The sequence below is a fragment of the Oncorhynchus clarkii genome, chromosome 16, assembly GCF_045791955.1.
Source record: "Oncorhynchus clarkii lewisi isolate Uvic-CL-2024 chromosome 16, UVic_Ocla_1.0, whole genome shotgun sequence".
Taxonomy (NCBI): domain Eukaryota; kingdom Metazoa; phylum Chordata; class Actinopteri; order Salmoniformes; family Salmonidae; genus Oncorhynchus; species Oncorhynchus clarkii.
The window spans coordinates 21,591,311-21,663,399 of record NC_092162.1 but is presented as its reverse complement, the minus strand read 5'-3'; the positions used below and the strand labels follow the sequence as shown (position 1 = coordinate 21,663,399).

The 72,089-nt window shown below is 42.7% G+C and overlaps 1 protein-coding gene across 2 annotated transcripts; it reads left to right on the top strand.

The window, feature by feature from the left end:
- The first annotated feature begins 27,417 nt into the window (after nucleotides 1–27,417).
- Nucleotides 27,418–70,243, top strand: LOC139367516 (heparan sulfate glucosamine 3-O-sulfotransferase 2-like). 2 transcript variants are annotated; one of them, XM_071105758.1, is made up of 2 exons: nucleotides 27,418–27,691; nucleotides 63,650–70,243. In XM_071105758.1, exon 2 carries the CDS (start codon nucleotides 63,657–63,659, stop codon nucleotides 64,266–64,268), a length of 612 nt encoding a protein of 203 aa, XP_070961859.1. In that variant the 5' UTR covers nucleotides 27,418–27,691; nucleotides 63,650–63,656; the 3' UTR covers nucleotides 64,269–70,243. The 2 variants fall into 2 exon arrangements, with proteins under 2 accessions (XP_070961859.1, XP_070961858.1); XM_071105757.1 differs by lacking the exon at nucleotides 27,418–27,691 and adding an exon at nucleotides 57,328–57,848 and having other exon boundaries at nucleotides 63,650–64,832.
- The last annotated feature ends 1,846 nt before the right edge of the window (nucleotides 70,244–72,089 follow it).

Sequence of the window (72,089 nt, the reverse complement as noted above, 5' to 3'; positions counted from 1 at the left end):
AAATTTTTACAGAAGCTACGGTAATAGCCAACCATCCCTAAAAAGCGGCGTAGCTCTCGTCTAGTGGTAGGTGCAGGGAATGCAGTTATAGCCAAGACCTTGGCATCAACAGGGCGCACCTGTCCATGGCCAACCTCTTTACCGAGATAGGTAACAGTAGCCTTCCCAAACTCGCACTTTGCCAAGTTCAGGGTTAGAGAAGCAGCTGCCAACCGTTCACATACTACCCTTAGCAAGTCAACATGATCTGACCACGTAGACGAATAAATCACTAGGTCATCAAGGTATGCACTACAATTAGGAACGCCAGCTAATACGGAGTTAACCAGTCGTTGGAAAGTGGCTGGTGCATTTCGCATCCCAAAAGCCATGACTGAGTACTGAAGGAAGTTGTCTGGGGTCACAAAGGCAGAAATCTCAGAAGCACGTGAAGTTAACGGAACCTGCCAGTAACCTTTTAAGAGGTCCAACTTGGTCACATACTTAGCAGCACCAATAGTGTCGATACAGTCGTCCAGTCTGGGTAACGGGAACGAATCTGGCATTGTGACAGAATTTACCTTTCGATAATCCGTACATAACCTGGACGTACCATCAGGTTTAGGAACCAGAATGCAAGGAGAACTCCAAGGGCTTGAACTTGGCTTAGCCAGGTCATTCTCCAACAAATATCTCACCTCATCCCTCATTATCTTCCTCTTGGAAGCGTTGATACGATATGGGTGTTGCTTGATAGGTGTAGCATTTCCAACATTAATGTCATGTTCCAACACATTTGTGCGAGTAGGAACGTCATTAAAGAGACATGGAAAACTGTGTAGTAGCCTCACAATATCATTAGCCTGTCCATCCGTTAAATGAACCAGACCTGACTGGATAGACAGCAGCATTTCTGAGTTGGGCAATCTAACACACTGCTGTTGAGTATTGCGCAACTCCAAGCCATCAACATCATCAATATGACAGTCCGCTATCATCGCAGTAGTAGCAGAGGAGACAGCAGTACCTTCCTCTGTTTTTGAACTATCTAACTGTGTGATGGGTCGGGTGTGGTATGCTTTCAACATGTTAATGTGACACACACGAGATTGGCGTTTTCTATCAGGAGTTTGAAGCACATAGTCAGTTTCACTTATTTTCTTTTCAATTAAATAAGGACCAGAGAAACGAGCTGACAGTGAAGATCCTGGAAAAGGTAATAACACCAGTACTTGGTCACCTGGCTGTAGTGGACGAGAAACAGCCTCTTTATCATAGTGTCTTTTCATGCTCCTCTGTGAGGAAGACAGAGCTTCCTTTGCAAGAGCACAAGCTTGGTGTAGGCGCTCACGAAAGCGACTAACATAGTCCAACACATTCTCATCTCTGGTACACAACTCTTGGGACAAGAACTGTTCTTTAAGGACTTTCATTGGTCCTCTTACTGTGTGACCAAACACTAGTTCAGCCGGGCTGAAACCTAGGGACTCCTGCACAGTTTCACGAGCCGCAAACAAAACTAGAGGAACTCCCTCATCCCAATCTTTCTCAGATTCCAAACAATATTTACGTAGCATAGACTTCAGTGTCTGATGCCATCTTTCAAGCGCACCCTGAGACTCTGGGTGATAGGCGCTTGATACACGGTGCGTAATTGATAAGGATTTCAACACCTGCTTGAAGAGCTTGGATAGGAAATTGGTACCTTGATCGCTTTGTACCACCTTAGGTAACCCGAATGTCGTGAAGAATTTTATTAAGGCTTTACTCACTATCGGAGCTGTAATCCTTCTCAGAGGAATAGCCTCGGGGTATCTTGTAGCCATACACATTATCGTTAACAAAAACTGGTTACCCGATTTTGTCTTCGGTAACGGTCCGACACAATCAACCACCACATGCTCAAATGGTTCACCTATGACAGGTATAGGACAAAGAGGAGCAGGAGGAATAACCTGATTTGGTTTTCCTGTTATCTGACAGGTGTGGCATGTCCGACAGAACTGAGCCACATCTTGTTTTAAACCTGGCCAAAAGAAATGTCGAAGGATCCGATCATACGTCTTTGTAATTCCTAAATGACCAGACCACTGGTGATCATGAGCAAGGGACAACACATTTTGTCGAAAGGCTGTAGGAATCACTATTTGGTAAACAGCATTCCAATCTCCACCCGCGTCAGCATGGGATTTCCATTTACGCATGAGGAGATTACCATCAATGAAGTAAGCCACATTCTTCTTCTTCACCTCTTCTAACGAGACAACACTAGAAAAACATTTAGCAAGCTTGTTGTCAACCTTTTGGTTAGCAATCAGCTGCTCACGAGTGACTGGTAATTGTATTGCATCAGCAATAACTTCAACGTACTTTGATTCTTTCCTGGGCTGTTTGTCAGAGGTGATCAGCTTCTCAGAGGTTTCACACAATCCATCCTCTTGATCATCCTCTTTGAACAGAACAGTGTTCGACAAATCTATCACGTCACCCTCTTGTAGTGCCTGAGCACGAGTGACAGCACAAGCGGGGAACACATGTGGATAACTCTGTGCCAACTCATTCGAGAGAGAGTAGTCACTTTTATCCAATACTTCCAATACGGGTACTACCTTTCCTCCGGCAATATCATTACCCATTATAAAGGTCACACCTTTCACTGGCAACTTAGGACGTACCCCCACTCTGAATATTCCACTGATTAACTCAGAGTGTACTTTCACAAAGTGCAACGGCACTGGGACAAAACCCATTTCAATACCCTGCACTAACACACTGGAACCACAGTATGTATCGTCAGATAAGGGCAACACATCAGACAATATAAACGACTGCGCCGCACCAGTATCTCTAAGGATTTTAACCGGACGCTGAGACGCTTCGTCATTCTCTAGGGACACAAACCCCTCGAAAATGAATGGTTCATAACTGCGGTCGGGGACTGGGTCTTTCAAACTACAGTTACCCTGAGGCACCTGTTTTGTTGCAGACCTCACAACCGTACGAATTAGACCAACACCTGTTGGCGGCTTGGCACGAAGAGGCATCCCTTGTTTTCGTTTAAGTTTGAAGCAATCATTAATCATATGTCCCACTTTATGACAATAGAAACAGGAACGCTCATTCTTCTGGCGTGCTTGATATACTACTGCTGGCCGACTAGGGCTAAAGGTAGGAAACTCAGTGGTTCTACTCTCAGTTTGAGCCGAAAACACACTCTTGTGCGTCAACACAAACTCGTCTGCCAACACAGACGCTTCTGCCAGGGAGGATACTTTCTGTTCGTTTAGGTAAACTACAATGCGTTCGGGTAAGCAATTTTTAAACTCTTCCAACAAGATTAACTCCCGGAGAGAGTTGAAATCAGTTACCTTACTAGCAGCATGCCATTTATCAAACAGATTTCCCTTGTCTCTAGCAAATTCCACATAAGTCTTACTAGAAGACTTTCTATGAGACCTAAATCTCTGTCGGTATGCCTCAGGCACAAGCTCATAGGCACGAAGAACAGTAGCTTTGACCACTTCATAATTCAAACTGTCCTCCAGAGGTAGCGCTGACAAAACCTCTTGGGCTTTACCAGTTAATTTACACTGAAGTAATAGGCACCATACCTCTTCAGGCCACTTCAATGCTACGGCTATACGCTCAAATACACAAAAATAGGAGTCAACCTCTGACTCTCTGAACAAAGGTACTAAGGCAATCTGCCTACTAATGTCAAACGTGTTTGAGGACACAGCAGGTGAGGACGGCTCACAAACAGGCACAGTAGGAACGAAGGCTAGCCTCGCTGTCTCTGCCTCCAGTTCCATCTGCCGCTGTTCTCTTTCTGCCTCAATTTTACACATCATCTGCCGTTGTTCTCGTTCTTTTTCTGCCTCAATTTTACACATCTCCAAATCTAAATGCCGCTGTTCTCTTTCTTTTTCTGCCTCAATTTTACACATCTCCAACTGGAGAGTCTCTCGCCTAATTTGGGCTCTCTCTTCCACCTCTAGTTGGAACTGTGCTAAACGGACATCCCTTCTGGCATCACCGTTTGATAGTGGGGAGAGTGGATCAAAATGGGACAATGTGGCTGGTGTTTTAGCCTCACCCTCATTATCAGATACCAATGGGCTTATAGGAGCAGTTACATCCCCTACAGGGTTAGTAGACTCAGGCAGCGGTAACACAAGCACCTGCTCTTCCAACAATACATTTAACACTAGCTGTTTAACCTCCGCCTTAACTACACTCTGCGGAATCGATATTGAGTAATGGTCAGCCAAGGTCATTAAATCAACTCTACGACATTTATCAAAAACCTCCCACGAAGGATTATCCAAAAAGGACTTCAAATCAAAAGTAGCCATCTTACACTACTTCACAAGAGCCAACGAAAATAGCAAACACTAATGCTACTTCAGCTATGACGCTCAACACTGAACTATACCACTACAACAATCTACATGAGCGGCATGGGTGTCAGTAAAGACAGATCCCGGACGAGCCCCCATTTATGTTACGAATCTCTTTTGGCCCGACAGTCTAGGGGGGGGATGGTAGTGAGACCCGTAACATAACTCATGTAAATTATTATAGTGACAAAGTAAAAGTGAACGAAATAACCACGACAACCGAAATAATACCGTCAAACTCAGGGTTTATTATAAACACACGGTAATGGGGGGGGGGAGCAGGAAAAGGGGCTGAGCTGGACCCAAGGAAAGAAACAAATATGCAAAAACACCCCTAAGCTAGGCTAGCCTATTTCAACAACAGCTAACTAACTAACCAAAAATACAGTGGGTGGTCCGCCCAGTTCTAACTAGTGTGTTTTAACAAAGTTTACCTACGGGTAGTGTATGCCCATGGGCGACTTGTCTTGGGTTCCCCTTTTTCCCACCAGCAAACACCATAAACAAAAACAATACTCACAGGAGATGACAAAGTGATTTGGAGGTGCTCAAACAAAAGAAGAGGTTAATTATTACACAAAGAGCGAGATCTACATACATGGCATTTACAAAGATTGAGCTCTCCTGAAATCTATAAAGAACAGCTATCTACCAACATGGCATTACAAAGATTGAGCTCCTGAACAAACAAATGATGGGGTTTTTAAACCATGGGGAAGGAACTGTGATAGGGTAGGAAACAGGAGGAGGTGTGTCTTCTGATTGATGGGTTGATTGTTGACTGATTGGGGAGTGATGATTTTCACCTGTGAGGGGAGAAGGAGAGAAAAGAAACACACACAGGATACACACAGACACAGGATACACACAGACACAGGATACCTGTATCCGTAACAGTTAAACAAATCAAGATATATTTTATATGAGATTCTTCAAAGTAGAGCCACCCTTTGCCTTGATGACAGCTTTGCACACTCTTGGCATGATTGCTTATGGCCTTATACAGCTGGTTGAGTGCTGTCTTAGTGCCAGCATCGGTTTGTGGTGGTAAATAGAGGGCTACAAATAATATAGATGAGAACTCTCTTGGTAGATATTCTGGTCTACAACTTATCATAAGGTACTACCTCAGGGGAGGAATACCTCGAGACTTCTTTAATATCAGACATTGTGCGCCAGCTGTTGTTGTAACGGTTTTCCTCCTCTTCTGAGGAGGAGTAGGAAGGATCGGAACAATATGCAGCGTGGTAAGTGTTCGTCATTTTATTAAACTGAACTGAACACTACAATACAAAGTAAACAAAAAGAACAACCGAAACAGTTCCGTCTGGTAACTAATGCAAAGACAGAAAACAACTACCCACAAATCATAGTGGGAAAACAGGCTGCCTAAGTAAGGTTCTCAATCAGAGACAACGATAAACAGCTGCCTCTGATTGGGAACCATACCAGGCCAAACACAGAAATACAAAAACATAGAATAACAACATAGAATGCCCACCCCAACTCACGCCCTGACCAAACTAAAATAGAGACATACAAAAGGAACTAAGGTCAGGACGTGACAGTTGTTGACAAATAGACACACACTCCCGCCCCTTGTCTTACAAGACGTAACTTCTCTGTCTGCCGATGCATGGAAAATCCAGCCAGCTCTATATTTTCTGTGTTGTCGTTCAGCATTGACTCGGTGAAACATAAGATATTACAGTTTTTAATGTCCCGTTGGTATGATAATCTTGATCGTAGATCATCCATTTTATTTTCCAATGATTGCACGTTGGCCAATAGAACGGATGGCAGTGGGGGTTTACTCACTCACCTATGAATTCTCAGAAGGTAGCCCAAACTCCGCCCCTTTTTTCTCTGTATTTTCTTCATGCAAATGACGGGGATGTGGGCCCGTTCCCGAAAAAGCAGTATATTCTTCATGTCGGACTCGTTAAAGAAATAATCTTTGTCCAGTTTGAGGTGAGTAATAGCTGTTTTGATGTCCAGAAGTTATTTTTGGTCATAAGAGACGGTAGCAGCAACATTATATACAAAAATAAGTAAAAAAATAAATAAAATTACAAATAAAACGAAAAAGAAAATAGTAGTTGGTTAGGAGCACGTTATATTTAGATTTTATGTGTGAGGCATGTTCTCAATAAGCAAGACATAGCCTGGCCCAATAATGGATTAAAGGAGCCTAATGTTTCTCCTTATAGTCCAAGGATCTTACAGCCAAAACAATCCAATACTCCATCTAGACATGAATCGATTCTCAATTGCGGTAAGGGTCTAGAAACAAAGCCCTCTGTTTTCATATCACATCAAAAATAATTTCACAAATGCTAAATTTACACTTATTGTACACTGTTTTAACTCGTTTTAATGCAGTTGCAGCCGACCAGCATTTTTCAGTGACAACACATTTGTGGTGTCCGTCTTCCGTTTACACACAGGTGTTCGGAGACGCAGATAGCTAGTTAGCACAGGTAATCCGTCTTTCGTTTGTTTTCCGTAAACAAGTGCTGTAACATGAAAATATGGCCGCGTGGGGACCCTGAACCTAACCTTATAAAGGTGGATAGTAATTTAACATTTTTATTTTTTGTCGCTGATATGACAGATACATTCCTTATGTTTCCAAAACTGTACTGAAAACAATGCACATTAACATTTAGAGCAAGTGTTGGGGATCTTAAAGGGAAGATTGCAGAATAATGTTGCTGCTAACATTCTGATTTGTTTCATCCTTCCAACTAAAAGTCCCAATATGACATATCACTTTACATTGGTATTTTGGAAGAATTAGGGACAATTTGGGAAAAGTGAAGTAAAGAGGAGCACTACACAAACAGGAGTGAAGCCACTGTCCACATAAGATTGAAGACCCACATCATACGGAGGGAGTACCTATAGCTAGCCTGAAGAATAATTCTGGCAGCAGTAAATCCAGGTATAATGGCTAACTAACATCCTGCAAGCTATATCGGCCAATAAAGATCAGGCAGTTCGGGGAGCACGTGATTCCGCGGAGCTGAGCAGAGGCTGACAAACCGAGCTCTTCAAAGTTATTTCATTATTACCTAAATAACAAGGTTTAAACAATATTCTAAGATCGGCTGATAAATTGTCAAGTACTTACCTTCTCAAAGAGCCAAACCTCCGACCGAGAGGCAAGAAGGACAACCAAAACGTTGTTGATTCCCAAGATAACGCTACAGCTAGCAAGATTAGCATTAGCCTCTTGCGAGCCTGCCGACATGCTGGCTACTCTCCTCCAGGGAATTCAGGATGGTAACAAAGGTCTTTCTCTGAAAATGTACAAGAAATCGTCTGAACTCCATTCGTCCATTGACGACCTGAAATCCTCCATGAATGATCTCCTTTTAAGAACGACTGAGGTTGAGTTGCGCATTAGCACAGTTGAAGATACCATCACTCGACATGACCAGGTTCTGATACAACTGCAGAAGGACAATGCTAACCTCAAAAACAAGGTAGACCAGATGGAGAACCAGAGCAGACGTAGTAATATCCGTGTGGTGGCATTGAAAGAGGACAGCGAGCCGGTCCGTTTCTTCACTCAATGGATCCCGGATGTCCTAGGCATAATCAACCTCAACAAGCCGCTGGAAATCAAACGTGCCCACAGAACATCAGCGCCAAAGCCCCGGCCAGATGAGACCCCACGGGCCGTCCTGATCAGGTTCCTCCGTTTCCAGGAAAGAGAGAAGATACTGCAACTCGCAAGAGCCAAAGGGGGCATCACCATTGATGGCAAGAGGGTCAGCCTTTTCCCAGATATCAGCGCGGATCTCACCAGACGTCGCAAGCAGTTCAGACCTGCCGCCAAAGCACTGAAGGAGAAGAACATCACCGGCTACCTCATCCACCCTGCGCGGATGAAAGTTCAGACAAAGGCCAAAGCCATCTCTTCAACACACCGGGAGAAGTGTTCACTTTTCTCAAAGAACTGAACCGCGTCTGAACCAGGATAGTCTCTCTGGGGGATAAGATGCAGTTTGTTTGTTTTCTCATATCCGGGCTGTCCTGGGACTGAACTGCTGATGTCTTCTTGGAATTTGGATCCGTTTACCCCGCTATCCGGTCGCTATAATTGATTTGTACGTTTTCAACTAACTGTTTTTTCCCCCAGGGTGAGTTCTATTACATTTACAGGAGAGTATATATTGGTTTAGTCAATATCCACTGAGCGAAGCAAATTAGTGGGCTTAGGCCCACTGCTTTCCCCCCCATTTATGTTTCTCCTCTCCTGAAAAGAGACTCAAGCATCCCTTACTGTGGGCAGTAAATATTCAGCCATAAATGTCTATTCACAACGTTTGTTTTCAACTTAGAGAGCTCGCAGGTTTTAGTTTACGGCAAGGTTTAGCTAGTAAGAGCAAGATGGAAAGCGAGCAACAACGTATCTCTACAAGTGTATTCATGTTTGATTGTTGGGATTGTTGTTTTAGTCTGACAATCGAGGTGGGTGGGGTTTCTTTTTTTTTCTATGTTTATTGTTGTTTTCTTCCGAAAGAGACACAAGTCACTTCTGTGTTATCATCTAAAGTTGAAACCTTTCCTGACTATTTACATATGAGAGATTTCCATTCAGTTACATATTTGAAACCCAACCTATGCTTAATCCACTAAAATATATGTCACATTCAACGTAAAAGGTCTTAACAGCCCGATTAAAAGGAAAATAGTCTGGGCCTCCCGGGTGGCGCAGTGGTCTAAGGCACTGCATCGCAGTGCTAGCTGTGCCACCAGAAACTCTGGGTTTGAGCTCAGGCTCTGTCGCAGCCGGCCGCGACCGGGAGGTCCATGGGGCGACGCACAATTGGCCTAGCGTCGTCCGGGTTAGGGAGGGTTTGGCAGGTAGGGATATCCTTGTCTCATCGCGCACTAGCGACTCCTGTGGCGGGCTGGGCGCAGTGCCCGCTGACCAGGTCGCTAGGTGTACTGTGTTTCCTCCGACACATTGGTGCGGCTGGCTTCCGGGTTGGATGCGCGCTGTGTTAAGAAGCAGTGCGGCTTGGTTGGGTTGTGTTTCGGAGGACATATGGCTCTTCACCTTCGTCTCTCCCGAGCCCGTACGGGAGTTGTAGCGATGAGACAAGATAGTAACTACTAACAATTGGATACCACGAAATTGGGGAGAAAAAGGGGGAGAAAAAAAGGGGGGGAAAGGAAAATAGTCTATACATACCTTAAGAAATTAAAGGCTGACATTGTGTTTTTACAAGAAACACATCTTACAGCCAGTGAACACAAGAAATTGAAGAGGGAATGGGTAGGACAAGTTTTTGCGTCCTCTTTTAACTCCAAAGCAAGAGGAACTGTAATTTTGATAAGTAGACACATCCCCTTCTGCGTTAACAACACCATCTCTGATCCCTCGGGCAGGTTTGTTTTTGGTGCAGGGGCATATGTTTTCAGAGTCTTGGACCCTATTGAATATTTATGCTCCTAACTTTGATGAACATATGTTTATTCAGAATGTCTTCCTTCAGGTTGCTCAAACACCACCAGGATGGCTACTGGTTGTAGGATATTTTTTTTTTTGTTTAGATACAGTTCTTGATAGGTCCTCTGATAAACCCTCACTTCTTACCAAAGCCGGCAAGCTCACCATGTCATTCGTGAAATATCTGAATTTACTAGACATCTGGAGACAGTTGCACCCACAGGATAGGGACTACTCTTTTTATTCACACAACACACACGCATAGATAACTTTTTACTTTCGACACAACTGTTTCATAGAGTGTTAGATATCGAGTATCTCCCCAGATTGCTTATTGACCATTCTCCTCTGGTATTATCAATCTCCATTCCTACCAAGGTAAATGGAGCATATAGATGGAGACTAAATTCTACACTCCTAAAGCAACCTGAATTTTGTGCATTCATCAAAGAGCAGATCAATATTTTTACTTTGACAAACAAACCCTCCGCTCCCGACAGTTTCATTCTTTGGGACACATTGAAAGCCTATCTGAGGGGACAGATCATTTTCTATACTAAAGGGTTGAAGAGAAAACACGGTGCGGAACTGAATGCCCTTGAATCTGAAATCTCTGAGCTAGAGAGAACCTACCAAAGAGGCCCGACTAAAGATCTATACAGGTTTTTGGTAAATAAAAAACTGAAATATAATATTCTGAACACATATCAAGCTGAGAGGGCCATCACTAAATCAAACCAGCGTTATTACGAGCTTGGAGAGAAAGCTCACAAAGTATTGGCATGGCAACTGAAAGCGGACAATTAATGCTATAGAAACTCTTACTAATGAGATATCTTTCGACCTTACTGAAATGAATGATACTTTTAAGAAATACTACGAAGACCTCTACACTTCCCAATCAAGTGATGATCTATCAGAGATCAACTCCTTTCTCTCCTCTCTCAACCTCCCATGCCTGTCAGAGGAAGACAGAGAGCACCCGAGTGAACACTTCTCATTTCCTGAATTGCTGGAGGCCATTAAATCCTTACCTTCTAATAAATCTCCTGGGGAAGATGGCTTCCCTCCAGAGTTAGCTACCTACAACTACAACACTTTATTAGGGTGACTCTCAAGGGACAATGGAACCTACCTAAGATGTCACCTATTGAACAACTCTGCCACGCAGACCAATCACTGTTCAAGACCGTTTCCCATGTTTACGATGCTCTTATATCAGGACTAACACTGCCTGAGCTAGATAAACACCGACTTAGATGGGAAAAAGATCTGGGTATTGATCTTGATGAGGGTCTATGGAGTGACCTATGCAGGGATGGTGTTACATCCACATTGAACTCCAGATACAGACTGATCCAGTTTAATTCCCTCCATCAGCTCTATATCACCCCATCTAGACTGCACAAGTTCAACCCTGATATCTCCTCCCTATGTTTTAGATGTGGCTCAGATGAAGGAACATTCCTCCATTCCACTTGGCAGTGGTCAAAACTACACGGTTTCTGGCAGGGGGTATGCAATACCATATCCTCAATTCACGGGGTTGCATTCCCTTTAGACCTGGAGCTCTGTCTACTGGGTAAATTTACTAACTCCAATCTTAGGCAAAGCCATACTTTTAAGCTAACAGAAATATTGCTAGCGGTTGCCAAGAAATGTATTGCCTTGAAATGGAAATCCGATTCCTCCCTGCCAATTGCAATGAGGCTATCGGAAGTTAATAGTTGTATCCCACTGGAGAAAATCACTTACTGCTTGAGGAATAAGTTAGAGACATTTTACAGAATTTGGCAACCTTTTATTGACTATATGGAGAATCTTCCCTCACATCACATTTGAATTGATTGAATCTCTATAAATCCTTATAATGTTTCACACATAATGTATGGTATGTAGCTTATGGCAGGTGACTGACTATATGATCCAATGTCTCGTTATGATTATTTTTTATTTTACTCTTTATTATGACTTATTTATTGTATGTTTGTATATATAATTATTATAATTATACTTAATTTTTTATTTTCACATGATGTCAAGCAAAGAGGCACTGAGTTTGAAGGTAGGCCTTGAAATACATCCACAGGTACACCTCCAATTGACTCAAATGATGTCAATTAGCCTATCAGAAGCTTCTAAAGCCATGACATCATTTTCTGGAATTTTCCAAGCTTTTTATTAAAGGCACAGTCAACTTAGTGTATATAAACTTCTGACTCACTGGAATTGTGATACAGTGAATTGTAAGTGAAATAATCTGTAAACAATTGTTGGAAAAATTAATTGTGTCATGCACAAAGTAGATGTCCTAACCAACTTGCCAAGAAATTTGTGGAGTGGTCGAAAAACGAGTTTTGATGACTCCAACCTAAGTGTATGTTAACTTCCGACTTCAACTGTATGTATGGCAGGACCAAATTGGAGAGCTAGGTAAGAGTAAGCCCATGTAATGCTTTGTAGGTTAGCAGTAAAACATTGAAATCAGCCCTAGCCTTAACAGGAAGCCAGTGTAGGGAGTCATGCACTGGAGTAATATGATCACATTTTGGGGTTCTACTCAAGAATCTAGCAGCCGTGTTTAGCACTAACTGAAGTGTTTTTAGTGCTTTATCCAGTTAGCCAGATAGTAGAGCATTGCAGTAGTCTAATCTAAAAGTGACAAAGCATGAAATAGCTTTTCTGCATAATTTTTGGACAAAACGTTTCTGATCTTTGTAATGTTACGGAAATGGAAAAAAGCTGTCCTTGAAATATTTTATTTTGATATGCTCATCAAAAGAGGTCCTTCACATTATTATTTGAGATGACCGAACAATCATCAAGATTAATTGTAAGAACCAACAGTAGATCTCTCTCTCTGTTTTGTCTGAGTTTAAAAGTAAAACATTTGCCACCATCCACTTCCTTATGTATGAAACACAGGCTTCCAGGCAAGGCAATTTTGGGGCTTCTCCATGTTTTATTGAAATGTACAGCTGTGTGTCGTCCAACATTTCAGTGAAAGTTGACATTGTGTTTCTGAATGACATCACCAAGAGGTACTATATATAGTGAAAACAATAGTGGTCCTAAAATGGAACCTTGAGGAACGCCGAAACTTACAATTGATTTGTCAGATGATTAAGCATCCATGATATGTTTCTGACAGATAAGATCAAACCAGGCTAGAACTTGTCCGTGTAATCTCTCCAAAAGAATGTGGTGATCGATGGTGTCAAAGGCAGCACTAAGGTCTAGGAGCACGAGGACAGATGCAGAGCCTTGGTCTGACGCCATTAAAAGGTAATTTATCGTCTTCACAAGTGCAGGCCCAGTGCTATAATGGTGTCTAAAACCAGACTGAAGCATTTCGTATACATTATTTGTCTTCAGGAATGCAGTGAGTTGCTGCGCAACAGCTTTTTCAAACATTTGAGAGGAATGGGAGATTTGATATAGGCCAATAGTTTAAAAAAACATTTTCCAGGTCAAGGTTTGTCTTTTTCAAGAGAGGCTTTATGACTGCCACTTTTAGTGACTTTGGTACATCCATGTGACTGGGCCAGTTCGTTTTGCATGGACTGGTCCACTTAGATTGCTTTCCATCTTCATTTTTTATAATCTTCTAGCAGTATAACATGACTGAAGTGCCAGGGGTTCCCCTGACCTAGTCTGCTTTGGGCAGACTCTCTTCCCAATATTCTTGCATTTCGACCAAACATGCCTGCTGGTAAACAGTGCACTGCCACCATCAGGCAAAGATTGTTGGTACAAAACATTAGGAACACCTTTGTAATATTGAGTTCCAACCCCTTTTTCCCTCAGAACAGCCTCAATCTGTCAGGGCATGGACTACAATGTGTCAAAAGCGTTCCACAGGGATGCTGGCCCTTGTTGACTCCAATGCTTCTCACAGTGTCAAGTTGGCTGGATGTCCTTTGGGTGGTGGACCGTTGTTGATACACACGGGAAACTGTTGAGCGTGACAAACCCAGCAGCTTTGCAGTTCTTAACACACTCAAACCGGTGCACCTGGCAACAACTACCATACCCTGTTCAAAGGGATATAGATCTTTTGTCTTGGCCATTCAATCTCTGAATGATTCTTCTTCTTCGGTGGATCTTATACAACTTAAAGGTGCCTACACTGCCACCTACTGTACTAAAGTGTTAGGCCAGTCACAGCCTACCTACATAAAATTCTCTTCATTATTCCTGTTCCTAAAAGGAACAACATTTTGCCATCAACTAACCCTACACCTATGTACCACAAATCTCATACTCCCAGGTACAGCTCTGCCGCTGCCACCTACACTCATTAAAACCCCACTACCCCATTCCACTACTTTGACCTTATCTACTCCTGTACCATGCCAATGGCCTGGAAAGACAGGACACCACCCCTCAACACACCCTATAACTCTTCTGAAGTCAAATCTCGTATATCCAAATACTTTGATTTGGATATACGATGTGATTTACGCGATTTACGTTCCATTTCTGCAGTACAGTTAATAGCGATTGCTATGAATGCTAAGAAGCCGTTCTTACTGAAGCATTTCTCACTCATCACCCTATGTGCTGGCACAAATCTACTGCTCACTGGGATCCTCTCAGGATCCATCATCCTTGACCCATCCTCCTCCACTTTCTTCACTGCATCAGCATACGACACGCTCTGCACTATTCTGACTCTGACCACTTCAACCTGCCCATCTCACACTGGACACTTCCGATCCCCAGCAACATGAGCACCCCTATAGTTGACACACACAACTTTATCCACCGAAACTATACAATCCTCTGTCCCATGCCATTCTACACACTTCCCACATCTTGGAATCTCCCTCCCACACTGCTGCAACATGACCATAAAGGTTGCACCTGAAACAGTGCAGTGTATTCTGCACAAAAGCAGGATGACTTCTTATGGATAGGGGGCAGTATTCGGAAGTTTGGATGAATGAGGTTCCCAATGTAAACTACCTGTTACTCAGGCCCAGAAGCTAGGATATGCATATAATTGGTAGTATTGGATAGAAAAAGAATGTCTGTGAGTATAACAGAACTGATATGGCAGGTGAAAACCCGAGGACAATCCATCCAGAATTGTTTTTTTCAGCTCACCACTGATTACTATTGCTGTCAATGGGAATATAAAAGGAATACCTCCCAGAATGCAGTTCCTAGGGCTTCCACTAGATGTCAACAGTCTTTAGAAAGAATTTCAGGCTTGTTTTGATAAATGAGCTAGAATTTGTAGTTTTTGTAGGTGGCTCCTATTTTGGCTGTAGTGTTTGTAACATGTTCCTGTGAGTGCGCGCACTTCGTTATTTATCCCTGGTAATGACAATACTATTCTCCGTCTTAAATTGTATTGTTTATTTACATATTAGGGTACCTGAGGTTTGATTAGAAATGTTGTTTAACTTGTTTGGACGAAGTATATTGGTAACGTTTGGGATTCTTTTTGTATGCATATTGAACGAGGGAAACCGGTGGATTATTGAATGAAGAGCGGCAACTAAACTAACTTTTTTGGGATATAAAGAAGGACTTTATCGGACAAAACGACCATTTGTGATGTAGCTGGGACCTTTTGAATTGCCAACAGAGGAAGATCTTCAAAGGTAAGTGATTTATTTTATCGCTATTTCTGACTTTAGTTATGCCTCTGCTTGGTTGGAAAATGTTTGTGGCGTGCTCCGGTGAGGGTGCGCACTTGGTTATTTATCTGCATTCCAAATGCACCTCTGTTTTCAATCAGGATCTCAGCGATCACTGCCTCATTGCCTGTATCCGCTATGGGTCCGCGGTCAAACGACGGTCATCACTGTCAAACGCTCCCTAAAAGACTTCTGCGAGCCTTTCTAATTGACCTGGCCCCGGTATCCGGGAAGGATATTGACCTCATCCCATCAATAGAGGATGCCTGGTCGTTCTTTTGATGTAATTTCCTCACCATCTTAAATAAGCATGCCCCTTTCAAAGAATGTAGAACTAAGAACAGATAGCCCTTGGTTCACTCCAGACCTGACTGCCCTTGACCAGCACAAAAACATCCTGTGGTGGACTGCAATAGCATCGAATAGTCCCTGTTCAGGGAAGTCAGGAACCAATACACCCAGTCAGTCAGGAAAGCAAAGGCTAGCTTTTTCAAGCAGAAATTTGCATCCTGTAGTTCTAACTCCAAAAAGTTTTGGGACACTGTAAAGTCCATGGAGAACAAGAGCACCTCCTCCCAGGTGCCCACTGCACTGAGGTTAGGTAACACGGTCACCACCGATAAATTCATGATAATCAAAAATTTCAATAAGCATTTCTCAACGGCTGGCCATGCCTTCCTCCTGGCTACTCCAATCCCGGCCAACAGCTCCGCCCCCCCGCAGCTACATGCCCAAGCCTCCCCAGCTTCTCCTTCACCCAAATTCAGATAGCTGATGTTCTGAAAGAGCTGCAAAACCTGGACCCGTACAAATCAGCTGGGCTAGACAATCTGGACCCTCTCTTTGCGCCGCCATTGTTGCAACCCCTATTACTAGCCTGTTCAACCTCTTTCGTATTGTCCGAGATCCCTAAAGATTGAAAAGCTGCCGCGGTCATCCTCTTCTTCAAAGGGGGTGACACCCTGGACCCAAACTGTTACAGATCTATATCCATCCTGCCCTGCCTTTCTAAAGTATTCGAAAGCCAAGTTAATAAACAGATCACTAACCATTTCAAATCCCACCGTACCTTCTCTGCAACCTGGCTTCCGAGCCGGTCACGGGTGCACCTCAGCCACGTTCAAGGTACTAAACTATATCATAACCGCCATCAATAAAAGACAGTACTGTGCAGCCGTCTTCATCGACCTGGCCAAGACTCAATAGCCTTTGTTTTTCTAATGACTGCCTCGCCTGGTTCACCAACTACTCTGCAGACAGAGTTCAGTGTGTCAAATTGGAGGGCCTGTTGTCCGGACCTCTGGCAGTCTCTATTCTCGGGCCGACTTTTTTCTCTGTATATATCAATGATGCCACTCTTGCTGCGGGCGATTCCCTGATCCACCTCTACGCAGACGACACCATTCTGTATACTTATGGCCCTTCCTTGGACACTGTGCTAACTAACCTCCAAACGAGCTTCAATGCCATAAAACACTCCTTCCGTGGCCTTCAACTGCTCTTAAACGCTAGTAAAACTAAATGCATGCTTTTCAACTGTTCGCTGCCCGTACCCGCCCGCCCGAATAGCATCACCACCCTGGACGATTCTGACCTAGAGTATGTGTACAACTATAAATACCTAGGTGTCTGGTTAGACTGTAAACTCTCCTTCCAGACTCACATTAAACATTTATAATCCAAAATCAAATCTAGAATGATGGCGTTTCTCCAAAACCCAACCTTCTGTTCCTTAGTTCAATTTACAATTCTGGCTATCTCTGACCTCTCATTGTTTCCTTCACGACCATACCTGCTCAACTGTACACTTACGACCTTGCTCCAGCCACCGCAATCATGTTAGTAAAACCCTAGTTCACGATCCATGTCTCAAGGCTTAACAATCCTGATTTTAACCTGTCTCCACCGCTTAATCTACACTGACTAAAGTGGATATAACAGGTGGGATCAGTAAGGGATCACAGCTTTCTCCTAGATTCACTTGATCAGTCTGCTTTGTACACTCCTTTAAATGGAATATCAGCAATCTACATTAGATTTGCATATCATGCAACCAGTCCTTTAACAAAATTCACCTGACCCAGAAGATTCGATCATCAATAGGCGCTAAAGGTAGTTAGCATCTGAATGGGCTAGATATAGCCTAGGCCTACCAATGATATGGTGTTATAGGACAGAATAACTTGAATATATTTGGAGGAGTGTGTCTTTTGTAGCCGGACAAGAGGCGCTCCTTGGAAATGGGGATGATACAAGCCAAATAGAGTGTCCTGCACTGAAGGACGAACTACAGTGTGTGAATTGTGAATAATACAAAGGCCTCATGAGTAGACCATTTTAGAAACCTTTTATGGATCGGCTTCTTGACAAACGAAACAGAATACAAGCAATTCTTACAGGAAAATACCATAATTGCTTCTAAATATGAGTGTCACCGGATCATCTCTTCTTCCATGATGAGCAAATAGCCTACATGGAGGGGTTTTCACACACATCCAAAATAATAACAGGAGCTGGCTAAAATAATGTACAATAGCCTCCTAGATAGATAAAAGGGGATGCTCCCAAACTTGATCTTCTAATAAAACTTTGGTGATTTAAGATTTATTTTGAAGCCGTCTGATGAGCCAAACCCTTTGTGATAGTTGCGACTACTTGGCGAATGCATTGGGCAGGACAAAATAAATAGCTTTCATTGAGAGGAGGGGAGGCTATGCTTGGTTTTTAATAAATATTTTATTAAAAATAATATTTTTTTAATGTTTCTAAATACGAGGTTTACTGGTACAAAATGCACATCCCTCTTGTCCCATGGGCAAATGGTCACTGTACGTCACAGCTGGATAGGCTGCGTTTCCACTGTCAAAATCCATGCTATAATAGCAAACATGTTACTTCTAAGAGACCAGGTTTTGGTTGGTCTTAAATATCCCATCAGCGCTGCCTGAAATTGGCACTTTAGCAGACATTTTCAACACTACACCTCACATATTGCCACCACTCACACCTCAGCGCAAGCGAATTCGTATAAGACAGGTAAATTACCAATCCTGGCGCTAAGGTTTGAAAACAGAAGAGTGACAGCTTTAACAGGTCGAAATTGTAAATGAGTGTGGGTCGCATAGATCCCAAGAAATCTTACTTTCAATTTCCAAAAATAAACTCAACATTCCAATTTCAATAGACGTGTTTTACTGGGAAGGGGAAAATATAACAAAAACAATACAACTAAGTAACCTAATGATGTCTGTAGTAATGGTTTCAAACCTTTTTTTATGCAGGCAAAATGGCAGAGTCCAGTGTTCATAGTAAGTCGACATGTTACTTTCTGAGATGGCATTGGTTGTTTTTCTTGCTTAGATGTACTGGTCTGACATTTCATCTAAATATGTCAGTTATAAAGTTGTAAGCTGTTACAAAAAGTAGCTAAGCTGATAGACCACCTTTTTTTTTTTACATAAGGCAGCTGCAATAATGATTAAGGTCACGGAATTAACAGTAAAGGTTGCCTCTTTAATATCCTCTTGCAGATAATCCAAGGATGAGAACATTCTTCACTGTTGTCAGTGGCAAAACCTTGGATTTTCATAAGGAATTTTTTGAACAACTCACCATGCAACGAGACTTTACTGAAGTGATGACCCCGGAGAAGAGTGATGTCATCATAACTTTCTGTCCTATCGTCAGTCGTGCTGGGACTGATATTGAAGCAGCACTGCAGGAGATCCCAAGTAACGAAGCAAAGTTATTGACATATACTGTATATCTGAAATGTTTTATATGAAATCCATGTCCGTGTTGACCTATGCATCTAGCAAGGCGCTAATTATCTGAGTGTTTTATTTGTTAGCTTTTTGTTATGCTAAACATTTTTTTGTCACTCTCTATACAGCTGGTAAATGTGTTGTTTTGGTGGTGCTGCATCATACCTTCAACCCAGACTGCACAGTACCTGACAGTAGCAGACTGGTGAACAGAGGTGATATGCTAACAGTGGACTGTCTGTTCCATGAGAACCAGGGACTACTGGACTGTCCTCGCAATACAGAAGCAGTCCGTACGATTTGGAGCCATCTGAACATACAGCCAATGGTAATTCACCCCACCAACAACCTACATGTACCAGTAGTACATTTCTCTCATACTCCCCATGCATACTTTTGTCATGTTTTTTTATTGACCCATTCAAATGTGTCATATCACCTATACAGTATACAAATATGGAGAAACACAGATTTCACAAATGTTTCATTAATCATTCTGATAGTCTTAGAGTAATGATTGCTAGTTTAATGTTTGTTTTTGACTGTGTTTGATGCCACAAAACAACATAATAATAAGAACACCAGAAAAGGTTTGTTCAAAAACAAAAAGCCTAGTGAGCAGAAGAGTAAGAAGCAAGTGGATGCACCGAAAAAAGAACTACGGGAAGAAAAATGTCAGCAATGTGTACACAAGGACAATCTACTAAAGCAAATAGATGAACTAAACCAAATACTTGGTGAGACAGACTTTCAATAATCACAAAGTTATTATTTAATCATAACCACTATTACAGAATCATTTTGATAGTTACATCTCCTCATACTGTTCTATCATACATGTAGTATCACCACAGCTGCCTTGCATTTTTGCCTAATGTCCCAACACAGAATTTGCATGTCCTTTGTCATCTCAGATCAACAGGTACATGATCTGAAGAACGAGGTAGAGAGACTGAGAAGCCAGGTCACAGCCCAGATGACTGGTGAGTCTGATCTATAAATCTCAGTGATTTGTTTCCAAACAAGTGCAGAGACTTGATGTTTGTCAAGCTCGCGAATGCAAACTAATCATAAACAGATGTAGCCTACACACAACAGCTAGCCGGACGTCCCAGTTTCCCCTCTGGTAGATTTTTATTCCTTCATTACTACTGATATGTAATTGATGTAGAAATGTTACATGTCTGATTTGCAGGTAGAAATGTTACATGTATAACCTTTAAACGCTTCGAGGGCTTCAACTTTTCAACCGCAGACTATTTTCACTCATGACTTTGTCTGGCACCACCTTTACTGGGCCTTTTGACAGTTGTAACTCTTTCATTTCAACGTAATAGGATTGTTCAGCGAAATTAGGACCTCAGATACCCTAAGCAGTCTATGGACTGATCTTAATCTCTCCTGGACAGATTCTGCGCCTCAACCTGAAGAATCGGTTGTGACGGGATGGAATGCACAGGATAACGAGCAGCAGTCGGCCCATTGTTTGGGTTTTCATCACTGATTATTTGGATGGGGGGGGGGGGGGGGGGGGGGGGGGGGGTTTAACAAGTGACATCAATAAGGGATCATAGCTTTCATCTGGATTCACCTGGTCAGTCTATTCATGTTTAGTACACTGACCATTTTATTCCAAAACAGTCACATCGTTGTGATGTGAAACTTCAGACACTTTTTGCTGATCAAAATAATGTTTTAGTTTGAAAATGCCAACATAAGCGCTTCTTGTTAGTGACTTTTCTACCAAAACCAAAGTGTGGATTGTAGTCACTCCTTAGAGCAGTCTGATCTCAGTTAACCCAGAACCTAAATATTTCTAATTTGATGAGCTGTGTGATTAAGGTCTGGGTCCTGTTAGAAATTGGGAGTTTCGGTTTGCGAAGTCTCCACCCTCGCAAAAGGAAACTCTCAGCCCCCCCCCCCCCCCCCAAAAAAAAATGATCTGCATAATTAATACACCCCTGGGCTCCATATCCAGCTCTCTGAAAGCCTCTTGCTTGGTGTCACACATTTTGTGGTGCATGTTTGTATCTTAAGTATGAAAAATTCAGTAGGCCTATACTCTATAACAAAACAATTGCACTGATATACAATATCAAATCAAACTTTATTTGTCACTTGCCGAATACAAGTGTAGACCTTACTGTGAAATGCTTACTTACAAGCCTTTAACCAACAGCGCAGTTCAAGAAGTGTTAAGAAAATATTTACCAAATAAACTAAAGTAAAAAGTAACACAATAAAATAACAATAACGAGGCATGGACTCACAAGTTGTCGAAAGCGGTCTACAGGAATGCTGGCCCATGTTGACTCCAATGCTTCCCACAGTTGTGTCAAGTTGGCTGGATGTCCTTTGGGTGGTGGACCGTTCTTGATACTAACACAGGAAACTGTTGAGCATGAAAAACCCAGCAGCATAGCAGTTCTTGACACACTCAAACCGGCGTGCCTGACACCTAATACCATACCACTTTCAAAGGCAATTCAATCTTTTGTATTGCCCATTCACCCTCTGAATGGCACACATACACAATCCATGTCTCAAGGCTTAAAAATCCTTCTTTAACCTGTCTCCTCCCCTTCATCAACACTGAATGAAGTGGATTTATCAAGTGACATCAATAAGGGATCAAATCTTTCACCTGGTCAGTCTATGTCATGGAAAGAGCAGGTGCTCCTAATGTTTTGTACACTCAGTGTATCTCAAACAGTATTTTGGTGAATGGTCTGTATAGTCATCGTTTCTTTATAACTTTTACAGAAACATATCATTAGCCTAAGACGAACACGAGATAATCAGCTAAAAGTTAGGAGAAGAATCCTGAGTGCAGGTGTAAATTCAACACTCATGTAGGGGCGGCAGGTAGCCTAGTAGTTAGAGCGTTGGGCCAGTAACTGAAAGGTTGCTAGATCGAATCCCCAAATCTGTCGTTCTGCCCCTGAACAAATGCAGTTCCTAGGCCGTCATTGTAATTAAGAATTTGTTCTTAACTGACTTGCCTAGTTAAATAAAGGTTAAATAATGTCATACATGTATACCCATTTAATCATGTGTTATCCATAAAGAATAAATTCTACAGGTACATATATCACATTGTGAATATGGTCATGGCCTTGTACCATTTTAAGAAGTAAAAAATAATCTGTACATTTTGTTTTGATAAGAGTTTTGATCAGAGTTGCACTAATGTGTCATACTCTCTTGATGTCTATGAGGAACAAACTTAAATCTAAAAAATGATGTTATCACGTGAGCCTAATCAGCCTTGTCTTTGGATAATAAAATGTATTATGAAATTAAATTGTCTGAGGTCTCATTTTGTTTCTGACGCATACAGGTCCAGCTGTGCAAAGATGATTTAGCTAGTACTGTCACTGATGTGGACATGATGCATACTTTTCTTAAGAAGAACTTGTACTCAATTTAGTAATAGATGCTGTAAGTGAATGGGCTTTAGCCCATAACAGCTTTCATGTACCTTAGCGCTAGTTCCAACATGCAGAGAAAAGGGAGGAGATAATTGATATCACCTGACTAAAGGTGAAAGTGTAAGGGCTCTATTCAATCCACATTGCGGAAGTTCAGCTTTACAGCGTTATTGAAAGGGAATGTTCCCGCTTTAGAGGAAACTGCATTCACGGTGACCTTTTCATTTCTATCACGGAATCTGTAACTCTTCAACACATAAGTAGTCAACACCCAAGAAGATGTATTACAGTGTGCAAAATGCTGTTTAAATGTATTACAAGCAGTGTGATTTTCATGGACACTTCCATATTGTAGAAATGTTATCTGAGTTGGAGTGAGTTAAGAGGGCATCTCTGTAAATGTAATTTCCCAAATAAGTGAGTTCCGAAAGTATTCGGGCAGTGACGTTTGTTTGTTTTGGCTCTGTATTCCAGCAATTTATATTTGAAATGATACAATGACAATGAGGTTAAAGTGCAGACTGTCAACTTTAATTTGAGTGTATTTCCATCCATTTTAGGGGAGCAACAGTATTGGGACAAATTCACTTACTGTATATGTGTATTAAAGTACTAAAAAGTTAAGTATTTGATCCGCTTACGGTTTGTTGAATCAGTATCTGTACTCACAGAGACGGTGTGGACGTAGAGGGGCTGCAACAGGATACGGTCGGTCGCATGTGCTCCCCCTCCAGCCTCTAGGTCACCAGGCTGATTGTTATGGCGCACACCTGTCACCAGCGTTACGTGCATAATGACACTCACCTGGACTACATCACCTTGGGATGCATAGAAATAGTGCACATACAGGCCCCCTTGAACTTTGTGACCTTTTGCCACATTTCAGGCTTCAAACATAAAGATATAAAACTGTATTTTTTTGTGAAGAATCAACAACAAGTGGGACACAATCATGAAGTGGAACGACATTTATTGGATATTTCAAACTTTTTTAACAAATCAAAAACTGAAAAATTGGGCGTGCAAAATTATTCAGCCCCCTTAAGTTAATACTTTGTAGCGCCACCTTTTGCTGCGATTACAGCTGTAAGTCGCTTGGGGTATGTCTCTATCAGTTTTGCACATCTAGAGACTGACATTTTTTCCCATTCCTCCTTGCAAAACAGCTCGAGCTCAGTGAGGTTGGATGGAGAGCATTTGTGAACAGCAGTTTTCAGTTCTTTCCACAGATTCTCGATTGGATTCAGGTCTGGACTTTGACTTGGCCATTCTAACACCTGGATATGTTTATTTTTGAACCATTCCATTGTAGATTTTGCTTTATGTTTTGGATCATTGTCTTGTTGGAAGACAAATCTCCGTCCCAGTCTCAGGTCTTTTGCAGACATTCTTCCAGAATGGTCCTGTATTTGGCTCCATCCATCTTCCCATCAATTTTAACCATCTTCCCTGTCCCTGCTGAAGAAAAGCAGGCCCAAACCATGATGCTGCCACCACCATGTTTGACAGTGGGGATGGTGTGTTCACGGTGATGAGCTGTGTTGCTTTTACTCCAAACATAACGTTTTGCATTGTTGCCAAAAAGTTCAATTTTGGTTTCATCTGACCAGAGCACCTTCTTCCACATGTTTGGTGTGTCTCCCAGGTGGCTTGTGGCAAACTTTAAACAACACTTTTTATGGATATCTTTAAGAAATGGCTTTCTTCTTGCCACTCTTCCATAAAGGCCAGATTTGTGCAATATACGACTGATTGTTGTCCTATGGACAGAGTCTCCCACCTCAGCTGTAGATCTCTGCAGTTCATCCAGAGTGATCATGGGCCTCTTGGCTGCATCTCTGATCAGTCTTCTCCTTGTATGAGCTGAAAGTTTAGAGGGACGGCTAGGTCTTGGTAGATTTGCAGTGGTCTGATACTCCTTCCATTTCAATATTATCGCTTGCACAGTGCTCCTTGGGATGTTTAAAGCTTGGGAAATCTTTTTGTATCCAAATCCGGCTTTAAACTTCTTCACAACAGTATCTCGGACCTGCCTGGTGTGTTCCTTGTTCTTCATGATGCTCTCTGCGCTTTTGACAGACCTCTGAGACTATCACAGTGCAGGTGCATTTATACGGAGACTTGATTACACACAGGTGGATTGTATTTATCATCATTAGTCATTTAGGTCAACATTGGATCATTCAGAGATCCTCACTGAACTTCTGGAGAGAGTTTGCTGCACTGAAAGTAAAGCGGCTGAATAATTTTGCACGCCCAATTTTTCAGTTTTTGATTTGTTAAAAAAGTTTGAAATATCCAATAAATGTCGTTCCACTTCATGATTGTGTCCCACTTGTTGTTGATTCTTCACAAAAAAATACAGTTTTATATCTTTATGTTTGAAGCCCGAAATGTGGCAAAAGGTCGCAAAGTTCAAGGGGGCCGAATACTTTCGCAAGGCACTGTAGAACAGATTCACCACTTCTTAGATTTGATTCAGATTCAGAGTGATTCATAGTCACGTGTACAGGGTTGCAGGTGTGATTTCAGGGTACAGGCTTCGAGCACCGACATGCAGGACTAAGTGAAATAAAATAATGAAAATGGTAATTTAAAAAAAACGATTTAAATATAAATAGCACTATGTACATAATAGCAACTGTGGCAATGATAAATAAATAAATGTCCATATGGGCGGAGGCAGAGTAAAGACTGTTGAGGGGGTGGGATGACCATAAGGGGAGCAGCAGCATGACCATTTGGGGGGAGGGGGGAGCAGTAGGAGAAAGAATGTCCATAGGGGGAGTAACAGGGGGAGGGGGAGCAGATAGCTGACTAGTGGTGGTTATTCAGGAGCCTGATGGTCTGAGGATAGACACTATTGGTCAGTTTTGTTGGTCAGGCAGTGTGCACCCAATGGTGCGTTCGGCTGCATGCATCACCCTCTGAAGAGCCTTGCGGTCCGCAGCGATGGAGTTGCCGTACCAGGCTGTGATGCAGCCCAGGAGTATGCTCTCGATGGTACTCCTGTAGAACACTGTGAGGGCCCTCGGTGACAGGGCAACATTTTTCAGCATCCTGAGGCTGAAGAGTCGCTGTCGTGCCTTCTTCACTATGGTGTCTGTGTGGTTAGACTATTTCAGCTTCTCTGAGATGTGTACACTAAGGAATTTGAAGTTATTGACCATCTCCACGGCGGCCCACGTTGATGAGGATGGGGGCATGTCCAGCCAGGTTCCTCCTGAAGTCCACAATCAGCTCCTTTGTTTGGCTAACTTTGAGGGAGAGGTTGTTTACCTGGCACCACACCGTCGGAGTGCCTACCTCCTCCCTGTAGGCCGTCTTGTCATTGTTGGTGATCAGGTCGTGTCGTCAGCAAACTTGGTGATGGAGGCCACGCAGTCGTGGGTATACAGTGGGGAGAACAAGTATTTGATACACTGCCGATTTTGCAGGTTTCCCTACTTATAAAGCATGTAGAGGTCTGTAATTTTTATCATATGTACACTTCAACTGTGAGAGACGGAATCAACAAAAAAAAAATCGAGAAAATCACATTGTATGATTTTCAAGTAATTAATTAGCATTTTATTGCATGACATAAGTATTTGATCACCTACCAACCAGTAAGAATTCCGTCTCTCACAGACCTGTTAGTTTTTCTTTAAGAAGCCCTCCTGTTCTCCACGCATTTCCTGTGTTAAATAAAGGAGGAATTCTGTGACGAGTTGCCCTGTTGGAGCAGGGTAGGGTTCTCTGTTGAAGCAGAGAAGCGGCCATGGGATGACATGACATGTTTACTAGTTATGTAGTCCCATGGCACAATCCTGAGATTGAAGTAAAAAAATACTCCTGCAGGTTAGAAAAATGTTGTAAAAGAAAATGAATTAATCAGTGGGCTGGTAAAACAGTTGATTATGATTGAGAAACCAGCTATACATATCAAACCTACATTTAAACAGAACATTTGCTTAGGAGGAACTACCATGTGGGAACAAAATATTTTGATTGAGAAGAACTGACTCCTTTTGAATTTGACGAAAGGAAGACGTTCCTAACTAAATACAGTTTGTTTTGTGTGTTTGTATTTGTTTCCTAAGTGTGTGTGTGTGTGTGTGTGTGTGTGTGTGTGTGTGTGTGTGTGGACGGGGTTTCACAATGGGAGCCAAGAGCAGTAAGGGAGAGCCTTGTCTGCCCGACCTGCTGACAGGACCGGTCAAGGTAATGGTGGATAAGTGGGGCAGGGACATTCTGGAGCAGGTACCCCTAGCAGGTACCTCTCTGGCACAAGGTAGAAGATTTTCCCTTAAAAGGCACATTGAGTGAAGCTTTATTGGCAGAATGTAGAAAGAAGTTACAGGACTTTGAAGAAACCAAGAAAGCTAAGGCAAGTAGACTGGGATGATTTATGATAATGACTTTACACCTCCCTATTATACCCCTGTACCCACCAGCACCCAGGCACCTCCCCCGCCGCAGCTCCCCTAACAAGACCTGATACAACTGCAGGACCAACAGACCCCTCAGAGGCAGCCCCAGCACAGGTGGACCCCATTCTACACACGCCTACAATGACTACCGTTTCACTGGACGGACGACAGACTTTATCAGACCCAGCTGGCTGGACTGTGTGATTGCATAAAATAACATTACCCGCCCATAACTGATTGGACAGCCATCCATAGTTGCACGCAGAAAGCTAAAGGGTCACTGGACGACTACAGGCATAGATTGGATAACGTTTTATGCAAACACAGTGGCATCAGACCAGCAACAGACGGTCATTGAACACTGTAAACACGCTGAGAGGCAGCAACTGTCTCAAGAAGATAAGACGAAACAGAGAATGAAAAAGGGAGGTTGTGAAACTACAAGCTGCACAGCTGGCCTTCTATCAAGGACAGGGCCAGCAGGCTCAGGGAGGACCTCAAAATGATGGACAGCGAGGAAAAGGAAGAGGTAGAGGGAGACAAGAAAAGGGGAGACAGTGCTGAAAGACGGGCTGGACAACAGACAGCACAAGGTAATAGCTTGACCTGCTATATCTGTGGACCGGAGGGACATTTCACTAGAACATGTCGAAGCAAACCTACCAAACGTGGTGGGTTTGAAAACTGGACCACCGCTGAGAACGACCCTTTACATCCCACCCCACTGACGCGAGGTAGTGACAGTTGACACTCTTGGAAAGCATTTAAAGATGTTTTCAAGCCCCTGTGAGGAGCCAATGGTGTGTCTCTTCGTCAGTGATGAGTCAATCAATTTTCTAGTAGATACTGGCGCTGCAATGTCTGTCATAAATTCTAAATCTATGTCCAAACCTCCCATGTGAAATGATTCAGTCAGCACTGTGGGAGCCTCGGGAATGACTATGAAAGAGTTGTTCACGATGCCTCTACCTGTTAAAGTTGATGACATGCATAAAACATCAATTCATTTGTTCTGCATGTTGCCCTGTAAATTTAGTGGGAAGAGATCTCTGTACATTGGGAATTAACATTATTTTTTAAAGAAAAGGGCCTCACTGTTATACAGCCTCAGGGGACATGCCATCTCATGACGCTGCCTAACTGACCCAACGTGGGATTGGTACTATGCATGGGACATACAGCACAATGACGGATCACATTGTGACCCAATTGAAGAGATTTTCTCAATAGCCCGCAGCTGTTGGAAACAAACTGGTAGTTTTATGCCACAGACATTGTACCAGTGACGAGAGATTTATATTATGAACAGAACTGGCTGACAGGAACCACACCACAAGAGAGCTTACTATGCAGTGACATATAGTGGGCCCCAATTTTGCATGTCTAAAGAACAAGCTTTATTTTATATTTTTAGTGACAGGGTACCACAAGTTTCAGCAGCTAAGGCTACTGTATATAGCCTCGCTACTGTATATAGCCTCAGTACTGTTGTTTTTATTTCTTTACTGACCTATTGTTCACCTAATACCTTTTTTGCACTGTTGGTTAGAGCCTGTAAGTAAGCATTTCACTGTAAAGTCTACACCGGTTGTATTCGGCGCACGTGACAAATAAACTTTGATTTGATTTGACAGATGATGTTGCCTGGGAGGATACTGGTGTCTGGTTGAAATCTGTCTTGCAGGTTACTGACTGGGAAGGTAGAGCGGATGGGTCTAAAATTCTCCACGAGCACACATTATGTGTGCCTTGCTGTTGGGTTGCTGCTGTACAGCGAGGCGTGCATGGTTTAGATCATGCAAAGCCAAATAAACAGATGGTTTCCATGGAGACTGAGCCACCCTTGTTGGCTGTTCTCCCAGACTCTCTGTGGGATAAAGATAAGTATGACATTGGGCAAATGAGGGGGGTGAAACCGCTTACGTCACGCCTGAGAGCACACAGACCCGGCCGAGCCCAGTATCCTCCGAGTCAGGAGGCAGTGTGGGATATTGACGCTGTTCATGCTTCATTGGTAGAAAGAGGAGCAATGGTGCCTTGTCCAGACTCTCCCTGCAACACCCCCATTCTTCCTGCCTGAAAAGCTTCAGGTGATTGGCGTTTTGTTCAAGATCTCAGACCTGTTAACGATGCAGTTCATGCAAGCGCTCGTTGTGCCAAACCCCGTTACAGTACTATCTGCAGTGCCAGCACCGGCTAAATGGTTTTCAGTTGTTGATTTGGCTAATGCTTTCTTTAGCATTCCCGTCGCTCCAGAATCACAGTTCTAGTTCGCCCTTACATTTTTAAACAAACGTTGGACTTGGACCGTTTGCCCCTAAGGTTATACGGGATCACCTGCAGTGTTTTTTTCTGCTGCTTTGGCGAACAATTTAGAGGGTTTCATACCCCCTGCTGGGTGTACGTTAATACAGTATGTCGACAACATGTTACTGTGTCTTGAAAACCAACAAGCATGCAAAGTCGACACCAGAGCTCTGTTAGTGTTCCTTGCTGAAAATGGCCACCAAGTTTCTAAGAAAAAAACTGCAGCTTGTGTCTCAATCCATTAAGTATCTAGGACATGATATTACATTCAATGGGAGGAAATGGTAGAGCGTGAGGCTGCAATTCTCTGTACCACAGTCAGTTACAAAACAACATACAGTACCAGTCAAAAGTTTGGAAACACCTACTCATTCAAAGTTTTCTATTTTCTACATTGTAGAATATAGTGAAGATATCAGAACTATGAAATAACACATATGGAATCATGTAGTCACCAAAAATATTTTAAACAAATCAAAATATATTTTATATTTGAGATTCTTCAAAGTATATACCCTTTGCCTTGATGACAGCTTTGCACACACTTGGCATGCTCTCAACCAGCTTACCCTGGAATGCTTTCCCCAACAGACTTGAAGGAGTTCCCACATATGCTGAGCACTTGTTGGCTGCTTTTCCTTCACTCTGCTGTCCAACTCATCCCAAATCATCTCAATTGGGTTGAGGTCGGGTGATTGTAGAGGCCAGGTCATCTGATACAGCACTCCATCACTCTCCTTCTTGGTCAAATAGCATTTACACAGCCTGGAGGTGTGTTGGGCCATTGTCCTGTTGAAAAACAAATTATAATCCCACTAAGCTCAAACCAGATGGGATGGCGTATCGCTGCAGAATACTGTGGTTGCTATGCTGGTTAAGTGTGCCTTGAATTCTAAATAAATCACTGACAGTGTCACCAGCAAAGCACCCCCACACCATTACACCCCCTCCTCCTCCATGCTTCACGGTGGGAACCACACATGCGGAGATCATCCGTTCACCTACTCTGCATCTCACATACACACGGCAATTGGAACCAGAAATCTCCAATTTGGACTCCAGACCAAAGGCAAGATTCCCACTGGTCTAATGACCATTGTTGGCGTTTCTTGGCCCAAGCAATTCTCTTCTTCTTATTGGTGTCCTTTAGTAGTGGTTTATTCACAGCAATTCGACCAAGAAGGCCTAATTCACGCAGTCTCATCTCAACAGTTGATGTTGAGATGTGTCTGTTACTTGAACTCCGTGAAGCATTTATTTGGGCTGCAGTTTCTGAGGCTGGTAAATCTAATGAACGTATCCTCTGCAGCAGAGGTAACTCTGGTGCTTCCTTTCCTCATGAGAGCCAGTTTCATCATAGCACTTGATGGTTTTTGTGACTGCACTTGAAGAAACTTTCAAATTTCTTGAAATGTTCCTAAGGATCTTCATGTCTTAAAGTACTGATGGACTTTCTTATTTTGATTATTTTAGCTGTTCTTTACCAAATAGGGCTGTCTTCTGTATACCACCCCTATCTGTCACAACACAACTGATCGGCTCAAACACATTAAGAAGGAAAGAAATTCCACAAATAAACTTTTAACAAGGCACACTTGTTAATTGAAATGCATTCCAGGTGACTTCCTCTTGAAGCTGGTTGAGAAAACAGCCAAGAGTGTGCAAAGCTGTCAAGGCAAAGGGTGGCTACTTTGAAGAATCTCAAATATATAATATATTTAGATTTGTTTAACACTTTTGTGGTTACTACATGATTCCATATGTGTTATTTCATAGTTTTGATGTCTTCACTATTATTCTACAATGTAGAAAATAGTACAAATAAAGGAAAACTCTGGAATGAGTAGGTGTGTCCAAACTTTTGACTGGTACTATGTGTTGACACGCAGGAATGGCAGGCTATTGTAGAGCCTGGCTGCATGACTATGCTGAGGTTACAGACACTTGTACAGACACTCTCTGACCACAAGATGGTGATGAATGACAAGATACAGTGGACTCCAGGGGTACTGAAGGAGAACCACTAGTGTCTTATACATTAACTATGGCTGCCTTCTCTAGAGAGTGCTAAATATACCACCACATCTGTCATCCCAAGCTGCAGAATTGTTTGCTCTCACCTGTGCATGCATTTTGTTTAAGGATACTGTTACGATGTATACTGGCAGCAGATATGCATTTCGGGTAGTGCATGACTTTGGCAACATGGGTTCTTCACCTCATCTGGGAAGACAATTTCACATTCTAAATTGGTTGAAAACTTGTTGGGAGGCTATTTTATTGAACATCATGTCTCTGTTAAAAAACATGTTGTTTTCTCTACAGGATGTTTCTGATCTGCAATAAGGTGCAGGGCCTGGGGAAGTGAGCCAATGTGTCAAAAGGGAGAAGTAATGGTAGAAAGAGTACCTGTACTCTCGGGCGCTGAATTTAAGTAAGCAGAATTGAGTTGACTGATCTTTGGATTTGAATTTAAGTGAACCAAATTGAATTTAAAATAGGCCTGGAATTAGTTAACTGATTGAGCTAAGAGTTGACTGCTGTTAAGAAATGTAGATACTGTTAAAGAACTAAGCAAATGAGGGGGTTCCCCATGAATTAATGTGTGGACGCACACAATACCAGAATGATTGCGAATGAATGATTGCATAATGATGAACTGTTGATCACATTTTTCTTAAGGACAGGTCGAATGCCTGTCAAGTACACTGCTGGAATCGCAAGTTACTATGCTCTGTACTGCACTTAACAATGCTCTGAAGTTGTCAGACTTCCACAGAAGTCGGTCCCTCTCCTTGTTCGGGCTGCGTTCGGTGGTAAACGTCACCGGTCTTCTAACCATCGCCGCTCCACCTTTCATTTTCCATTTGTTCTGTCTTGTTTTCCCGCACACCTGGTTCACATTCCCTCATCAGACTAAATGTATATTACCCTCTGTTTCCTAGGTTTGTTTCAAACCTAGGTTTGTTTGTTTTGTTGAATCCGGTTCATGTTACCGTGGTTGTGCTTTGTGCTGCCTCGCCTGTGCCTTTGGGCCAGGGTGTATATTAAAGTTCTCCTGTTATCACCCATCTCTGCTCTCCTGTGCCTGACTTCCCGGCAACCAGTCACTCACCCCGTCACAGAAGTAGCTTTGCCTGAACAAAAGAAGAGGACAGCTCCACAAATTGCAGCCAGAAGATTGGGTGGTCATCAAGGACCCTGCAGATAGACTTGGCACCAACAGCGCTGGACTGGTCCATTCCAGGGGCTCCTGACAACCCAGACAGCGGTCAAGGTTGCAGAGAGGTCTACGTGGGTTCACGCCAGCCATTGCCACGTGTTTTGGGGTCCTGGGAGGAACAGGACAGAGCGAGAAGTGACCGCAATGCAACTGAAGTATGCAACACCAGGATAGTCCCACGGCGGGACTTAAATAACAGCAAGCTCCAGCTCAAGCCAACGGCAGGCTCAGGACGGGAGTCCAGTAAAGCTAGATTATGAATCAGAATGTCATTAGAATTTTCTACCACAATTAATTTGGCCAGGAAAACAGAGGACCTACTGCCTGATGCCTCTGGATCTGCAGATATATACAGAGAAGATATTGGCTCAACACTCACCTTCAAATCAAAATATATTTGTCACATGTGCTGAATACAACAGGTGTAGACCTTACAGTGAAATGCTTACTTACAAGCCCTTAACCAACAATGCAGTTAAGAAAAATAAGTCTTAAGAAAGTATTTACTAAAATAAACTGAAGTAAAAAGGTTTTATTAAAGAGCAACAATAAAATAACAGTAGCGAAGCTATATACAAGGGGTAGCAGTACAGAGTCAATGTGTGGGGGCACCGGTTAGTCTAGGTAATCGAGGTAATATGTACATGTAGGTAGAGGTAAAGTTATTATGCATCGATAATAAACAGAGTAGAGCAGCGTAAAAATGGGGGGGATATGCAAATAGTCCGGGTAGCCATTTGATTAGCTGTTCAGGAGACTTATGGCTTGGTGTAGAAGCTGTTAAGCCTTTTGGACCTAGACTTGGCGCTCCGGTACCGCTTGATGTGTGGTAGCAGAGAGAACAGTTTATGACTAGGGTGACTGGAGTCTTTGGCAATTTTTAGGGCCTTCCTGACATCGCCTGGTATAGAGGTCCTGGATGACAGGAAGCTTGGCCCCAGTGATTTACTGGGCCATACCGACTACCCTCTGTAGTGCCTTGAAGTCGGAGTCCGAGCAGATGCCTCCAGCCCTGTCAAAGAAAATGGGGGAGTGCTTGGTCCTCTTTTTCCTGTAGTCCACAATCATCTCCTTTGTCTTGATCATGTTGATGGAGAGGTTATTATCCTGGCACCACACTGCCAGGTTTCTAGCATTGGAAATGACAGAGCTATCTCTAAACCTACGTTGGAAACACTTATGACATACGGTACATTCGGAAAGTATTCAGACCCCTTGACTTTTTCCACATTGTTACGTTTCAGCCTTATTCTAAATATAAAAAATAAAAAGAATCCCCAATCTACACAAAATACCCCACAATGACAAAGCAAAAACAGGTTTTTAGAAATGTTAGCAATTTAATAAATTTTAAAAAACTGCAAATATCACATTTACATAAGTATTCAGACCCTTTACTCAGTACTTGGTTGAAGCACCTTTGGCAGCGATTATAGCCTCGAGTCTTCTTGGGTACAACTGTATTTGGGGAGTTTCTCCCACTCTTCTCTGCAGATCCTCTCAAGCTCTGTCAGGTTGGATGGGGAGCGTCACTGCAGAGCTATTTTCAGGTCTCTCCAGAGATGTTTGATTGGGTTCCGGGCTCTCGCTGGGCCACTCAAGGACATTCAGAGACTTGTCCCAGAGCTACTCCTGCATTGTTTTGGTTGCGTGCTTAGGGTTGTTGTCCTTTTGGAAGGTGAACCTTTGCCCCAGTCTAAGGTCCTGATCGCTCTGGAGCAGGTTTTTCATTAAGGATCTCTCTGTACTTTTCTCCGTTCATCTTTGCCTCAATCCTGACTAGTCTCCCAGTCCCTGCCCCTGAAAAACATCCCCACAGCATGATGCTGCCACCACCATGCTTCACCGTAGAGATGGTGCCAGGTTTCATCCAGATGTGACACTTGGCATTCAGGCCAAATAGTTCAATGTTGGCTTCATCAGAACAGAAAATCTTGTTTCTGATGGTCTGAGAGTCCTTTAGGTGCCTTTTGGCAAACTTCAAGTGGGTTATCATGTGCCTGCATTGCTTGCTGTTTGGGGTTTTAGGCTGGGTTTCTGTACAGCACTTTGAGATATCAGCTGATGTACGAAGGGCTATATAAATACATTTGATTTGATTTGAAGTCTTGGAAACCCAAAAACATCTTGGCTGCAGATATAATGATGTCCAGCTTCTTGGACATTTGGGACTCTTCAAATCAAATGTATTTATTAAGCCCTTCTTACATCATCTGATATCTCAAAGTGCTGTACAGAAACCCAGCCTAAAACCCCAAACAGCAAGCAATGCAGGTGTAGAAGCACGGTGGCTAGGAAAAACTCCCTAGAAAAGCCAGAACCTAGGAATAAACCTAGAGAGGAACCAGGCTTTGAGGGGTGGCCAGTCCTCTTCTGTCAGTGCCGGGTGGAGATTATAACAGAACATGGCCAAGATGTTCAAATGTTCATAGATGACCAGCAGGGTCAAATAATAATAATCACAGTGGTTGTCGAGGGTGCAACAGGTCAGCACCTCAGGAGTAAATGTCAGTTGGCTTTTCATAGCCGATCATTCAGAGCATCTCTACCGCTCCTGCTGTCTCTAGAGAGTTGAAAACAGCAGTTCTGGGACAGGTAGTGCATCCGGTGAACAGGTCAGGGTTCCATAGCTGCAGGCAGAACAGTTGAAACTGGAGCAGCAGCACGGCCAGGTGGACTGGGGACAGTAAGGAGTCATCAGGCCAGGTAGTCCTGAGGCAAAGTCCTAGGGCTCTCAGGTCCTCAGAGAGAGAGAAAGAAAGAATTAGAGGGACCATACTTAAATTCACACTGGACACCGGATAAGACAGGAGAAATACTCCAGATATAACAGACTGAGCCTAGCCCCCTGACACAAACTACTGCAGCATAAATACTGGAGGCTGAGACATGAGGCGTCGGGAGACACTGTGGTCCCGTCTGACGATTCCCCCGGACAGGGCCAAACAGGCAGGATATAACCCCACCCACTTTGCCAAAGCACAGCCCCCACACCACTAGGGGGATATCTTCAACCACCAACATACCATCCTGAGACAAGGCTGAGTATAGCCCATAAAGATTTCCGCCACGGCACAACCCAAGGGGGGGGCGCCAACCCAGACAGGAAGATCACATCAGTGACTCAACCCACTCAAGTGATGCACCCCTCCTAGGGACGGCATGGAAGAGCACCAGTAAGCCAGTGACTCAGCCCCTGTAATAGGGTTAGAGGCAGAGAATCCCAGTGGAGAGAGGGGAACCGGCCAGGCAGAGACAGCAAGGGCGGTTCGTTGCTCCAGTGCCTTTCCGTTCACCTTCACACTCCTGGGCCAGACTACACTCAATCATAGGACCTACTGAAGAGATGAGTCTTCAATAAAGACTTAAAAGTTGAGACCGAGTCTGCGTCTCTCACACTTGTGCTGTACAATTAATAACTGTGGCTATAAATGCTACCAAATCCATCTTCTTCACAATAAGTGTATCCAGATCACTTGATTGACGTATAACATTTGCAACTGGTTGTGGTGCATCCACCACCATATCTTCTTCAGAACTGTGACCGTTTGCCCCTTCAACACTCTTCACCACCTCCACATAGGAGATTTGCTGTACAGCCTTGATCCTTGACACCTCAACCTCTTTCACCCTAATAGGGCACTCATGGAATTCAGAAATATGATCCCCACCACAGTTGCAATATTTTACATTCACAGACTATTCAATTAACATATTCCTTCCATCTGCAAACAGTTGACACATGGCCAAACTTTTTACACTTCTTGCATTGCAGCGGGTTTTGCACAAACGGTCTTACGTTTGTGATCTTATACATCCCAACTTTACATAGGGTAGTAAATACTCAAGAAACATCAATAATACAGAAACTTTGCTCCTTTTCCCCATTCTCCATACGGGTCAAGCGACATGCATTAACTACTCCTGGAATTTTTTGCCTAAGATATTGCTTATCTATGTCCAACGGACGCCAGAGATAACACCTTTAACCGGTGCCCTGCTCCGAAAATCAAAGCTATTCACTTCATGCTTCGATCATTTCACGAGCCACAATGCACACTCCTTTTCCTCTTTAGATACACACGATATCAACACCATACAACGTTTTCCAAGATGGCGTAGCAGTGCAGACGTTGTTTGTCGTTCTCCCGTGTAAATGTTGTATTTTTCGTCTTTTTGTATGTATTTTCAATCTCTTTTTCCATTTTTAAATTAAATATACCTTCCGGCAACCCGCCTCACCCAATGTGATACGGATCTGCTATTTTTTAGAACATATAGCCCGAACCTCCATCAGCACCTAGCCACCAGAAGCTAACCAGCTAATTAACTACTAGCTATTTAGTCATTGTTAGCCACTGCTAGCGGCCTTTACCTTTAGCACAGACACCAGCCATTTTTAGCCTGGATAATTCTTGCCAGCCTGCCAATCTGAATAGCGCGTTATCAACCCTGAGCATATCAGACTGTTTTTCTCCACTACAACACCGGATTCCTGCCCTAAGCCCTGGACCATTACTCCTAATCATCGCAGCTAGCTAGCTGCCACCAAGTGGCCCAGCACCGAAGCTAGCCTTGAGCCAGGCCCATCTCCTGGCCTGCTCAGTGCACTCTATGATCACTCGGCTACACAGCTGATGCCTCCCGAACTCTTCACTAACACGACTAGAATCCACTACACCACCGGATTCTTGCCGTAAGCTCTGGTCCTTTGCATTGGATCATCGCTGCTAGCTAGCTGCTACCGAGTGGCTATAGTGGCTAACACCCTTGTCCAGAAGCTAGCACCAGTTATCCGCGAGCCATATGCATCTCCCCTGTAGCAAACAAAATTACTCTAGCTACAATACCTATTTTACCAACTGGCCTGGACCATTTGTCGACACGGAGCCCCGCCGTTCCATCAAGACTGGTCTGCAGACGTAATTCCATCTTTTGTGCCCTCAACCGGCCTTTGCCGGACGTCAGAGCCGATGCTTCTACTAGGCCCGGCCTGCTAACTTTTGTTTGAAAGCCGTGTCTCCCGCTTGCTAGCATTCATCTATTGCTGTTCATTGGACCTCATGATCACTTGGCTACATAGCTGATGCCTGCTGGACTGTTCATTAATCACGGTACTCCATTTTGTTTATCTGTCGGCCGCAGCCTCAAACTCACACCCTGTGTGTAGTTAACGGACCCTCTCTGCCCATTCATCACCATTTTACCTGTTGTTGTTGTCTTAGCTGATTAGCTGTTGTTGTCTTACCCCCTGATGGCCTCGCCGTGTCTGAATCCCGGCTTAGGAAGGCCACCAAAAATTCTGAGATTTTTATCACCAACTACAACATTTTCCGTCAAGATAGAACTGCCAAAGGGGTGGAGTTGCAATCTACTGCAGAGATAGCCTGCAAAGTTCTGTCATACCTTCCAGGTCTATGCCCAAACAGTTGAGCTTCTAATTTTAAAAATGAATCTCTCCAGAAATAAGTCTCTCACTGTTTCCGCCTGTTATAGGTCTATCACTGTTTCTGCCTGCTAGACACCCCTCAGCTCCCAGCTGTGCCCTGGACACCATATGTGAATTGATTGCCCCCCCATCTATCCTCAGAGTTCGTTCTGTTAGGTGACCTAAACTGGGATATGCTTAACACCCCGGCAGTCCTACAATCTAAGCTAGATGCCCTAAATCTCACACAAATGATCAAGAAACCCACCAGGTACAACCCTAAATCCGTAAACATGGGCACCCTCATAGATATTATCCTGACCAACTTGCCCTCCAAATACACCTTTTCCGTTTTCAATCAGGATCTCAGTGATCACTGCCTCATTGCCTGCATCCGCTATGGGTCCGCGGTCAAATGACTACCCCTCATCACTGTCAAACGCTCCGTAAAACACTTCTGCGAGCAGGCCTTTCTAATCGACCTGGCCCGGGTATCCTGGAAGGATATTGACCTTATCCTGTCAATAGAGGATGCCTGGTCGTTCTTTAAAAGTAATTTCCTCACCATCTTAAATAAGCATGCCCCTTTCAAAGAATGTAGAACTAAGAACAGATATAGCCCTTGGTTCACTCCAGACCTGACTGCCCTCGACCAGCACAAAAACATCCTGTGGTGGACTGCACTAGAATTGAATAGTCCCCGCGATATGCAACTTTCCAGGGAAGTCAGGAACCAATGCACGCAGTCAGTTAGGAAAACAAATGCTAGCTTTTTCAAACAGAAATTTGCATCCTGTAGCTCTAACTCCAAAATGTTTTAGGACACTGTAAAGTCCATGGAGAATAAGAGCACCTCCTCCCAGCTGCCCACTGCACTGAAGCTAGGGAACACAGTTTCAACAAGCATTTCTCTACGACTGGCCATGCTTTCCTCCTGGCTAACCGAACCCCGGCCAACAGCTCCACACCTCCCTCAGCTACTTGCCCAAGCATCCTCAGCTTCTCCTTCACCCAAATCCAGATACCAGATGTTCCGAAAGAGCTGCAAAACCTGGAAATGTACAAATCAGCCGGGCTAGACAATCTTGACTCTCTCTTTCTAAACTTATCCGCCGCCATTGTTGCAGCCCCTATTACCAGTCTGTTCAATCTCTCTTTCGTATCATCCGAGATCCCTAAAGATTGGAAAGCTGCCGTGGTCATCCCACTCTTCAAAGGGGGTGACACTCTAGACCCAAACTGTTACAGACCTATATTCATCCTGCCCTGCCTTTCTAAAGTCTTTGAAAGCCAAGTTAACAAACAGATCACTGACTATTTCGAATCCCACCGTACCTTCTCCAGTTTGGAAGCTGGATTGCACAGCGGTCACGGGTGCACCTCAGCCACGCTCAAGGTAGTAAACGATATCATAACCCATAAAAGAGAGTACTGTGCAGCCGTCTTCATCGACCTGGCCAAGGCTTTCGACTCTGTCAATCACAGTATTCTTATCGGCATACTCAATAGCCTTGGTTTATCAAATGACTGCCTCGCATGGTTCACCAACTACTTCTCAGATAGAGATCAGTGTGTCAGATCGGAGGGCCTGTTGTCCGGACCTCTGGCAGTCTCTATGGGGGATTCACAGGGTTCAATTCTCGGGCCGGCTCTTTTTTCTGTATATTTCAACAATGTCGCTCTTGCTGCAGGTGATTGCCTGATCCACCTCTAAGCAGACGACACCATTCTGTATAGATCTGGCCCTTCTTTGGACACTGTGTTAACAAACCTCCAACGAGCTTCAATGCCATGCAACACTCCTTCCGTGGCCTCCAACTGCTCTTAAACGCTAGTAAAACTAAATGCATGTTTTTCAACCGATCGCTGCCCGCCCGCCTATCATAATTCTCTGGATGGATCTGATTTAGAATATGTGGACAACTATAAATACCTAGGTGTCTGGTTAGACTGTAAACTCTCCTTCCAGACTCATATTAAACATCTCCGATCCAAAATTAAATCTAGAATAGGCTTCCTATTTTGCAACAAAGCCTCCTTCACTCACGCTGCCAAACTTACCCAGATAAAACTGACTATCCTACCGATCCTCGACGATGTCATTTACAAAATAGCCTCCAACACTCTACTCAGCAAAATGAAGTCTATCACAGTGCCATTCCTTTTGTCACCAAAATCCCATATACCACCCACCACTGCGACCTGTATACTCTTGTCGCCTGGCCCTCGCTACATATTCATCGCCAGACCCACTGGCTCCAGGTCATCTAAAAGTATTTGCTAGGTAAAAGCTCCGCTTTATCTCAGCTCACTGGTCACCATAACAACACCCACCCGTAGCACGCGCTCCAGCAGGTATATCTCACTGGTCATCCCCAAAGCCAACACCTGCTTTGGCTGCCTTTCCTTCCACTTCTCTGCTGCCAAAGACTGGAACGAATTGCAAAAATCGCTGAAGCTGGAGACATATCTCCCTCACTAACTTTAAGCATCAGCTATCTGAGCAGCTTACCAATCGCTGCAGCTGTAAACAGCCCATCTGTAAATAGCCCATCCAATCTACCTACCTCATCCCTAGATTTTTAATAACTTTTTTTGCACACTAGTATCTCTACTTGCACATCATAATCTGCACATCTATCACTCCAGTGTTAATTTGCTAAATTGTAATTACTTTGCTACTATGGCCTATTTATTGCCTTACCTCCTCACGCCATTTGCACACACTGTATATAGACTTTTTCTATTGTGTTATTGACTGTACGCCTGTTTACTCGATGTGTAACTGTGCTGTTGTTTGTGTCGCACTGCTTTGCTTTATCTTGGCCAGGTCTCAGTTGTAAATGAGAACTTGTTCTCAACTGGCCTACCTGGTAAAATAAATTATTTAAAAAAAAATAATAATACTACTCCTGGTTACTTTGACTGCATGGACTTTTCCCCCGGTGCCTTCTTCCCCATCCTTTTGACTTCAAAAGGGTTTCCCAAAAATAACATCCTTATCCAAAAAACATACTCCAACAAGCAATAATTCATCTGACTCATTTTCCACAGCAATTTTGACCCTTTTTGTTCCATTCTTGAACTTCACTGTTGTCCAATCACCTTTCTCGTTAACTGTACTCGACATGCTTTCAGCTTCAAACACAACACTTCTACTTCCGCCATCTCACGGTCCTCCCTCACGCTAGCATATGCCACGCCTCTGACATGCACAGTCAACTGTGGGACCTTATATAGACAGGTCTGTGCCTTTCCAAGTCATGTCCAATCAGTTGGTTGGATGACCATGCTGCCGTTCAATCAAGTTTGAGAATATCAAGGATGATCAATGGAAACAAGATGCGCCTGAGCTCAATTTCGAGTCTCATAGCGAAGGGTCTGAATACTTATGTAAATAAGGTATTTAAAAAATTTATAATAATAACAATAATTTTATTCACCTGTTTTTGCTTTGTTATTGTGTGGTATTGTGCGTAGATTGAGGAAAATAATCAATTTAATCAATTTTAGAATAAAGCTGTAATGTAACAAAATGTGGAAATAGTCAAGGGATCCGAATACTTTCCGAATGCACTGAATTGATTAATAATAACAGATAATGGCAATGCACCATTCTACACTTATCTACAAGTGATATCAATGCTATGACAATACATCTTGATATGGCCTATAGTGGTGACAGACTGAAATGTCAAACAAAGCTGAGAGTGAAAGACTAGCCAGTAAATTAGTCTAGGTTAGGTTTTGCTGCTATTGTTTCAAAGCTTTAATACTCTCTATTATCCTGAGTCCACTGTGATATGTAATATTATTAGACACATACATGAACATGTACATGAGTAAGTCTTTATCAGAGCTAACAAGCCACAACTGAATGACATATGTAATTTTGTTTCTAAAAAAAATAAACAGGACACTGGTTGATCTACACACATCTGCAAGTGATATCACTGAGCTGTGACAATGCATCTCGTTATGGCCTATAATGGTACATGTTGACTACTGTCAAAATTTGTTTAATTATACTGTAGCTGTAGAACTGTAGCATATTGTGTGCTTAACTTTCAGAAACATTAAACACTGGAAAAACTGTTTTTCGAAAAATGTCAAGGTAGGAGATCCTTCATCACTGCCAGGGCTGCCCCCAGACCGACCACCCTCTGGGCTTCTGGTGGACCCTCTGCTGGGCACTTTAGGCACTGATGAGTTCTGTATCCTAGTCATTGGACCAGGCTTTTTGCTTTTCATCAGGGTGTTGTAGGAGGAAATAGGACCTTGAGAGTTTGTGGATAGGGCTGAGTGAGTGGACCTGAATGGTCCTGTGAATGACAGAGAGGGTAAGAGTGTGAGGGAAATTGGTAATCAAGTAATATTAGAGTTTCTCTGAGTCGTTCATATTTTTATTTATTTAACTAGGCATGTCAATTAAAAACGAATTCCTAATTGCAATGTGCGCCGCCCTATGGGCCTACCGATCACGGCCGGTTGTGATACAGTCTGGGATCGAACCAGGGTCTGAGATGCAGTGCCTTAGACCGCTCTGCCACTCGGGAGCTTACATTGATGACCTGCTCAGATGTCATACTGTGTCCTACTCAGTCACTAAGGACCAACCAGACAAAAGATTAGCTACAGAAAGTAATGTACAAATTTCACCTTTCTGCAGCAGCTAACGTTACCTCGCTCTGGCCGTGCCGCTTCATCTTTTAGCAGCAGGTTGAGGGACTAATGTTAATTTACATCCACTACATAGCTACCACTAGCTAGCATGAGGGACAAACTCACTTCCACTAGGCTAGCATGAGGGACAAACTCACTTCCACTAGCTAGCATGACTGTGGCCATGTAGGGCTATCTACTGTAGCCAGCCAGCCTGCTAGCTAGTCAGCAGTAACACAGTGAGAACAATGAGGTTTAGTTATAAAGATATTTGGCAGTAACGTTAGCCGGCTAAGGCTAGTTAGCTAGGTAGTGCAAGCCAACTTTGTTCAGTTGTTGAGTTCGTTCTATTGGCATGCTAACTTCATGATAAAATTAGGCATTTTAGCTAGCATTACTATGTTTATCTTCCTGTCACACAAATGTAAAATCCTTTCTCTGTGCTACCGACACTGCAGCTCAACCCAGACTGTAAACACAACCGCTATGCACCATTAATATTAGCTATATTAGGGAGCGTGTACGACCAGTTATGAACAAAAACATATTGTAATGAAACAGGCAGGGAGCAGGTCTCGAACCCGCGACCTTCGAGCCAGAGGTCGGGCGCGCTATCGACTGAGAGGCAAAAGCATGCTCGTGCGGCACAGACGATTTCCGCGCTTATAAAGCCAGGGTCGTTACACTACTCCCTCCTTTCAAAGAGCGCGTCCTCACGCTAGTTTGCGGCTCTACGTTTAATAGAAACGCGCTCACCGGCCGAGCACACGCACTGTCGTGGATGCAGGGTCTGATCACTTCTGACACCAATGTAATGAAACAGGCCGTTGAGTTGATATCCACTTTTAGTTTTGGTTTCCAGTTAGAAAAATGATCAAAGCGATTCATTTCCTCTTGTTTGGCATTCCCGATATTAGACGAAATAGGAACTACCCATAAACACACGGACCTGAACTCCTCTTCTTTCTCGTTTTATGTTGGAAGCAGAAGTATACTTTATGTTTTAATGCAGTAAAAGCATGTATCCACCTGATGGCACTAAAACTCTTACTGTGTAGCAAAGAAAGGGTGAAGTTCCATTGATGATTTTGTCATTGACCGTCAGTAAACATTGTGACTGGTTGGCGCTGCAATCTTGGGAAACTTGAGTTTTCTCAAAAATTCCTCACGATAACCCAATCATTACTAGCCACAGTAGTGCATTTGACTATCCCTGGACTTTAAGAGAGGTACATAGAATGTGTGTGTAGCAAAGCTAAGAGCTGGTCACACTCTTTAGCCTTGGTACCTCTGTCAGATCAGCTCACCCAGAAACCGAACCCAAAAGAGGAATCTGATCAACCCTCATCTTATTTCATAATAACCACCATGTGGTGGTTTCCCTGTGATCAAACTCAAAGTGAAAATCCTGCTTGATATTTGAATGTTGGATATTATTCCAATTTAGATTTGAATGAGTCATTGGCATATGTGTTAATAGCACATGTAGATAGACATGGTGCCTGCCCACCTAGCAAAAACACATTGAATGGACACTGTGTCAAAGTCATATTTCAACGTACCTCATGTTGAACATAAATTACATTTGTCTTGGTATCAGCAAACAGTGTTCAACGTACCCTGCTTCTAAGGGGTTTAAGGTTTTGGGCGAGATATAAAAAGCGGAGGGAAATGCGTCGATTTTGTACATTAGAAACCGATGCTCTCTTCAAGTGCCAATCGTAAGAAAAAGTTAGACTGGGAAGTTGAGCAAATCTTGAAGATTTCTCATTGAAGATGCTAACCATAATTGACCCTGCTTACCATGAATCATTGTTGTTGTTTTTACCAGGGTCCTACCATGGGGTTAGTGAAGGGATCTAAAAATAGATAGGTTATTAATAACTTTTCAGGAAATAATCTACATTAGTGCTCTTACTACTGTGTAAATACAGTGTAACAAGTAGCCTATTGTAATCAATCATTGTTACACTGAACTGACCCTGTACTTAGGGTAAAGGTCAGTGTTAGGGCTAGGTTTAGGGTTACTCCTGTAAGCGCTGTGTAAGTACAGTGTGACAATGAGTCATTACAATACTTGCTACACTGTACTTACAGCAGTAATTACACAGTATTGAGGGCACTGTAATGTGACATTTTGCCTTATCTTACAAAATGTCTAACACTGCAAATAGAGATAATTGACCATATGGCTGACCCAAGAGTTTAGTGTTTTGAAGCTCCTAGATTGTTTAACAAAATATTTGAGCTTTTCTGACCCATAGTAGATAATAATAATAATTCAAATAGATACTTCACATTTCATCAAAGCTGTTTGTTTTTATTGCATTTGCAAGGCGTCATCAGCATTTGAAGATTTTATTTCAGATGACTTCAGGTTTCAATCAATGCACATTCAATAGGGAAAACTGTTTAATTACTTTTACAATTGTTTTTAGTTGTTGTTAAATGTACAATATATTCAACTTGTGTCAGTTGAAAACTCAGTTCAACATCAATATACAATTCATTGCATCCCTCCAATAGTCATTTAGGTGGTTTCCATAAGTTGATAGAAAGAAGTGCTTATACAATTCAATCATACATTGAGCTGAACATAATTTTCCTAGGACTGTCTGGGAGTGGTCTGAGTGGGGAGGGGAAAACTGAAAACTAGCTGTTATTGGCAGAGAAGTTTGGAACTCCCTTTCGTAATTGTCTTTTAACTAATTTATGTCGCCAGGCTGGCCAAAACTCAACCCACCCAAACAAGCGGTGTGCGGTGTGCAAGTGCTCTGCTAAATAACTTAAAGTGGGCTATAAGTTGTAACTATACCTTTGGTTGTACGTTTAGCCTCTTCAGAATCATATCGACTGCTTCTTTATTGCGAGGACAGTCCAGCAGTCCTCTATGATTAAATAGACAGTCCACTGTGAGTATTACCTCACCCCTGGTCACTAGTCTGCTGCTGTCAGGTATAGTGGAGTCTGGGTCGAAAGTGTCATGCAGCACCACCAGAACAACAGGTCTACCAGCTGTCAAGAGAGTGAGGGATGAACAAGGTTAGTTTAAGAACTCTAACAAATAAAGCATGTATTCAGGTAATTAGCCTCTTGATACCTACCTAGGTATTCTGAGACCACCTCCAGTTGTATATCAAGGTCCAGAGTTCCAAAGTAACCGACCATAGGACAGATCATTATGATGACATCACTCTCCGCTAGTGACACTTCAGTACAGTCTCCTCGGCCAGTGAGTTGTCTTACCAAGTCCTTATCAGAATTGAACGTATGACCTACGACACAGGTGCATACTTTTCCCATCCTTGGCTTACCTGCAAGAGGATACCTCCGTTTTGTTAAAAATGAAACCTTTGTTATTGTGAAATTCATAATATACATTTTATTTAGAGCAGTGTTTACCTTCTGTGAGTTCCTGCTACAACAGAGAGAAGTTAAGACATGAATCATTAGTATAGTATTCAATTCTACATTGTGCTGAACATAGATTTCTAAACCGATATTTAACTAGGCAAGTCAATTAAAAGGTCCAATGCAGCAGTTTAAAAAATAAATCTCAATATCAAATCATTTCTGGGTAACAATTAAGTACCTTACTGTGATTGTTTTCAATTCAAATGGTCAAACAGAAACAAAAATAGCTTCTTAGCGAAGAGCAATTTCTCAAGCAAGAATTTTGCTTGAACTGACTGGGAGTGGTCTGAGTGGGGAGGGAAAACTGAAAACTACCTGTTATAGGCAGCGAGGTCTGGAACTCTCATTCTTATTGATCGATTAACTATTTTACCACCTAGTGATGTCACCTGCCAAAGCAAAACGTCATCCCACCAAAACAGGCTGACATTTCAGGCGGTCTTTTCAAACAGCTCTTACACTAAAAGGGAATTATCATTAATTTCTGCATATTCTTAAGTGGCGAGGGGCAAGTGCAGTGCTAAATAACTTAAAGTGGGCTATAAGTTGTAACTATACCTTTGGTTGTACGTTTAGCCTCTTCAGAATCATATCGACTGCTTCTTTATTGCGAGGACAGTCCAGCAGTCCTCTATGATTAAATAGACAGTCCACTGTGAGTATTACCTCACCCCTGGTCACTAGTCTGCTGCTGTCAGGTATAGTGGAGTCTGGGTCGAAAGTGTCATGCAGCACCACCAGAACAACAGGTCTACCAGCTGTCAAGAGAGTGAGGGATGAACAAGGTTAGTTTATGAACTCTAACAAATAAAGCATGTATTCGGGTAATTAGCCTCTTGATACCTACCTAGGTATTCTGAGACCACCTACAGTTGTATATCAAGGTCCAGAGTTCCAAAGTCACCGACCATAGGACAGATCATTATGATGACATCACTCTCCGCTAGTGACACTTCAGTACAGTCTCCTCGGCCAGTGAGTTGTCTTACCAAGTCCTTATCAGAATTGAAAGTATGACCTACGACACAGGTGCATACTTTTCCCATCCTTGGCTTACCTGCAAGAGGATACCTGTTTTATTAAAGATTAAACAGTCCTTTTTTACTTCATGGCCATGCTTTTTGGCGCTGACAGAGTTGACTTTATGTGAAGGTGTGTCCTGTTGAGCTCCATTATTGTGACAATGCTTACAGGAAACAATTTTTTTTAACAGTTAAAGACTCAACAACAATCCCATGTCTGCTCCGAATCTATAATCTATGACATAGATCTACTGACTAAACTGTGGTTTGGATATAGTACATTAATACGAGATAAGCAACCAATAACTCCTGAGAAAGTGACGTGTTGACTTACTAGGAAAACCAGCCTCTGCCATTTTGCCTGCACAAAAAAAAGTTTGAAACCATAACTATACACATCGTTAAGCTACTTTTCTATTCGTCCTGTTCTCTATTTCTCTCAAGCGCAAGAACACATACTGTGTATACTGTGTAACACATACTGTATATCCTGTGTCTCTCTCTCTTCAGCATGTTTTGTTTTATAATAGAAATGTTTGTTTATTTTTGGGAAGTTAAAATATCAGATATACCCCCTTACCTTACCGGTCACAACTACCACTTCTGATTTTAAAAAACAATATCAGATTATTATCAATAGCAATGCGAAATAGTCATTAAAAACAAACAAACTTCTCACTAGATGTGCCATATGACTAGACAGAAAATCTACTGTTCACTTTCATTTCACAAGAACTCAGGGCTTAACTCCTCCCCTTCTTTCTCTCTTAGAAGGGGACTGAACATGACGTGTGTGTACTCCCCAAAAATTAGCATGTCTTGTCTTCTCATATTTTGACCCTATATCTGAGTTTGTATTTTTTATGTCAATTGTGATTTCGTTCAATACAGTACTAATGTTAATTTATTTGATGACACTAAAGGTTTTATAGAGTAATAGAGAAAGCACATTATTTAGTCTCAGTACTGTTGGTGCTTCTCTTTTTGACAGTAAACATGGTGACTTACTGTAAATACCAAGGGCCACACTCCTCTGAGATAGTGTTAGAGACCATGTGTTATAACTTCTAGTGTGTAGGCAAGGACAAGGGAGCAGCAACTTTAAAGAGATTCTCTGGTTCTTTTGTTTACTTTTTAGCCAGTAGAAATTAAAGTAGCACTCGCGAGCCATGTGAGGCCCCCGAAAATTGCGTACTACGTTACATGTGTGTAGATTTGTACAGCATGTCATTGCTCTCTCTCTCTACTGTGGGTGAATCATGTGCATCTTACTAGCTAACACTCAAATGGCAGGGGGCTGAAGCTCATTGGTTGAAACTCGAATTGCTTGGGGGCTGGCCCACGTGTGGTGAAATGTAGGGAAAATTGCACAGCACAGCTTCAAGAAATAGTCGCTTTCAATCTAGGAATTTTGTGGCTAATTGAGGTACAACAGTAGTTCTTCTCATAGATGATGTACAGTGGGGCAAAAAAGTATTTAGTCAGCCACCAATTGTGCAAGTTCTCCCACTTAAAAAGATGAGAGAGGCCTGTAATTTACATCATAGGTACACTTCAACTATGACAGACAAAATGAGAAAAAAAATACCAGAAAATCACATTGTAGGATTTTTAATTAATTAATTTGCAAATTATGGTGGAAAATAAGTATTTGGTCACCTACAAACAAGCAAGATTTCTGGCTCTCACAGACCTGTAACTTCTTCTTTAAGAGGCTCCTCTATCTTCCACTCGTTACCTGTATTAATGGCACCTGTTTGAACTTGTTATCTGTATAAAAGACACCTGTCCACAACCTTAAACAGTCACACTCCAAACTCCACTATGGCCAAGACCGAAGAGCTGTCAAAGGACACCAGAAACAAAATTGTAGACCTGCACCAGGCTGGGAAGACTGAATCTGCAATAGGTAAGCAGCTTGGTTTGAATAAATCAACTGTGGGAGCAATTATTAGGAAATGGAAGACATACAAGACTACTGATAATCTCCCTCGATCTGTGGCTCCACGCAAGGTCTCACCCCGTGGGGTCAAAATGATCACAAGAACGGTGAGCAAAAATCCTAGAACCACACGGGGAGCCATTGCATTTACAAAAAAAACAGTGATTATTAATAGAAATACAAATTAATTTACTTCAAGACAATCTTCTTAAGGGAGGGCTTTCAAAGTCTAATCCCAAACACAAACCAACTGGAAACAATTGAAACAAAAATGGCATTCCTGTAGTCGCATAATTTTACAAAAACATTTGAAATATTGTCAAACTTAAGCAAACAAGCACTGATACAAATCCACAAACATACCTTCAAGACATTATTGATCATGCCCCAAATATTTATTCTCAAATAGATTGCATGGTCCCCAAAAGGTTTCTCCTTACACAAACAATAAAATTGCACAGTAACAACTCATCACAGACTACACTGGACCTTCAGGAGATCATGGCTAGAAGGCATCCAGCTTTTGTCAAATCATAGTCAGATTTGATTTCTCGTGGCAGGTTAGGAGAACTTACAGTGCATTAGGAAAGTAGCCAGACCCCTTGACTTTCCACATTTTGTTACGCTACAGCCTTATTCTAAATTTATTTTTATTCCTCTCATCAATCTACACAATATACCCCATAATGACAAGGCAGAAACATATTTGGGGAAATTTTAGCACATTTATTTAAAAAAATCAACTGAAATCTTACATTTACATAAGCCTTCAGACCCTTTACTCAGTACTTTGTTGAAGCACATTTTCGCAGCGATTAGTCTTGAGTCTTCTTAGGTATGATGCTACCAACTTGGCACACCTGTATTTAGGAATATTCTCCCATTCTTCTCTGCAGATCCTCTCAATTCCAGCTATTTTCAGGTCTCTCCAGAGATGCTTGATCAGGTGCAAGTCCGGACTCTGGTTGGGCCACTCAAGGACACCCAAAGACTTGTCCAGAAGCCACTCCTACGTTGTCTTGGCTGTGTGCTTAGGGTCGTTGTCCTGTTGGAAGGTGAGCCTTCACCCCATACTGAGGTCCTGAGCACTCTGGAGCAGGTTTTCATCAAGGATCTCTCTGCACTTTGCTCCGTTCATCTTTCTCTCGGTCCTGATTAGTCTCCCAGTCCCTGCTGCTTAAAAACGTCCCAACAGCATGATGCTGTCAATACCATGCTTCACCATAGGCATTCAAGCCAAAGAGTTCAATCTTGGTTTAATCAGACCAGAGAATCTTGTTTCTCATGGTCAGAGCGTCCTTTAGGTGCCTTTTGGCAAACTCCAAGCAGGCTGTCATGTGCCTTTTACTGAGGAATGGCTTCTGTCTGACCACTCTACCATAAAGGCCTTATTAGTTGAGTGCTATGGAGAAGGGAGAACATTCCAGAAGAACAACCATCTCCCCAGAGGAACTCTAGAGCCCTGTCAGAGTGACCATCGGGTTCTTGTTCTCCTCCCTGACCAAGGCCTGCTCCCCCGATTGCTCAGTTTGGCTGGGCGGCCATCTCTAGGAATAGTCTGTGTTTCCAAACTTTTTCCATTTAAGAATGATGGAGGCCACTGTGTTCTTCTGGGACTTCAGTGGTGCAGACATTTTTTATTACTCTTCCCCAGATCTGTGCCTCGACACAATCCTGACTCAGAGCTCTACGGACAATTCCTTCGATCTCATGACTTGGTTTTTGCTCTGACATACACTGTCATCTGTGGGACCTTCTATAGACAGGTGTGTGCCTTTCCAAATCATATGCAATCAATTTAATTTACCACAGGTGGACTCCAATCAAGTTGTAGAAACATCTCAAGGATGATCAATGGAAACAGGATGCACCTGAGCTCAATTTCAAGTCTCATAGCAAAGGGTTTGAATACTTATGTAAATAAGGTATCTGTTACAATACATCAATACATTTGCAAATATTTCTAAAAACCTGTTTTCACTTTGTCATTATGGGGTATTTTGTGTAGATTGATGAGGAAAACATTTTATTTAATATATTTTAGAATAAGGCTGTAACATTTTAAGTCAAGGGGTCTGAATACTTCCGAATGCACTGTACGTAGCAGGTTAGGAGAGTTAGGTTAATGTTATGAAAAGGGTAAAGGTTAACTAAAATGTCAAAACGTTCAACTTTTGACATTTATTTGACAAAAGCTGGATCCCTTCTAGCCATAACCCCTTCAGGACAAAGCTCTCACAAAGGCCTAAAGGGTTATTTTTAATTCCTTTTACATATTCACCGCTTAGGGTCCCCTGGGAAACTAAGGATCTTACCCTGTCACACAAGGCCTTATGAGTAGGCCTCATTCCACTTGCAAAGAGTGCATAACACTCCGAGGACTAGAGTAGCTCTGTGGCAGCTGTCGACTCTTCTACAATGACAAATAAAGCAGCAGCCTATAGGGATAATTATCAACAGATACCGTTCAGTCTGAACTAGGATCAGCCAGACACAACTAGACAAACTGCTCTACACCCCTGAGATTGCAATATTTGTAAAGTCAAATTGTGTGTTTTCTACTGAACTTAATTTAGTTATTCATCTTCAAAGACTTACTTCAATAGTTCATTTGATTGACTCATTATACGAAACCCCTTTAGATACAAATTCAAAGAATCAACATTTTTATAATACAATCATACTTTGTCAGGGTATTCAAGGGCTAAGTGTCTGATCAGATTTGGTGGAGTGATCAGATACTGCCTCCAGGCTGACGTTAGTATGACCCTAGTATGATAAATGTGCGAGATGATGTGAAATGAATCCTCAGACTATAAATATAAATAGATTGATAAAGTAGATTGATAGAATAGTCTTAGTTCAGCATATCTATAATGTAAACATTGCGTCAGTGTATTTATAAGTGCTGAGTGTCTGATCAGATTTAGGAGTGGGTAATCAGATAGACGCTGCACCCCCAGGCTAACTGTTAGTCTGATAAATGGGCAGTTGTGACACAACACAGTGCACGCTCAACAGCGGTGATTATAACATTTAATCACCAGCCCGTATCGCCATGCTGACACTGTCCAGCCAGGCATCTCGCGCCAAGGGTATGATTTACCCGCCTTTGCCTGGGAGAAAAACTCATTCAGGAGACGGATTGCTGAGCGAGCCTCTCCGACCGGGCCTATAAATCATTCTTTAATCAAAGAGCACTGAGATTGGGCCGGCGTGGACACCTACGGGAGCACAGTTGACACCTCAACTCCTCCCGGCTCTGGGGCAGCTCTCCCCTGATTGTTTCCTTTTCTCCTATGGTTTCTTATCCGGCTGTATGTATCAGTCATCTGGGGGTAAGACATACCAGGATGTGGATGATGTGGATCTGGTGCCCCCCACTCACTAACCTCCAGAGGGATGTCTGGGAACAATGTGTGGGTGAGGTCACTTCACAGACTGACACACTGATCCATACCCACCACAAGGACAAACACACTTGTAACACATACACACACACACACACACTCAACTGCGTTTATTTTCAGCAAACTTTAGCAAACTTGTAAATATTTGTATGAACATAACAATATTCAACAACTGAGACATAAACTGAACAAGTTACACAGACATGTGACTAACAGAAATGGAATAATGTGTTCCTGAACAAAGGGGGGGTCAAAATCAAAAGTAACAGTCAGTATCTGGTGTGGCCACCAGCTGCATTAAGTACTGCAGTGCATCTCCTCCTCATGGACTGCACCAGATTTGCCAGTTCTTGCTGTGAGATGTTACCCCACTCTTCCACCAAGGCACCTGTAAGTTCCCGGACATTTCTAGGGGGGAATGTCCCTAGCCTACGCCCTCCGATCCAACAGGTCCCAGACATGCTCAATGGGATTGAGATCCGGGCTCTTCGCTGGCCATGGCAGAACACTGACATTCCTGTCTTGCAGGAAATCACACACAGAATGAGCAGTATGGCCGGTGGCATTGTCATGCTGGAGGGTCATGTCAGGATGAGCCTGCAGGAAGGGTACCACATGAGGGAGGAGGATGTCTTCCCTGTAACGCACAGCGTTGAGATTACCTGCAATGACAACAAGCTCAGTCCGATGATGCTGTGACACACTGCCCCAGACCCTCCACCTCCAAATCGATACCGCTCCAGAGTACAGGCCTCGGTGTAACGCTCATTCCTTCGATGATAAACGCGAATCCGACCGCCACCCCTGGTGAGACAAAACCGCGACTCGTCAGTGAAGAGCTTTTTGCCAGTCCTGTATGTTCCAGCGACGGTGGGTTTGTGCCCATAGGCGACGTTGTTGCCGGTGATGTCTGGTGAGGACCTGCCTTACAACAGGCCAACAAGACCTCAATCCAGCCTCTCTCAGCCTATGGCGGACAGTCTGAGCACTGATGGAGGTATTGTGCGATCCTGGTGTAACTCGGGTAGTTGTTGTTACCATCCTGTACCTGTCCCGCAGGTGTGATGTTCGGAGGTACCGATCCTGTGCAGGTGTTGTTACACGTGGTCTGCCACTGCGAGGGCGATCAGCTGTCCGCCCTGTCTCCCTGTAGCACCGTCTTAGGTGTTTCACAGTACGGACATTGCAATTTATTGCCCTGGCCACATCTGCAGTCCTCATGCTTCCTTGCAGCATGCCTAAGGCACGTTCACGCAGATGAGCAGGGACCCTGGGCATCTTTCTTTTGGTGTTTTTCTGAGTCAGTAGAAAGGCCTCTTTAGTGTCCTAAGTTTTCATAACTGTGACCTTAATTGCCTAAGCTGTTAGTGTCTTAACGACCGTTCCACAGGAGCATGTTCATGAATTGATGAGAAAAGTGTTTAAACACTTTACAATGAAGATCTGTGAAGTTATTTGCATTTTTACAAATTATCTTTGAAAGACAGGGTCCTGAAAAAGGGAACGTTTCTTTTTTTACTGAGTTTATGTATACACTAAACAAAAATATAAAAGGCAACATACAACAATTGCAAAGATGTTACTGAGTTACAGTTCATGTAAGGAAATCAGTCAAAGGAAGTAAATTCATTAGGCCCTACTCTATGGATTTCACATGACTGGGAATACATCTGTTGGTCACAGATGCCTTTAAAAAATAAAGGTAGGGGCGTGGATCAGAAACCATTCAGTGACTGGTGTGACCACCTTTTGCGTCATGCAGTGCGACACATCTCTTTCGCATAGAGTTGATCAGGCTGTTGATTGTGGCCTGTGGAATGTCCCAATCATCTTTACTGGCTGTGTGAAGTTGCTTGATATTGGCTGTTGTACACGTCGATCCAGAGCATCCCAAACATGCTCAATCGGTGACATGTCTTGTGAGTATGCAGGCCATGGAAGAACTGGGACATTTTCAGCTTCCAGGAATTGCGTACATGATGTTGTGCATTATCATACTGAAACATGAGGTGATGGTGGTGGATGAAAGGCACGTGCCTCAGGATCTCGTCAAGCTCTCTCTTTGCATTCAAATTGCCATCGATAAAATGTAATTGTGTTTGTTGTCCGTAACGTATGCCTGCCTATACCATAACCCCACCGCCACCGTGGGGCACTCTGTTCACAATGTTGACGTCGGGAAACCGCTCGCTTGCACGACACTATACATGTTGGACGTACTGCCCAATTTTTCTGTGACATTGTGTTGTATGACAAAACTGCACATTTTAGAGTGGATGGATTACCTTGGCAAATAAGAAGTGCTCACTAACAGGGATGTAAACAAATTTGTGAACAAAATCTGAGAGACCAACAATTTACACTTTGCATGAACCAACAATTTACACGTTGTGTTTGTATCTTTGTTCATTGAATATATACACTACATGACCAAAAGTATGTGGACACCAGCTCGTCAAACATCTCATTCCAAAATCATGGTCATTAATATGGAGTCAGTCCCCCATTTGCTGTTACAACAGCCTCCACTCTTCTGGGAAGTCTTTCCACTAGATGTTGGAACATTGCTGCGGGGACTTGCTTCTATTCAGCCACAAGAGCATTAGTGAGGTCAGGCACTGATCTTTGGCGATGACGCCTGGCTTGCAGGTCAGTGTAGCTCTGTGCAGGCTAGTCAAGTGCTTCCACACCAATCTCGAAAACCATTTCTGTATGGACCTCGCTTTGTGCACGGGAGTGTTGTCATGCTGAAACAGGAAAGGGCCTGCCTCGCTCCTATCACTCTGAGGCAGGGACATGAAAAGGCGACAGGAAGAACACCTGTGTGTATGAGACGGAGATACACGTGCGGCCGCACGAGTATGCAGTTTAAACTTTACAGTTGACACTATGCATTGGGACAGGTTGGACTTGCGCATGGTAATCTTAGGCTCGGGACATGGAAACCCATTTCATGAAACTCCCGATGAGCAGTTATTGTGCTGACATTGCTTCCAGAGGCAGTTTGGATCTCGGTAGTGAGTGGACAGATGATTTCTACGTGCTACGCGCTCCAGTACTCGGTGGTCCCGTTCTGTGAGCTTGTGTGGCCTACCACTTTACGGCTGAGCCGTTGTCACTCCTAGATGTTTCCACTTCACAATAACAGCACTTATAGATATTTCCACTTCACAATAACAGCACTTACAGTTGACCAGGGCAGCTCTAGCAGGGCAGAAATTTTATGAACTGACATGTTGGAAAGGTGGCATACTATGACAGTGCCACGTTGAAAGTCACTGAGCTCTTCAGTATGGGCCATTCTACTGCCAATGTTTGTCTATTGATATTGCATGGCTGAAATATCCACACCCGAATTTGAAGGGGTGTCCACATACTTTTAAGCCTTAAGACAATTGAGACATGGATTGTGAATGTGTGCCATTTAAGGGGTGAAAGGGCAAGACAGAAGATTTAAGTGCCTTTGAAAGGGGTATGGTAGTAGGTGCCAGGCACGCCGGTTTGAGTGTGTCAAGAACTGCAATTCTGCTGGATTTTTCACTTTCAACAGTTTGCTGTGTGTATCAACAATGGTCCACCACGCAAAGCACATCCAGCCAACTTCAAACCACTGTGGGAAGCATTGGACTCAACATTTTTTTATTTAATTACGCAAGTCAGTTAAGAACAAATTCTTATTTACAATGACAGCCTACCCCGGCCAAACCCTAACCCGGACGACGTTGGGCCAATTGTGCGCCGCCGTATGGGACTGCCAATCACGGCCGGTTGTGATACAGCCTGGAATCGAACCAGGGTCTGTAGTGATGCCTTTGGCACTGAGATGCAGTGTCTTAGACCGTCCCTGTGGAACGCTTTCGACACCTTGCAGTCCACAGCCCAACAAATTGAGGATGTTCTGAGGGCAAAAGGGGGTCAAACTCAACATTAGGAAGCTGTTGTATTTATATACAGTATATAATATATGAATGACATGTAGGCTCCTAATTGTTTTCATAACATTTATATAATGATAGGTATGCTATAGTCAAAGATGAACCCTTCTAGACACTGATATACATGGCTGGCATAAGCATTGGTTCAGCAGATCTGATGACCAAATACAAGACATATTCTAATACATTACAGTGGACAAGCAGCAATAAATCAATGAAAGCCTATGGCACAATGACAAACCAAGGTGTTGTGAATAAAATTAAGGATGCCCTGGCGTCAGTTTAAGATTTGGGTAGGCTAGAGGAATCTACAGATTTTTTTCTCCAAAAAAAGAAACGTTGATAACTGACGTCAGGCGCACCTTCAATAATGTATATTTTTCTCTTGTATTGGCAGTCTTGTGAAGTAGACGTAACGGAGAGAACTGCGCCGCAAGCTCCCAGCTTTTCGGGCTAGTGCGTTAATAAGAAATACAAGGATTTTACAATAGGATGTGTTCAAGATTTCATAACGGAAAGGAGGAGTTTTTTTAACTAAGTGAAGAAGTAAAACATACTACAGTAGGCTAGCACACACCTGGGTGATTTTGGTGGTTCGATCCAGGATGAGGTGAAGTAATGTACCGCAATATTGAAATAATTCGGATATCTGAAACAAGCTTGAATGGAATACCCTGATTGCTATTTGTAATGTGCGCTTTTAGCCACCACTTAAACTGTTCCCAGGGCAGTTTTGGGGGAATGGAGATATTAGTCAGAGCTGCGTAATGGGTTTATATGCCCGTGGATATTGGCTACGTTTTGTCTTCACTCTTTTAACGACAACGCAGATAACAAGTAAATAATCTGTAAATAAAAACCATGCACCATCTAAATCCGTGGAGATATGGCATGCATTCTCCTCTATAGCCGAGTTGCGCCGTCTTCATATAGGCATACCAGGACATGCGTCTGCATATTTTCCCTATCTCTATCACTATCATATATATGCTACTGTCTCTTATTTTCTTCTGATGCTATCATGCAAAAACCAAGTGATCCAACGCAGAACTGCCTGCGGCTCAGGAGTGATGGAGGCAAAAAACTTCAGCAAAAATCTCCTTACTGCACTTTGCCATTGGACGCGAGAGCGACAAGGGAAATATCTCTCCATGAAGCGAACCAAAGCAACGCCTCGGTTAATCACAACACAGTTCGGAATTTCACATCAGACCGTCCTACCACTAACAACATGGGCAGTGGGAAGTTCGGGAATAAGAAGTTGCCAAATGCCATCATTGTCGGTGTTAAAAAGGGCGGCACAAGAGCTGTCTTGGAGTTTATAAGAATCCATCCGGACGTACGGGCGGTCGGCACAGAAACGCATTTTTTCGACAGGAACTATGACCGTGGACTAGACTGGTACAGGTAAGACAATAAATAATTTTACACTTGTACAGGTGTCGACCTAGGGGGCTCATTAACGGAAGTCAACCGTCATGCCAGCGGCTGTGTTGCGCGCGAATTCATCATGCATTGGATTTTTAAACTAAATTAGCTCTTGCTGTTTAGTCCTGATTTTTGTAAATAGGCATTTTGTAAAAAGGTACATTTAGTGAAAAGGAGCCTTGTGGAAGGCTCAATACCAAAACCTGTATTCATCTCGCTGTCATTTATTGTCATTCCCCTGAAACCCATTAACCTAATTATTTTCCCTCACGTCTCCCTCCTCTATCTTATCGTTCACATCCCTTTTCTCGCTTAGTTTCTTGCCATAATAATTTATTGTAGCCTACTATTTTGTCTGTTGAACGAGACAATGCAATCGTCAGTGGAGAGGAGCGTTGAATCATTGAATTGCATGACTAGTGTGTAGCCTGGAGAATATAGCCTCCTCTGACCTGTCCATCTGTTCAAAGGCAATGTCAGAGAAACAAGTTCAAACAACAGTTCCATGTCATGTTGACAGTCATGTTGACAGTGGTCAGTGGAGGATGACAGTAATTGGAAGATATTTTGTGCCACATCAACTCAGGTGTTTTTGTCATCCATCAAAAAACCGACCTTGAGCATCAGTGGCTATTACTTTCCAAATAAAGATGCTTTCTTCTTCAGAATGTGTCTTCAGAAGATTGATCCATGATGTGTCTTTTTGTCAACAGTAGGCTAGAAGCTGCTGATTCATTGCAACTGTATTTTTAGCCATTGTCTGCAACTGTTTTCTTCTTATCAATGAATAGGATACCATTTCATTAAATTCAATCAGACAGCGCTATGCATGCGTTTTGGGGGAGTTTTAGAACTTGAAGTGACCAAAAATAAAATCGGTGTACCTGACAGAAAACAACCAAAAGTTTTGGTGGCCTACTTGTTTGACCCAGTTATGACCCAGAGAGTCATTTCCCTCTGTCCAATCTACATTACATCTCACAGGTGATTTATTACTGCTGAACCTGGGACTGAGCTAGTTACAGTACATGAGAAAGACAGAGAGAGAGAGATCTTTCCCACACAAGTCTCTTGGGGCAACTACCTTCTGTGACATTGGTAAATAGTCCTTATTGTTTTATAGCCAGACTGGACCTCCCTTGATGTCTATGGCCATAATGTACTGATACTCTTTGCATACTAAATTAGTATACAATTACTAAATATACTGTAGGTATACTGTAGGTATAGAATCAACAATACATTTCACTGCACCTATCCAATGGATGTGACAATATATATATATATATATACAGTGCCTTGCGAAAGTATTCGGCCCCCTTGAACTTTGCGACCTTTTGCCACATTTCAGGCTTCAAACATAAAGATATAAAACTGTATTTTTTTGTGAAGAATCAACAACAAGTGGGACACAATCATGAAGTGGAACGACATTTATTGGATATTTCAAACTTTTTTAACAAATCAAAAACTGAAAAATTGGGCGTGCAAAATTATTCAGCCCCCTTAAGTTAATTCTTTGTAGCGCCACCTTTTGCTGCGATTACAGCTGTAAGTCGCTTGGGGTATGTCTCCATCAGTTTTTCACATCGAGAGACTGACATTTTTTCCCATTCCTCCTTGCAAAACAGCTCGAGCTCAGTGAGGTTGGATGGAGAGCATTTGTGAACAGCAGTTTTCAGTTCTATCCACAGATTCTCGATTGGATTCAGGTCTGGACTTTGGCTTGGCCATTCTAACACTTGGATATGTTTATTTTTGAACCATTCCATTGTAGATTTTGCTTTATGTTTTGGATCATTGTCTTGTTGGAAGACAAATCTCCGTCCCAGTCTCAGGTCTTTTGCAGACTCCATCAGGTTTTCTTCCAGAATGGTCCTGTATTTGGCTCCATCCATCTTCCCATCAATTTTAACCATCTTCCCTGTCCCTGCTGAAGAAAAGCAGGCCCAAACCATGATGCTGCCACCACCATTATTGACAGTGGGCATGGTGTGTTCAGGGTGATGAGCTGTGTTGCTTTTACGCCAAACATAACGTTTTGCATTGTTGCCAAAAAGTTCAATTTTGGTTTCATCTGACCAGAGCATCTTCTTCCACATGTTTGGTGTGTCTCCCAGGTGGCTTGTGGCAAACTTTAAACGACACCTTTTATGGATATCTTTAAGAAATGGCTTTCTTCTTGCCACTCTTCCATAAAGGCCAGATTTGTGCAATATACGACTGATTGTTGTCCTATGGACAGAGTCTCCCACCTCAGCTGTAGATCTCTGCAGTTCATCCAGTGATCATGGGCCTCTTGGCTGCATCTCTGATCAGTCTTCTCCTTGTATGAGCTGAAAGTTTAGAGGGACGGCCAGGTCTTGGTAGATTTGCAGTGGTCTGATACTCCTTCCATTTCAATATTATCGCTTGCACCGTGCTCCTTGGGATGTTTAAAGCTTGTGAAATCTTTTTGTATCCAAATCCGGCTTTAAACTTCTTCACAACAGTATCTCGGACCTGCCTGGTGTGTTCCTTGTTCTTCATGATGCTCTCTGCGCTTTTAACGGACCTCTGAGACTATCACAGTGCAGGTGCATTTATACGGAGACTTGATTACACACAGGTGGATTGTATTTATCATCATTAGTCATTTAGGTCAACATTGGATCATTCAGAGATCCTCACTGAACTTCTGGAGAGAGTTTGCTGCACTGAAAGTAAAGGGGCTGAATCATTTTGCACGCCCAATTTTTCAGTTTTTGATTTGTTAAAAAAGTTTGGAATATCCAAAAAATGTCGTTCCACTTCATGATTGTGTCCCAATTATTGTTGATTCTTCACAAAATAATACAGTTTTATATCTTTATGTTTGAAGCCTGAAATGTGGCAAAAGGTCGCAAAGTTCAAGGGGGGCGAATACTTTCGCAAGGCACTGTATATAAAGAAAAGAAGTGTCCCTTTTTCAGGACCATGTGTTGAGCACACAATCCCTCCATCAGTGCTCAGACTGTCCGCAATAGGCTGAGAGAGGCTGGACTGAGGGCTTGTAGGCCTGTTGTAAGGCAGGTCCACACCAGACATCACCGGCAACAACGTTGTGGGCACAAACTCACCGTTGCTGAACCACTCAGGACTGGCAAAAAGTGCTCTTCACTGACAAGCCACGGTTTTATCTCACCAGGGGTGGTCGGATTCGCGTTTATCGTCGAAGGAATGAGCGTTACACCGAGGCCTGTACTCTGGAGTGAGATCGATTTGGAGGTGGAGGGTCCGTCATGGTCTGGGGCGGTGTGTCACAGCATCATCGGACTGAGCTTGTTGTCATTGCAGGCAATCGCAATGCTGTGCATTACAGGGAAGACCTCCTCCCTCATGTTTTACCCTTCCTGCAGGCTCATCCTGACATGACCCTCCAGCATGACAATGCCACCAGCCATACTGCTCGTTCTGTGCGTGATTTCCTGCAAGACAGGAATGTCAGTGCTCTGCCATGGCCAGCGAAGAGCCCGGATGTTTCTTTTTTGCTGAGTTTACACACACACACACACTACCATTCAAAGGTTTGGGGTCACTTAGAAATGTCTTTGTTTTTTAATTAAAAGCACATTTGTTGTCCATTAAAATAACATCAAATTGATCATAAATACAGTGTAGACATTGTTAATATTGTAAATTGCTATTGGAGCTGGAAATTGATGATTTTTAATGGAATATCTACATAGGCATACAGGCCCATTATCAGCAAACATTACTCCTGTGTTCCAATGGCACGTTGTGTTAGCTAATCCAAGTTTATAATTTTAAGGCTAATTGATCATTAGAAAATCCTTTTGAAATTATGTTAGCACAGCTGAAAACTGTTGTTCTGCTTAAAGAAGCAATAAAACTGGCCTTCTTTAGACTAGTTGAGTATCTGGAGCATCAGCATTTCTGGGTTCGATTACAGGCTCAAAATGGCCAGAAACAAAGAACTTTCTTCTGAAACTCATCAGTATATTCTTGTTCTGAGAAATTAAGGCTATTCCATGCAATGAATTGCCAAGAAACAGAAGGCCTCGCGAAACGCTGTGTACTTCTCCCTTCACAGAACAGCGCAAACTGGCACTAACCAGAATAGAAATAGGAGTGGGAGGCCCCGGTGCACAACTGAGTAAGAGGACTAATACTAGTTTGAGAAACAGACACCTTACAAGTGCTCAACTGGCAGCTTCATTAAATAGTAACTGCAAAACATCAGTCTCAACGTCAACAGTGAAGGGGCGACTCCAGGATGCTGGCCTTCTAGGCAAATTTATGAAAACAAAAACAGAAATACCTTATTTACATAAGTATTAAGACAAATTTGTTATGAGACTCGACATTGAGCTCAGGTGCATCCTTTTCTTATTGATCATCCTTGAGATGTTTCTACAACTTGATTGGAGTCCACCTGTAGTAAATTCAATTGATTGAACATGATTTGGAAAGGCACACACCTGTCTATATAAGCACCAACAGTTGACAGTAACATGTCAGAGCAAAAACCAAGCCTTGAGGTCTAAGGAATTATCCGTAGAGCCTTGAGACATGATTGTGTCGAGGCACAGATCTGGGGAAGGGTACCAAAACATTTCTGCAGCATTGATGGTCCCCAAGAACACAGTGGCCTCCATAATTCTTAAATGGAAGAAGTTTGAAACCACCAAGACTCTTCCTAGAGCTGGCCTCCCAGGAAACTGAGCAATCTGGGGAGAAGGGCCTTGGTTAGGGAAATGACCAAGAACCTGATGGTCACTGACAGAGCTCCAGAGTTTCTCTGTGGAGATGTGAGAACCTTCCAGAAGGACAACCATTTCTGCAGGACTCCACCAATCAGGCCAGACAGAAGCCACTCCACAGTAAAATACACATGACAGCTTGCTTGGAGTTTGCCAAAAGGCACCTAAAGAACTCTCAGACCATGAGAAACAAGATTCTCTGGTCTGATAAAACCAGGATGAACTCTTTGACCTGAATGCCAAGTGTCACGTCTGGAGGAAACCTGGCACCATCCCTACGGTGAAGCATGGTGGTAGCAGTATCATGCTGTGGAGATGTTTTTCAGCAGCGAAGACTAGTCAGGATTGAGGGGGAAGATGAACAGAGCAAAGTACAGAGAGATCCTTGATGAAAACATGCTCCGGAGCACTCAGGACCTCGGAAGTTGAACCTTCGCCCCAGTCTAACAGGATAACGACCCTAAGCACACAGCCAAGACAACGCAGGAGTGGCTTCGGGACAAGTCTCTGAATGTCGTAGAGTTGCCTAGCTATAGCCCGAATGTGAACCCAATCGAACATCTCTGGAGAGACCTGAAAGTAGCTGTGCAGTGACACTCCCCATTCAACCAGACAGAGCTTGAGAGGATCTGCAGAGAAGAATGTGAGAAACTACCCAAATACAGGTGTGCCAAGCTTGTAGCGTGATACCGAAGACGACTCATGGCTGTAATTGCTGCCAAATGTGCTTCAACAAAGCGCTGAGTAAAGGTTCTGAATACTTATGTAAATATGATATTTCAGTTTGTTTATTATTTTGTATAAATTAGCAACAATTTCCGAAAAATTGATTTTGCTTTGTCATTACGGGGTATTGTGCGTAGATTGATGAGAAAAAAAACTATTTACAATTTTAGTATAAGGCTGTAACGTGTGGAAAAAGTCAAGGGGTCTGACTACTTTCCGAATGCACTGTGTATATACATATATTTTTAATGACATTGCTGACCCATTCTTCTTAATCATGTATTAATTGTCTGTCTCTTCCTCCTTATTCAGATGCCTTATGCCACGGACTATGGAGAGCCAGATCACCATGGAGAAGACGCCCAGCTACTTTGTAACGAGGGAGACACCTCGCCGGATCTCCGCCATGTCCCGGGACACCAAGCTGATCGTGGTGGTGCGCAACCCTGTCACCCGGGTCATCTCTGACTACACGCAGACCCTGTCCAAGACACCTGACCTTCCCAGCTTCCAGGATCTGGCCTTCCAGAACCAGAGTTTAGGATTGGTTGACACGTCTTGGAATGCCATCCGCATCGGCATGTACGCTCTGCACCTGGAAAACTGGCTCCGCTACTTCCCCCTGTCCCAGATCCACTTCGTCAACGGGGAGCGGCTCATCACGGACCCGGCTGGAGAACTGGCGCGAGTTCAGGACTTCCTGGGTCTGAAACGCATCGTCACGGACAAACATTTCTACTTCAACAGGACCAAAGGATTCCCCTGCCTGAAGAAACCAGAGAGCAGCAGCTCACCCCGCTGCCTGGGCAAGTCTAAAGGTAGAACCCACATTCAGATAGATCACGACACTATCGAGCAGCTACGGGACTTCTACAGGCCATACAATGTCAAGTTTTACGAAATGGTGGGTCAAGATTTTAGATGGGAATAGAGATTTGTGGGGAGGTCCGCAGTTTACAAGTGGCACAAGGAGAGACAAGATGTCATCCATGAATGTACGCACAGTTTAAATGTTTTTTTGGTGTGGTTCTATGGACCTCCTGTTTGGCTGTTGGTAATAGTGTGGCTCTAGCTAAAGTCGTGGGTCCAAGTCTCGAAGGGATCACATACACATATTTAAAAAATATGTACAGTGCATTCGGAAAGTATTCAGACTCCTTCCAACAGGACAACGACCCTAAGTACTGAGTAAAGGATCTGAATACTAATGTAAATGTGATATTTCAATTTAAATGTTTTTATAAATTGGCAAAATTGGCAAAAATTCGGTTTTTGCTTTGTCATTATGGGATACAGTGTGTAGATTGATGAGGGGGAAAAGACATTTCATCCATTTTAGAATAAGGCTGTAACGTAACAAAATGTGGATAAAGTGAAGGGGGTCCAAATACTTTGAATGTACTGTACTTACTGTCCTGTTAGTCGCTTTAGGTAAGTGTCCGCTAAAGTTTTGAAAATCTCTTGGCCTTTTCCTGCTGACTAGCTTTCCTCTGTTGCCGACTAATATATAAAACAAGCCAATGTCATGGGATAGATGTAACTCCCCTCACTAATCTCAACTGAGATTAGGGGCAAAACCATGGAAAATGTGAGCATCATCTTCAGAGAGGGATATTATTGTAAAAGATAAATGGCACTCTGGGCTTGAACTAAAACGGAAGTGGGAGCTGGGAAGCCTCTGTCGATTCATGTACTGTATACACTGAAAAACATTCTTGCTGTTTTGACAGTATTATACAATAAAACTAACAGTAAAGTACCATATTAATTATTTACAGTACATTGCCATGAATGGCAGTGCACGCTGGGTGATTTTAGGCGTAAACAGTAAATGATACTGTAAATTAAAAAGAAACTTTGCTTTAACAGTACGTTACTGTAAGCACACAGCATTGAGGGTCTGGAGTGAACCTATAAAACAAGATGTGTACTGCATTTATATGATTTACTAAAATAAGTACACCGACTATTATTTTGAAGCGTGCCTTGTAAGAAGCTGCATTTGGCCACCCATTAGTGAGATAGTAGTGCCCCAACAATTAAATGTGTATAGGGGACCTATTGGAATGGCAACTAGTCTCAAACCTTTAATGGTTGAGTATTTACCATGTCCTTTGGTCTGTTTTGCCCTGTAGTCACTGACAGTTTGGAAGCCTTTGTTAAGGGCTCTAAAAGTGCAGGTAATATAAAATACAAAAATTGTGAATTTTATATCACTTACACTTCTAGAGGCCTTAACAAACATTTCAGAACTGCCATTCATTGATATATTGTAATATGCAAACACATTACCTAGCAGCCAACCTGCTTGCACCAAGCCAGTGCAATTATGGTAAAATACTGTAAAATACAAACCCCATCTCCCGTCAATTAATTTAAATAATTCAACTATTCATTAATTGATTCATTGTGATTACCGTAAAACATATTACAGTAATGCACTGTACTGTTGTTTTACAGTAACTTACAGGCAGCCAGTTGTCTGTAAGTTACCATAAAACAATGGTAAAAGATTACAGTAACATTATTGGATACCGTGACATACAGCACACTTACATACTGTAAGTAAGTAACCTGTAAGTTACCGTAAAAACAACAGGAAAGATTTTACAGTGTACAGCAAAGCTCACAATGTGACTGCAATAGCACAAAAACATCACATTTCCCAATCGTTTGTTTCTGATTTTAGCTGTGGACTAAATGAGCAATTAACCATCATGGATAAGAATGATGTAACATGTAACACTTCTGCTTTTGATGATGCAAGGTCCCTTTTCATGTTTCAATAAAAAAATAACTTAAGAAATATAATATATATAATCCCCCAATCCCCGCAAGATCAAATCAGATCAATACTTTATGAGCCCTTCTCTGTCAGTGAAGGTCACCTCTAATACAGTGGCCTCACTTCTGTTTGAATTTAGACATTTCGCCCTTTTCCCAAGGTAACCCCTACACACTTTCTTCCTCTTGCCTTTTACAATCTTACTCACATCAATCTCCGCTAAATCAAAAGGTTGGTGTCACAATTGAAAACTGAAGTGTGTGTCCGTACCATCACAGCTACACGGTCTATTTGGACAAATCATTTCAGCTCATCAGACTATAGAAATTTGATTTTTGATTGTCCTTTTTTCGTGAATTCCGTGAATAAATAGCTTTCTTATTATTTACGACTCTTTGCCATCATAGAATTTGCACAAATTGTTGAGTTGTGTTTAGTAGTGATGGAATATCCTTGTTGGGTGCGGAATTCCAATAGCTTTTCAAAGACAAAGGAGAGAGCGCCTAGTTGTGGCAGGTTGTCAAATTGATTTGGGGACCACTTGGATCCCACTTGTCACATGATTGTATTGAAGAAGTTTGGTTTTGGATGCATGCTGGGAATGTTGAAACTAGGCTGCCTAGGCGTGTGCCTCAGGCTTACAAAACGAGTGTCAAAATTCTGCAGTGAAGAAATGAGTTGCCTGTATTTTTAATAGGAAACATTAACAGCACTTATCTAAATGGGGCAATACGTGTTTTACAATTATGATAGCTTATTCTAAATACAGCATGTACAGTACATATACTTTTGCTGTATCTGTTGGTCGTGAGTCGTGACTCATGAAACAGCATGAAGTGTGTTACGGATTGATGTTATGTTCAGATATTCTACAACATCTGTATGCAATCAAAGCCTTTACCTACCGACGTTTTGTGCGTTTAAAAGTGAAACGTTGACCCTGCAAATGGAATCGAGAGGAAGCCTGAGCTCTAACCCAATGAAGCGGTTCTCATGTCTTTGTGTGGCAGAGCCACGGTAGCTCATCATTACTCAAAGAACTGTCGGAGCGGAATTTAGAGCACATGTTCATTGTCCAGAGGGAAAGTAGGATACCGGCACCCTCGTGCCATCGAGTTACCTCGAAGCTCTGCTGTTATTTAACAGTTACCGGGCTTCAAACCAAGGATCCTATTGATTTACATGAATTCATTAACCATGACTCTCTCTCTCTCTTCAAGACATACTAGTGTGCCATGGGGAATTTCAAGAGTTGTAAATAACCACTCAGTAAAAACAGAGAAGGACCATCATAAATGTGTTAATGCTAAACTAGAGAGCACAGAGGAGAATGGTTGAAGAAAGATGACTTGTTCTTTTACATATCCCCTGTTCTCTCTCTCTCTCTCTCTTTCTCTTTCTCGCTCTCCCAAACCCGAACAAGCTGTACTGTCTTGACAGAAGTGATTAAATGTTGCCAAAGCCACATTCTGTCTTTCTCGCTCTCTTTCCAACTGTCTCCCTTTCTCGCTCCCTCTCCAATTGTTCTCTCCGTCTGGCTTGCTCTGCTGGCATTCATTAAACTGAAAGGACCTCCTGGTTTGAGGGGACTTCCTCTACCTCCGCTGCCCCTGCTTGTCATCATGTTCTCCAGCAGCTCATTTCTGTGGCCTATTGAGCGCACACAGGTGAGCTGTTTCCAACAGGCAGTGTGAAAGGCAGCTCTATGTACAGTACACATGGGTCCTAATTAGGCCTGGGGACTGGAGAGGAGCGATCCGCAGGACACACGTCAGCTACACTCTGATTAGACTCTCACAGTAAAAAAAGCCCCTCTGGAGACTGCCTGGAGGTCAAGGATCTCAATCTCTCTCTCTCGCTCTCTCTCTCTCTCTGGCTTTATGGGAGAGTATGTGTGGATATGGATCCTCTTAGATAAGAAACCGTGCAAATTATGCAAACTCATGACTGTAGGAACTGTGGGTGTAGGATGTTGGAATGTACTGTTCTTGTTTTTTATATGAAGGCAACGGTATGTGCAAGGCTCCCGACGTATAAAACACATTGCAATACTCGCTGGACGAATGAAAAGTGTTATGAGGCATGAAACTACAATTCACTGTTACCGTTTTAAACTAACTTTTTCTAAGGTCCTGATATCCTGATGATATCCGCACTATGAAATATGACTTTGAGCTCCATCTCTAGTGGATATATTTGATTTTGAACCTTTTAAAAACGTTCATTACTAAGCTATTTGAAGGCTTAACCATAATTATCTGGGCTTATTTGCAATAATGAAACCCAGAGCGATAACGTTAAACCTCGAAAGGACGTTTCAGTGCACTGTTCTCTTTGTGCATTCATATCTTGAATGCCCCCCAATGGTATTTCATTCTTATCTCACGGTCTCTGGTAATTCTAACCAGTTAATACTGCAGAAACAGCCCTGTGTACAAACTCGGATAAGACTTCCAAGGACAACCCTGAGAAGCATTGTTGTCTTTTCCCTGGGCAAAACAAAACGGTTTGAGTTTAAGTGAGTCTAGGAGACATGTACTGTGCTTTTGTTACATACAAGGACTTTAGACCAATTTACAAGTTATCTTGATTCAGGATGTTCAGACAAGATTGAATAAGGTACTTTGGTATCAAGATGAGACATATACCAGCTGACATTGCGACTCTATGGAACCCTGTCTACCTCCATCCAAACACTTACTTTAGTTTAACTGCCACAGAGGACAGGAAATCCCTGTGGTCAAAGCCGCTAGTGGCTTTGGAGCCAAATTAAAATGAAGTGCTGACAACTGTAGCACACCCCCCCAGCAGCTAATGATACAAGAGACATGTCCTGTACTTCTGCCTTCCAACATCAGCCAAACCTGAAAAACTCCCAGAGAGATCTGTTCACTGACTGTGTGAGCACACCGCAGTCAGATAAGTGGATAAAAAAAAAGAAAGGTGAGGCAGCCGAGGATCAGCATTCGTACAAACTGATCCGGAAACAGCCCAAGAAGGTACTGTATACAGGGAACGAGAACAGCAGCTTTCAGATAGGATCACCTCAATGCATGTCGCTCGATATATAAAGAAACTTACTGAAATCCTTATAGGCCTCTAGCCTCCAATATAATCCTTTATTGTCCATGTGTGAATTCCTGAGATGGAATGTTGAAAATAGAATAGAAGCTTAAAATGCGTATGCTGTGTTGCACTTCTATTTCTGATGGTCATCTGAAGGACGATGAAACGCACACCCATTCACTTTCACCTCGTCCATTCCAATCATCACATCTACTCCACAAATCAACCAGCGGTCAACATCCATCCTACTTCAACTCCAACAGAGGGAGAAACGAAGATGAAGCGAGATAGAATGCAAGTCCCCCATTGTCACACAGCTCTCCGAAATTCAGAAGAAACCCCCCCCAACCCCCCTCCAATTTAGAAGCAGTTGTTCAATCCCATTGCCTTGTTGTTGTATCAATTTGTCAGATTGCTGAGAGTCTGTTCTATCCGCGTTTCTGTGGAGTAGATAAAGTGAGTTGAAGGACTGATTAAAACTGTGAATCTGCCAGACCTCGACGGTCCTCACACCAGGAGATGAGTTCTAATTACACAGGATACACAGGATGGTTGATGGCTTACTGAGGAGAATAACAAAACGAGGCCCCATCCCGAGACCTCCTCCCCATGAACTTAGCTGTTATGTCTGACGCAAACCAAAACGTCAGCCGGATGTATAAACAGAACCCAGGCTGGATACGTGCACCTGTAGTGGTTATCTAATAATAGATAGCAACACAGTATACTATACATGAGTCCTGCGTTTATCTTCAGAGCACAACGAGTGTTGCTGTAAATTACATGCCATTTGACATCATTTGATTCAAGTAAATAATTATATCAAATGTGTTATCCTTAGCTATAACGTTAGTGTAATGATGTAAGCAACGTGAAAGCGACACAAATGTCTTTTGTGAAATTTTTGTAGTACCAAGGCATACGACACGTCAACTTACGTGGGTGCCAACAACAGAACCGAATGATCTACTGCAGGTTTCACCAAATGCAAGGAATCCTATCCTAGCTACAATCAATTAGGAAACACAATTTAAGCCACGCCGGAGGGTTAAAACATGCATTCCCATGGTGATTATTCTTTGACAGTAGGGAAATTACTGCAAATCCTGTGTGCGCCAACTTCTTAGGAATGCTCTAGCACTTTTAAAGATATTGAGATAGAGCTCACTGTAAGCAGAAAACAAACAACTCTCATACACATGTGCACGCGCGCCCACACACACACACAAACACACACTATAGAGAGTGCGCCACCTCCCGTGCGGCTTGTTTTCAGATTGGATGTCAGGTGCTTGTTGACAGCTGCGCTCATCATAGCTCTTATGAATACATTAGCTTTTATGTTCATCCAAACACTAATTTATCTTCCTCAAAAAACTGAACAGGACAGAGATGCACCCACCTTCAGTTCTGGAGCTTTCACTCGGAAACAGTGGTGTGCATATAGCACAACACCAATATATGTTTCACTTGATGAGACAAATTCTCATCTGTGGGCATGCGTGTGTGTGCACGCATTCATGTGTGTGCGCGCATGTGTGTAGATAGCTTATGAAATATATGCTTGCTTGCATGATACACTGCAAGATCAAAGAGTTAGGCCACACTTCCCCAACAACGGAAGGTTTTTAATCCATCTCATTTCTTGCATCCCAGTATTACTGCATTGTACCTAAAAGCAAAATCAAAAGCATCACCTACCTTGAGAAGAAAAAATAACCTCTGAAGACACATGATACAATACACACTGAGAGTACAAAACATTAGGAACACCTGCTCTTTCCATGACACAGACTGAACCGGGGAATCCAGGTGAAAGCTCCCTTATCGATGCCACCTGTTAACTCCACTTCAATCAGAGTAGTTGATGGGGAGGAGACAGGCTAAAGAAGGAGTTTTAAGCCTTGAGACAATTGAGACATGGATTGTGCACAGGGTTGGGTAAGTTACTTTCTAAATGTAATCCGTTAGTTACTAGTTACCTGTCCAAAATTGTTATCGGTAACGTAACTTTTGAATCACCCAAACTCAGTAATGTAATCTGATTCCATTCAGTTACTTTTAGATTACTTGCCCCTTAAAAGGCATTAGAACAAGACAACAATGTATGTTAGCAATTGAACGATGTCTATTCCAGGATAAATCCATGTTAAAGTTTACATAGCTGGCCATATATGGATGTTACATTTTACTTTATGGGTTGGTTACATAGGATTCTTCTTCTAATCCAACGATTTCTCCTACAAAAAATAATATGATAAAATTATATCTTTACGTTAAAACCAAAGTCTATCAGAATTAGTCATTCCAATATACATTATACCCCTTGATCTTCAAGAATAGGACTTGGAAATATGGATGTATAGATTAGCCAAATAGTTTTACCTGAGCATAACCCCAAAACTAAGGACTTATTAGCCATCCCTACTCTGTTGTTTATGATTTTGTTGTCATGGAGGAATGATTGGGCTCATTTATTCAAGTTGAAAAATAAATGCTGTGCTCATGGAATGGCATGCTTTGAGTACTCCTGAAAAGTGCTATTTACATGGGAAAAATGTGCTGAATTTGCTATAGGCCTATTGTTGACCTTTTTGTTGGTGACACTTTGATATCTTGATAAAGCAGCTGTTTAAAGGGCAAATTCACAGATGAAACAATAACAAAATGGTCGCCCCGCCTCTGTTTTGGTAAAAAGCTGAGGGATGGGGCTGGAGAAATGTAACCACTCTCAGATTAATAGACTGAGCTATAGATGCAAGGACTGACCATCCATGATATCAAAATTATTGTTTTAACCATGTTATGGGGCTATACAGTGTTTGTTTACATTTACAATTTTGGGTTCTCATGGAATGTGACAGTTGAACGAAGCTCATGGGGCTCAAGTTATATTCTTCA

Bases quoted from the DNA above. Each gene is read 5' to 3' on its own strand.
- LOC139367516 (XM_071105757.1), top strand. From the start codon at position 57,328: ATGGCATGCATTCTCCTCTATAGCCGAGTTGCGCCGTCTTCATATAGG. The intron at 57,849-63,649 runs GTAAGACAATAA...CTCCTTATTCAG, and splicing joins CGTGGACTAGACTGGTACAG to ATGCCTTATGCCACGGACTA.